The 69299-nt window shown below is 35.1% G+C and overlaps 11 protein-coding genes across 19 annotated transcripts in view; 4 read left to right on the top strand and 7 right to left on the bottom strand.

Moving 5' to 3' along the window:
• Nucleotides 1-431: 431 nt before the first annotated feature.
• LOC107015037 (RNA-dependent RNA polymerase 2) lies at nt 432-5942 on the top strand. The gene is made up of 4 exons (XM_015215190.2): nt 432-1088; nt 2829-4732; nt 4823-4973; nt 5054-5942. The coding sequence occupies exons 1-4, from the start codon at nt 552-554 to the stop codon at nt 5831-5833; spliced, it is 3372 nt and encodes a 1123-aa protein (XP_015070676.1). The 5' UTR covers nt 432-551; the 3' UTR covers nt 5834-5942.
• Nucleotides 5943-7195: 1253 nt separating this feature from the next.
• Nucleotides 7196-8222, bottom strand: LOC107013701. The gene has a single exon (XM_015213575.2). The coding sequence runs from the start codon at nt 7913-7915 to the stop codon at nt 7460-7462; it is 456 nt and encodes a 151-aa protein (XP_015069061.1). The 5' UTR covers nt 7916-8222; the 3' UTR covers nt 7196-7459.
• Nucleotides 8223-10518: 2296 nt separating this feature from the next.
• On the bottom strand, nt 10519-11582 carry LOC107012461 (protein NUCLEAR FUSION DEFECTIVE 2). Its single transcript, XM_015212315.2, has 3 exons — nt 11401-11582; nt 11220-11311; nt 10519-11145 (listed from the first exon to the last, which is right to left on the bottom strand). The coding sequence occupies exons 1-3, from the start codon at nt 11464-11466 to the stop codon at nt 10737-10739; spliced, it is 567 nt and encodes a 188-aa protein (XP_015067801.1). The 5' UTR covers nt 11467-11582; the 3' UTR covers nt 10519-10736.
• A 674-nt stretch (nt 11583-12256) lies between these two features.
• Nucleotides 12257-18144, top strand: LOC107012589 (probable cyclic nucleotide-gated ion channel 16). The gene is made up of 6 exons (XM_015212465.2): nt 12257-12910; nt 13672-13881; nt 14764-15068; nt 15819-15930; nt 16441-16677; nt 17033-18144. Exons 1-6 carry the CDS (start codon nt 12488-12490, stop codon nt 17777-17779), a joined length of 2034 nt encoding a protein of 677 aa, XP_015067951.1. The 5' UTR covers nt 12257-12487; the 3' UTR covers nt 17780-18144.
• Nucleotides 18145-18673: 529 nt separating this feature from the next.
• Nucleotides 18674-19467, bottom strand: LOC107012383. The gene has a single exon (XM_015212221.2). It carries the CDS (start codon nt 19380-19382, stop codon nt 19005-19007), a length of 378 nt encoding a protein of 125 aa, XP_015067707.1. The 5' UTR covers nt 19383-19467; the 3' UTR covers nt 18674-19004.
• A 2433-nt stretch (nt 19468-21900) lies between these two features.
• LOC107013733 (RING-H2 finger protein ATL46-like) lies at nt 21901-23466 on the bottom strand. Its single transcript, XM_015213607.2, has one exon. The coding sequence runs from the start codon at nt 23040-23042 to the stop codon at nt 22104-22106; it is 939 nt and encodes a 312-aa protein (XP_015069093.1). The 5' UTR covers nt 23043-23466; the 3' UTR covers nt 21901-22103.
• Nucleotides 23467-25751: 2285 nt separating this feature from the next.
• LOC107012999 (probable inactive receptor kinase At2g26730) lies at nt 25752-29826 on the bottom strand. Its single transcript, XM_015212982.2, has 2 exons — nt 27049-29826; nt 25752-26564 (listed from the first exon to the last, which is right to left on the bottom strand). The coding sequence occupies exons 1-2, from the start codon at nt 28328-28330 to the stop codon at nt 25984-25986; spliced, it is 1863 nt and encodes a 620-aa protein (XP_015068468.1). The 5' UTR covers nt 28331-29826; the 3' UTR covers nt 25752-25983.
• Nucleotides 29827-37504: 7678 nt separating this feature from the next.
• LOC107015095 (rac-like GTP-binding protein 3) lies at nt 37505-45008 on the top strand. 4 transcript variants are annotated; one of them, XM_015215268.2, is made up of 9 exons: nt 37505-37768; nt 37882-38012; nt 38630-38717; nt 38872-38945; nt 39062-39125; nt 41821-41885; nt 41970-42035; nt 43572-43666; nt 44717-45008. In XM_015215268.2, exons 2-9 carry the CDS (start codon nt 37908-37910, stop codon nt 44754-44756), a joined length of 597 nt encoding a protein of 198 aa, XP_015070754.1. In that variant the 5' UTR covers nt 37505-37768; nt 37882-37907; the 3' UTR covers nt 44757-45008. The 4 variants fall into 4 exon arrangements, with proteins under 4 accessions (XP_015070754.1, XP_015070751.1, XP_015070752.1 ...); XM_015215265.2 differs by having other exon boundaries at nt 37508-37779; nt 38872-38981; XM_015215266.2 differs by having other exon boundaries at nt 37509-37651; nt 38872-38981.
• Nucleotides 45009-45574: 566 nt separating this feature from the next.
• On the bottom strand, nt 45575-54264 carry LOC107014210. Of its 6 annotated transcripts, none has more exons than XR_001456203.2 (6): nt 54143-54264; nt 53586-53994; nt 51636-52007; nt 47016-51346; nt 46863-46905; nt 45575-46284 (listed from the first exon to the last, which is right to left on the bottom strand). XR_001456203.2 is itself a non-coding variant. In XM_015214060.2 (5 exons), exons 2-4 carry the CDS (start codon nt 53724-53726, stop codon nt 47051-47053), a joined length of 4809 nt encoding a protein of 1602 aa, XP_015069546.1. In that variant the 5' UTR covers nt 53727-53994; nt 54143-54264; the 3' UTR covers nt 45590-46284; nt 47016-47050. The 6 variants fall into 6 exon arrangements, 3 of the variants coding, with proteins under 3 accessions (XP_015069546.1, XP_015069548.1, XP_015069549.1); XR_001456204.2 differs by having other exon boundaries at nt 45590-46280; XR_001456205.2 differs by having other exon boundaries at nt 45590-46223.
• A 4512-nt stretch (nt 54265-58776) lies between these two features.
• LOC107012077 (39S ribosomal protein L47, mitochondrial) lies at nt 58777-65793 on the bottom strand. The gene is made up of 4 exons (XM_015211803.2): nt 65639-65793; nt 65291-65457; nt 61101-61258; nt 58777-59176 (listed from the first exon to the last, which is right to left on the bottom strand). The coding sequence occupies exons 2-4, from the start codon at nt 65439-65441 to the stop codon at nt 59069-59071; spliced, it is 417 nt and encodes a 138-aa protein (XP_015067289.1). The 5' UTR covers nt 65442-65457; nt 65639-65793; the 3' UTR covers nt 58777-59068.
• A 1356-nt stretch (nt 65794-67149) lies between these two features.
• LOC107012872 (protein PRD1) overlaps nt 67150-69299 on the top strand; it is a 7683-nt gene continuing 5533 nt past the window's right edge. The window contains exons 1-3 of the mRNA XM_015212832.2: nt 67150-67684; nt 68786-68892; nt 68973-69145. Of these exons, the coding sequence (XP_015068318.1) occupies nt 67238-67684; nt 68786-68892; nt 68973-69145 (727 nt within the window). The 5' untranslated portion in view covers nt 67150-67237. The remainder of the gene's footprint in view (nt 67685-68785; nt 68893-68972; nt 69146-69299) is intronic.

Below are 69299 nucleotides of genomic sequence, written 5' to 3'. Positions count from 1 at the left end.
TTTTTCTTCCTACCGACCTCGCCTGTACACCAAACTGATCTGATTCACAGCGAGTTGCTCTTCTAGGTGCGCATTGATGGATGCCAAGATGAAGACTCGATCGACGATAGTTTAACGAACTATTTTTACCATATGCATATGAAGAAGTTTAGAAGTACATGCTTTACTAATAGATTATATCTCATAATAAGAAAGTATATTATTTACGATCTCTTCGATCGACGTTAGTTATTTTTATAATGTGTGTCATATAAACAAGCTCAGCAAGCCTTCTAAAAAGTACGTGCTTTTCTAATAGGAAATGTCTGATAATTGTTAATCCGTTACAAAATAAATTAATATCAAAATAATTAGCTAAACAATTAATATATTTTAAAATTTATAACTAATAATCAATCCGTTAAATAAAATTATGCGTCCGATAAGCAGCCTAGGTTCAAGTCCCGGATATAGACATGGAGCGGAGCAAAGAATATTGGGGCACGCAGCACTAGCAAGAAAATAGCAGTAAAAGCCGCATTAAGCTTTCCGATTCATCATTCGAACAAGTCATGGGGGTTGAGAAGAGAGCTACAGCAACTGTGAGGGTCTCAAATATACCCCAATCTGCTATAGCTAAAGATCTTTTCAACTTCTTCGACTCTTTAATCGGCAAAGGATCAGTCTTTGCCTGTGATATTCACTCTGAGCATAAGAATTGGAAATCGAGAGGCCATGGTAGAGTTCAATTCGAGACATTGCAAGACAAATTACACTGTTTATCACTAGCGGAGCAAGGGAATCTTCTCTTTAAAGGGCACCAACTCTCACTGGTCTCGTCTTTCGATGATATCATTACAAGGCCCGTTGAACCTAAGTGCAGATTCCAGGCCGGAATCTTGCATACTGGGTTACTGGTCGAGAAAGATGTTATGCAGGTTTTGGAGACTTGGGAAGATGTGAAAACATTGATCATGCCGGAAAGGAAGTGTCTTGAGTTTTGGGTTAGTCATGCAGAGGAGTGTTATAGGTTGGAAGTACAGTTTGGCGATGTTACCGAGGGTACTCTGTGCTCTTTGGAAAACCAAAAATCTGCACTTCTTTTGAAGGTTTGATTTTTCTGCTACCCATCTTTAAATTTTTACTTTTTTTACATTTAGGGCTTGGAATATGTTGTGAGTTGTGTGTGTGTAAGCGTTTAGACTTCATATAATAGTGATATAATTTCAAGGGTTGAAGAAGAAAATATAAATGGTAGAGTAAAAGCTCACCTGTAGAAACTAACAAGAGCTGTTTATAGCACTGCAAATGGATTTCAATGATATAAGTAAGAATAAATAGGCTAGTAGCATGATTTCGAAAGCATGCTCAGCTGAACTCACACAGTTACTAGTTCACAGGGATGGAGTCACAATGGAAAGAGAATCAATTAGATTAATGCTTAGTAGAACTTCTAATGTAAAACTACTTTGGAACGAATGTGCTAACTTCCCAGACTTATAACAAACTGAGTTTACTTAATGAACCCATACATGCACTTATGCTAGCTGAACATTAGTCAGAACCTCCTGCTTCCAGTTCCAATTGTAATTTGTATCAAGTAACCCCAAAGCGTATTATATGCTTTAGTAAGGATGCAAGGATAAACTTTGCAGAGTGGCCTATAAAGTTGAACCTCATAATTTTTTTCTTCATCAGTTGCACATTTTCTTTTTGGTAAATCTTCAATTCAAAGGAGAAGGGCTTTCTTGGTTGTCTATGCAATGAAAAGTCATTCATAAGTTAAAATAAGCTGCAAAATCCATGCAGATCGTGAACTGCACAATTTTTGGGGAGATGTATTATGTTGTGGTGTGTTTCACTTTCACTATAGAAAGAAGTTGGTAGGACATTTTTGGACTTTTAGTTACCTTGAAACGTCAAGGATATTTAGTGCAAGTGAAAAAAAGGATATTATACAGAAAGTCAGAGGTAAAACTTCGAAGGAGGAATCACTACTCCTTATCAAAAGAAAAAGGAAGAGGAACCTGTGCTGTTCAGCACTTTTGTGCTGTGGTGAATTGAGGGAATCAGTTTTCTTCTGATCTTTTATGAAACTTGTTTACCGATTATACAGTTTACACAGTTTGCATGATTTCTGAGTTGTTAGATGATCCTGCCAAGTACCAAAAGTCTGCGACAGTTTGGATAATGAACAGGATGATTCCGAATCTGAAAAAGCCTCTGTTTAAAAATTAAAAAGCTAGGGAAGGATCAATAGAAGTCTTGACAATAACTTTGAGGCTAATAAGGCAATTTCCATGGCAGGTTAAATTAGATGGGATTGTGCATGGTTTAAGAACACTTTTATCATGCATTGACTAGTCTCTGACTTATAAAGAAGTCTGAGTTTGATTTCTTCCACTACTCATTAGAACAAAGGGATAACTGCTTTTTGTATTGATTTATGTGATACATGCAATAACAAATAACGATAGATAACATTCTTTCACTAGTGATTACTTTATAAAAGATATTCCTATGATATGACCTTGAAAAGAGACAAAAACTCGGAAAGAAGTGAAAATCCTCTGAAGGTAAATGGAGTAACATTATGCTGAAATAAAATTTTGGCATTTGTGAGATTTTACTATCCCTTAACCTTTATTTCTGAGGCATAAACTGTTTGTGGGGAATTCATACCTTTTTTCTTCTTTTTTTCTCGAAAGATGGACCATTTATGTCCTTCCAGGATGTAATATATCTTGTTTGGTTAGAGTCAAATTTACTATCTTCTATAAATATCTATTAGAAAAAAGAAACCAACCAAGGTGTTCTTTTTCATTTGAGCGAGTTTTTTTTGCTTTCAGCTAAAACATGCACCAAAGCTATACCAAAGAGTTTCTGGACCTGCAGTTGCTTCCAAGTTCAGTGCTGACAGGTATCATATCTGCAAGGAAGATTGTGAGTTTCTTTGGATTCGCACAACTGATTTTTCCAACATAAAGTCTATTGGATGTTCATCCTCTCTTTGCTGGGAAACTGAAGACGGATGGTTAAGTTCAGATTTGTTTTCTAGTTTGCCATGTTGCAACCAGGATGTGATAGATCTTGATCTGGATAAAGTAGGAGATATTTATTCTGGTTCTGAATTTGTTCCCCTTGTGAGGATCCCATCAGATCTGAAGCTACCTTACGAGATCCTTTTCCAGCTTAACTCCCTCGTACAGACTCAAAAAATTAGTCTTGGTGCTATTAATCCAAATCTCATAGAAGTTCTCAGCAAATTAGAATTGGACACTGCAATGATGATCCTTCAGAAAATGCATAAGTTGCAGTCAATCTGTTTCGACCCTTTGTTATTCATCAAGACACGCTTGCATGTTTTGGGTAAAAACGATAAGAACCAGCCTTCATCATCCTACAGCAGGTTAGTGAATCATAGCATGATGAGTGTTCACAGAGTCTTGGTAACACCATCAAAGATTTACTGCCTGGGTCCAGAGCTTGAAACCTCAAATTACATCGTAAAGAACTTTGCAGCACATGCTTCTGATTTCTTGAGAGTAACTTTTGTGGAGGAGGATTGGGGTAAACTTTTTCCTAATGCTGTTTCTATGAGTGTTGAACAAGGTATCTTTGCAAAGCCTTATAGAACTAAAATCTATCATCGAATTTTGTCTATTCTTCGAGAAGGAATTGTTATTGGAACTAAAAGATTCTTTTTCCTGGCATTCTCGGCCAGTCAGCTACGCTCAAATTCAGTTTGGATGTTTGCTTCTAATGAATATGTCAAGGCAGAAGATATCAGAGAGTGGATGGGGTGCTTCAACAAGATCCGTAGTATCTCAAAATGTGCTGCAAGGATGGGTCAATTGTTTAGCACCTCTGTTCAAACAATGGAGGTTAAATTGCAGCATGTTGAGATTCTTCCAGATATTGAAGTAACCTCTGATGGTGTTAGTTATTGCTTCTCAGATGGTATTGGAAAGATTTCCCAAGCTTTTGCCCGACAAGTTGCTCAGAAATGTGGATTGAATCATACCCCATCAGCATTTCAAATAAGATATGGTGGTTATAAAGGTGTGATAGCTGTTGACCGCAATTCCTTTCGAAAGCTATCTCTTCGTGGCAGTATGCTCAAATTTGAATCAAAGAACAGGATGCTTAATATTACCAAGTGGAGTGATGCCATGCCTTGCTATCTGAATCGGGAGATTGTTATCCTTTTATCTACTTTGGGAGTTGAAGATAAATCTTTTGAAGACCTGCTAGATAATCATCTTTGTCTTCTGGGCAAGATGTTGACCACTAATGAGGCAGCTTTAGATGTTTTGGAGAGCATGGGTGGTGGTGAAGTAAAAAAAATCTTAATGAGGATGTTGCTACAAGGATACGCACCCAATCAGGAGCCTTATCTCTCGATGATGCTTCAATCACATTTTGAGAATCAAATTTCAGACCTAAGAAGTAGGTGTCGTATATTCATTCCAAAAGGTCGAATTCTAGTAGGATGCCTAGATGAAACAGGTATATTGAAGTATGGCCAGGTTTATGTACGAATAACCATGACTAAGGCTGAGCTACAAAATGGTCAGCAAAATTTCTTCCAGAAGGTGGATGAAACAACTGCTGTAGTAAGAGGTAAGGTTGTAGTCACAAAAAATCCTTGTCTTCATCCTGGAGATGTAAGAGTACTTGAGGCTGTGTATGAGGTGACATTAGAGGAGAAGACCTGGGTGGATTGCATTATTTTTCCTCAGAAAGGAGAAAGGTAGATTTGAAATGTTCCCCATGTAATATTTGAGCAGAAAGGGAATCAAATGTTCTTTAATGCTCAAAAGTACTGAATTGTCATGTGCAGGCCTCATCCAAATGAATGCTCTGGTGGTGATCTTGATGGTGATCTTTATTTCATATGCTGGGATGAAAGTCTCATTCCTTGTCAAACAGTGACACCCATGGACTACACTGGGAGAAGACCTCGTATAATGGATCATGAAGTCACTCTAGAGGTAGCTTGAGCTATTTCTTCCATGAATCAAGAAATCTTTTTTTCTGAAAACCTCTTGTTTCTTTCCCTGATTTTTTGCAGGAAATTCAGAGATTTTTTGTTGATTACATGATTAGCGATACTCTAGGTGCAATCTCTACTGCACATTTGGTTCATGCAGATCGTGAACCAGATAAAGCTCTGAATTCAAAATGCCTCCAGTTAGCAACCCTTCATTCAATGGCTGTGGACTTTGCAAAAACTGGAGCTGCAGCTGAGATGCCCAGGTTTTTAAAACCAAGGGAGTTCCCCGATTTCATGGAGAGGTGGGACAAACCCATGTACATTTCTGAAGGGGTACTAGGGAAGCTTTATCGTGGTGTTATCAAGTCTTATATTCGTAAGAACTCAGATGACCTTTCTGCTGATAGAGCTATCCAGGATGCTTATGATCATGACCTTCTGGTCGAAGGTTACGAGGCCTTCACTGAAACTGCTAAAACTCACAAAGCAATGTACTTGGATAGCATGAACAGCTTACTCAACTACTATGGAGCAGAGAAAGAGGTTGAGATACTGACAGGCAATTTGCGCCAGAAGTCAGTGTATCTGCAGAGGGACAACAGGAGGTACTTTGAACTAAAAGATCGAATCTTGGTTTCTGCCAAAAGCTTACACAAGGAGGTCAAAGGGTGGTTCACTAGTTGCTGCCAGGAGGATGATCATCAGAAATTGGCTTCAGCATGGTATCATGTTACTTATCATCCTAGTTACTGCCACGAAAGTGCTAATTGTCTGGGCTTTCCCTGGGTAGTTGGTGACATTTTGCTTAATATAAAGTCTCATAATACCAGAAAACCATCCCCTAGTGTTCAACCATGAAAGCAAGTTTGTTGTTTTAATGCAAGACTTAAAAAGACTCTCTTGTCAGGAATGCTATCTAGGCAATCTGTTGTCGATCACTGTGAATAAAATCCTCATTCCTTACCCATTGCTTTCTGACCATCATACAATATTAGTCTTAAGTTCCTCAACATATTCTAATACGTCCGAGCTGGTGCATAATATCAGTTATGTTCGGACCAGCTTATGTTCTTCTCTAACGGTTCTGTGAAAATAATTGAAGCTAATGTTTTGCATTCATAACTGTAAAGTAGCAAATTTGTCACAGCCAAGTTGCCAGGTTCCAAAAGTTATACTTCCTCCGTAAGGATGATCTAGTTTGACTTGGAAGAATTTTTAATCTTATAGTTATAAATTGAAGTTATGTCAAATGTATCAAAATATCATTTAATTTTGTGGTGTTAAACATGTCATGTGAAAAGTTTAAAGTTAATGTGTTGCCAAAAAAGAAAAGAAGTCATTCTTTTTTAAGTAAACTAAAAAGAAAAGTACTGTCTTACGAGACTCCTAATCCTTATTTTCTTTGAATGAATTTGTCAGCATCTCACTACTTTAATTCGATTAAAAAGAATGGTGACCATGACATAATTTAATTTAGAAATCAAAATCTGGGTAATACTAGTTGACAGCTTTAGCAGAGTATAGAAAATAATAATTAAAAAGGAGCAAAAATGCAAAGAATGATCTCCACTTTGTGTTCTTTTTCCTTTGGATAAGGAGGTTTATCTCCACTTTACAAAATTGATAATTCCATGAACGGCGTTCTTTTTCTAATCCATTAAACCTTTATCTCCCAACAAAGCGAAAAGATCCAAATTCATCCAAATCACTTGATATTTCTTTATTTCATTACTCTTTTCCTCCATTAAATCTTTATCTACAGACCATAAAGGAATCGTAAAAGCTAAAACATCCAAATATCTCAAATACTTTTAGAAATTACTCAATTTTACTACTTTATATTTTTAATCTATTTATTAGTCTTAATCTTAACATCGAAAAATCATCTTGCGTTTCTTCTTATTCTTTTTTAATCATAATGAGTTCCAATGTAGAATGAGTGGACCTCACATGCTTAAATTCTTCAGAAGTAAAAGGTCCAAACTCTAAACCTACCCCTCAAATTTGAACTTCCGTTCGGGATCAAGAATAAAAATTTAAATTGTTCTAACGAATAGGGTAACATAAGACTATGAGGTTGTTTGGACTTCACCGAGATAAGTTTATCTCATTATGTATATGAAATAACTTATTTCATCACTATAACAAAATAATTCTATATTTTATCCTAAAATTATTATGCCTTGTGACTTCCACCAATCACCAAACGACTCCTAAAAGTTTAACCAAGAACATAATTACTCAAGTGGTAAGGATAAATTTAACCATTTTGCCAACAATAACAAAATAGTTTAGAGAAGTTGCTTTGTTCCTCCAATTAACCATTCAATATATTTATTTATGCACAAATTGACCAACTCATTAGCCCATTGAAATGTATAAACTAATTCTAAAATATAATATTGTATATACTATGACGAGTCCTGCTGAGCTGTAGGCTCTAACAAGTGAGAAATTATCTCCATTCTCCAGCACTGAACTCATTCAAACGAAATTAGGGCCATCCCTGCTCAAATCCAAGGACCCTCTAGCCGATGCCGGAATTGAAGCGTAACGCGTCGAGAAATCCCGGAGCCCGTACTCATCCTCCTCTCCATTAATAGTACCTTCGTCGAAATTTAACGCATAACTGAGAGGATCGTAGTGGAATTTCCCCTGCGTACCATTTTTGTTCCGATTGAAACGCCGGATAAAAGTTTTCCATCTCGGTCCCGCTACAATCTCCGACCATTCTCGTAGCTTCATTAAAGCGTTCATCCCTTTAGCCCAAACAGAACCTTCTTTCACTTCTTCAGTCTGTTCCTTACGCCACCATTTCAAGCCGGCGCCTGACGACAACGGAAAGCAAAAACAACAACGCCGATCCTCCGATGGCTGGGTGTATGTGTGTGAGAATTCAGGTGCCTCCATAGCTAAATCGTTCCACTGCAGGAATATCATACAGCGGCAGAGAATTGAGGGTTTTATATATAAAACAAATCCACTTGCGAAACTTGTCCTTTGCAGAGCTGTAACTGTTCAGGAGTCACTGGCACCGGGAATTACCGGTTTTAAATAATATAGCCTTACCGCCCACTTTGAGTACAGTTTTGGAGTTATATGACCGGCTCTCTCAATATTCTTTTTTTTTCAAAAGAGACTTCACTTGAGTATATTGTACAGCTACGCTAAATGGCTGTCACAACTCAGCCATAGCTTTTACTTTAAAAAAATTTATAAATTCAATCTAATTATCAACACTCCTCCCTTCGTCTTAATTAATTTTTTCTCTATATATATACTTGGTAAACTATTGGTTTAAATTTGGTATTATAGTGATTTTATATGTATATTTATGTTCCACGTTAAAAATATTGAATTCTTTATCATGCCAAGTGGCAGAGCTACGTGTAAGATTATGATTTGTTTTTTTGTCTTCTTATGTTTTGTTTTTCGGAAGAAAAAAAAAAATGGGTTGAATTCTTTCCATTGTTAAAATATCAATCCTGGCTTTTAGTACAAATATCCAGGTTGAGCGCCACAAAATATTCTGCTACGCGTCTCCAACAAATAATTAGGCATCATGCACAATGAATCAAGGATATTTATACAAACTTTTTGAGTGGATAATCAATCGTCTTTTTCTAACAGAAGGAACCTATATTCTTGCTCAACGTTTTTTTTTTTTTTTTTTTTTGTGAATCTTCCTCACTGGATTTTGATAGCCTTTATAATGTAATTTTTTATTTTTTTTTTAAAAAAAGGTGACATCAATGATTATAAAAATATATATAATCAGATTCCCGACCAAATGAAGTCAAGGTTTGCTCAAGTTTACGATGACAAACAAATGAGATCAAACAACGGAGATGCCTAACTTTAAAGCATAAAAACGTGTTGATAATTTTATGAGATGGCTTTTCGTGCTTAGCAAAGACAGAAGACCAAAACATGCAAAGAAAAGTGAGATAGACATGCCTAAAGTATCAGGTGATGTCAAATTCCAATGACATTAAAAAGATATCAATCTTTTAAACTTTACCAACTTGCAAATGAGATTTAGTTTGCCAACTCAGGATTGATGCCAAAAGATGGCACCAGCCACCTAAAACAGCACACACTACCAACTTGTGGGTGCATAAAATTAACCACGAGTGAACAAGTACTTCGAAGGCAAGAAGGCTTATAATATCACAGAATCTTGCACATTTTGATACAACTTGAAAGTTTTTGGTCCAAGTCAGGCACACCCAACCAACAGATGATAAATACCTACAATAGATGGTAACAACCACGCTGCAAGTGACAAACACCCAAATGCTATTACAGTTTCTTATATACATATGAGTTACATGGTGCCCAATAGCCTATTCATAGTGAGAAAACAAAAGTCTAGTCATTTCTACCAGAGATTTAAAAAAAGGGGAACATTAAACTACATCTGAAATAAACGCAAGAATACTCCAGAAGAATTACTAAAGATCCGACTTCTGTTTTTTGTCAACAAAAGTGTAAATCTGAATTCTGATTAATCTTTTCTAGCACATAAAGACATGTTTAAGCTGTCGATGATTAAGTCCTGAAACAAGACATTTATATACTTACCCGAGCTAGCAAAAGCTCCTATCAAGTCTCAGCACCAAGACATACTTTGCCCGCAAAGATGGTAATTAAGTGCTATCAAACTCAAATGCTATCAGAAAAATGATTGCCCATTGACTCACCATAAACTTCATGAACTGCTTGAACAAAATAGTGCTATAGCAAAACACCTTTGTGTATGAAATGTGTTCAAGAATAATTGTGATTTTTTCATGTTACCTCGGTCTTCTCAATGGATTTTTTTTTAAATTAGAAGGCAAGGCAACTCATGTTAGAATAGAGTACTATAGTAGTGCTAGGACATATTGAAAAACATTTATCAAGTGTAAGTGGCATATGTATAGAGTAGTGCATGTAAACTCTTGCTCCATCGCGTTATACACACAGAGCCCAGTCATTTTCAGCGATTCACATAGTAATAGAAGCCTGATCTACGAAATGATCAAAATAATGAAACACAGGTACAACACAACACACATATTGATTGACCAGATTAGTAGGAAAAAAACAAAACTAAATATGATAAATTGGAAATTCAATAGGAAAGACGATATTCGTTTACTTAAACAAATCTTGTGATCACATGATAAAATCCATGTCAAACTACTGCTGGTATTACCAAATATGGAACAATGGAATTTGCTTCCAATACATTCTAACTATTAGCACAGAGAAGAATGTATTTTTTCCACTTAAGAATACCTGCTTTAAAAGCTCAAGTATAACGCCTGCATGATCTTTGTGAGATAAATAACATTTTGTTTCAATAATAGATTGCTAGACAGTGGGCATGCAATCATCCCAGATGACTCATGTCAATCTGTACACTAGTTTTGCTGCTCAAAAGATATTCCAATAGCAGTGGCCATCGGAGATTTGGTCTAGTGGTTAGAATGCAACACGAGTTGTGGTGTTAGGCAACATCATGGTTTCAAGTCACAGTATTTTGTATCATGCACCACTAAACCTCGCGAATTTCTCAATTATAAAGAAAAAGATTCCAGTTGCAGTGCACACAAATGATTTAGATAAGCAACATAGTTTAAGTCTTACAAAGACAACTAGTTACACAGCGCAAATCGAAGCTTAAAACAGAGAGGCTACTCTTCAACACATACTAATACACAAAGTTCCCTCTAACTAGAAATATATCAACAACCATCAACAATCAGTTGAATACTTACATTGCCATAGCTTTCTCCATGCCTTTCCCATGAATTGTCAAGAATACCTTCCCCGCACTGTCCAAGCTACTCTTGTCAATCGCAATAGCTCCGAACATTGCCCTGAAAGCACCACAAACCACTGCAGGAGCCGACGAATTGGTCTTCCTAGAAACCCTGATTATCTTCTGCAAACCTAAGCGCCCTCCGTCAGCAACGCATGATGTTACCACATTGGAAGACAGATCCATAATAACCCGGTTGAGATCCTTGGGTGATATATCGATATCCTTGCTAAGCAATTGCAGAGAAACCGAACCTTCAATTACCTTCTCCCCCAAAACGCTCAAAGCTCTGTTGTTCTCTCCTGAGTATGATGCATGCGTCAGAGCACGTCGTAGTAACTCCACATCCTGAAATGTGTACCTAAATACAAACCAGGATTTGGTTTACTGAACAGAACAACTAAAATAATACTAAAATCAGTCGGAGAAATTTACTGGATTTGATTTTGAAGGGTTTCGAGAGCGATCGAGAAAGGGGAAGTGGGTCTGGTTGTTAAGGAGAGATTTTCCTGAGCCTGAACCTCAGCCTGTAAAGAATGGTATCAAATAAGTTAGGGTTTAACATCACAATAAGCAAAAGCAGACTGTATTGTTCACTTCTGTATGATGGTTCTACCTGAAGAGAAGTGTAGAGAGCGAAAGCAAGTAAGATGAAGCAAATGAATTGCCGGAGATAGCACATGATTCCGGCGAACTGTATCTCGTCGATGGCGACAAAGTAAAGCTGAGTCGATTGGTGTCGCTAGTGGGGTGACTTGCGGGGTAAAAAACAGGGGTTAATCCACTTTATTAAGGAACTGTTTGGAAAATTACTTTCTTTTATTCCATATTATTAATTAAATTTGTGACCAATGCACAAGTATTAAGAAAATCATTTCAACATATATTTTAAATCGTAATTTCACTATTATTTTTGTAAAATCAAAAATAAAACTTTATAGGGTCGTTTAATTTGAAGAGAAGTTATAACAAAATTAATTATAATAGGATAAGTTATGTTGAAATAAGATATGATAAAGTTAGTTATGGTGAGATTGTTTTTTTATTGGTTGTTATTGTTTTTTTATTGGTTGTTTGGTCTATCAAGTATGCATGACAAAATTTCTAAGAATAAATTGCGTGTTTATAAAGACACTCCCTAAGAATAAGTTGTTTGTTTATAAAAGCGGGTTTAAGGAGATAATTTTGTTATTTTACATTTTTATCTCAATATAAGTTACTTTAGGATTAGTAATTGATTCGAGTCGTAATTATTAATCGCGGAATAAGTTATCCCACACTTTTGTAACCAAATAAAAAAATTGAGGGATAGAAAAAAGTTGTCCAAAATTATTTTTCTTTATCCACCTCACCAAACGACCCCTCCTACGTAAGAAGTGAAATTCATTTTTTAGAATATAAAAAAATTGAATTTTCCCATAAATATAAATACAAATTATGATTTAAAAAGGTGGAAAAAGTTGTATTAACATCAATTATTTTTTGGCAACAAATTTTGATTTGATAATTGTTGAGCTAATTTGAATGAGAAAAAGTAAAAATTGAAGGATGGGAAAAATAAGCAAAGCTATATATACGCACCAGCAGTAGTGATTCTGTCGCGCGCAACAAAATGAATCACTCTCCGTTTTGTTCTCCAATCTTTGACAAACTGAAATCTCCATGGCCATCATTCTTGTGTCCTAGGGTTTCTCTGTTCAAAAATGAATTCTCTCCTAGGCCATCTCAACCGCTTCAAGAATTCCCTGATTTACGACCAGCAAAAGCCCTTTTGGAAGCAGATTCATGATCCAAATGGCGAATTTGTTAGCAGATGGAATCACATTTTCCTCTTCACTTCCTTCGTCGGTCTCTTTGTGGATCCTCTCTTTTTGTTGCTTCCTATTATTATCGATAACTGTATGGGCACCGACAATGTATTGGGTTACGCCATAATAGTATTTCGCCTAATGGTTGATTGCTTCGCCTGCTTTCAAATCTATTTGAAATTCCGTACAGCTTTCGTTTCCAAAAAAACTCGGGTTTTTGGCAAGGGTGAGCTGGTGATGGATCGACGATTGATCGCTATTCGTTACTTAAAAAACGCCTTTGTCATTGATGTTGCTGCTGCCCTCCCTCTCCCACAAGTCAGTGCATTGTTCATACTTTCTTTGTAAATAGTAGTGATTTGATTGTAATGTTATATTTCTGGGTTTTTATGTTGGTTAAATAGGCTAGTATATCCATGATTAGCAGCCACAGTAACAAGGTTCTGTTGTGCTAAGCCACCCCCTAAAGATATTGTTTTTCCCATTGAAAGCCCCATATTATGAAGATTATTGCTACATCTTATATTGTAGCTTCCACGATCCCTGATTTACATCACCTCATGGACTTATGTAGAGATTCATTGTGTGCCACCTATATCATCCAAGTATTTGTGGCCACCGTAGTCGAGAGGCTAGCTTCTTCTTGTATGTGAGCGTATCCAAGCTACCTTGGCCGGGTGAAGGTACTAAACCAAGTTTTACGCCATCACTTCACCATCTTCATACTCGTCACGCCTAACCATTAGCCCCAACTAGTTGTTGAAAGGTATTCTTAACATGGTGCTGACACTATATGCTTTAGGCTAAGCCCACACGGTATATTCTCCAAAAAGGCTTCACACCATTAAGATTATCTCTACACCTTCTAAATAGCTACATTTTCATTTCAGCAACCGACGTGAGACTTTTTATTTGCACACCCAACATTTTCTTTCTGTGAAATATTTTCTCATTGTGTTTGTTTTGAAGGCTGAACTCAATTTTTTAATGATGCCCTCTGTTTTTGTGAACTTCTTATGGGAAAAGAATGTTTAGGGGGTATGATGAATTGTAACTTTCTCATGTTTTTGGTTTTGCAGATTGTTATTTGGTTTATAATGCCATTGAATGGCTCATCACCCTCTCATGCTAATCATTCCATCTCTTTGATCATTATGCTTCAGTATGTGCCGAGATTTTTGGTCATTTTCCCCTTAAATTCAAAGATTATTAAGAATACAGGTGTTGTTGCAAAGACAGCTTGGTCTGGTGCCGGATACAATCTTCTCTTATATTTGCTAGCAAGTCATGTAAGTTCTGCAGTTTCTGATTTTTTTTTCTTTTATCGGAACCATGCAAAAGGCTCCTGCTTTCCTAAACTCAAATTCTTATTTTGTTCATCATTACCTCTCAGATGGCGATCCTAAAAGGAACATTCTTTTTAGTGAGTAGAGAGTACTAGATATCAACAAGAGACTAAGCTAAAGTCAGTATATAAATCATATACTGTTACCTCATCTGTAGCTTATTTAGGTACCCATAAACAAGACTTGACTTATTTAGGACAGGTTAAAAGTGACACTACCACATAATAGCATGCAGGGGGAGAATCAGCATATTTTGGTGTATGATAGGGAACGAGAATTGATCGATTAGAATAGGAGACAAGTTCAGAATGGAGAAAGAAAGTACACGTATTAAAGTGATTCAGTGACTGGGCCTCACTTTTCAGGCTCACCGCCAATGCTGTTGGAATATTTACATGAGTTGCGCCTTAAAAAAGGATCCTGCTGATAATTGAAGGATAATGGCACTAGGCTGTCCATACATTAGTCTTTTCAGTCAATCAGGAAGTCAGTTCCATCTGGAGTAGTAAGTGGGTGTTAGGTGGTTACAGATATTGCAATCGTTTTCGTGGTAGTAGCTAAAATTACATTTGGGTTTGCGTGAAATTTGACTGTGGTGTGGCCTGTTTTACTTGCTGATTGTGCTTTAGAAAAGAGTGGAGACAGTGAAGAAACTAATAAGCAGCATAACTTTCCTATGTTTCAAAGATGTCTTTTCATTGTTATTGATTTAATAAACGTTGTTATGAGCCATGACATAACTATTACCTTATTGAGATTATTGTTTAGTTCATTGGAGATTAATTAGTTCACAGTGACTAATCTGTTTTTCAATTGTCAGTGCAGGTTTTAGGAGCTATATGGTATCTGATGTCTATTGAGAGGCACTTTTCATGCTGGACGGATGAGTGCGTGAAGAAGAAAAAGGGTTCTCCCGATTGTAATCATGACTACCTTGATTGCTCATCACTTAATAAACCTGGGCGTCAGGAGTGGTCAGAAACCACTGAGGTATTCGACCGCTGCGATGCTACGCGCGATATAACATTTGAGTTTGGAATGTTTGGTGATGCAAATACTGAAAGAGTTACATCTGCTAGCTTCTTTGATCGATATTTTTACTGCCTATGGTGGGGTTTAAAGAGCTTAAGGTATTCTCTTCGTGGTCTCTCTCTTGATTTTTCTCAATAAGTTTTGTAGAAGATAGTCTGCATTTCAATTTAAAAACTCTCTTATCTAATGAACTTTGTCTGCACCTCCATAAATTCTTATCAAGTGGTGAAAAAGATACTTAGCAAACGATGTGGGTTATATTGTAAGTCGGGGCCGAAAAGTTGTTTGTGTTTTCTGTAGACTAGATGAAAGAGATAAGTCCCTCAGGAACTAGTCCTCGTGAGTCAGCTGACAACTTTTTCTCCTCAGAAAGATGTATGTCAATTGTTATCAGTAAACTGTAAAGCATAATTTTCATCTTCAAAAACTTGTTTTTAAAGTTGGAGCAGAACCTAATATCAGAGTTGTGCATTTATCTAAATAAATTTTGCAGAAGAAGAATATTTGTCATACTGTGTACACAATCATACAATTCTTAACCATTAATAAACAATACCCTGAAGAGAAGCCCGACTTAGTCAGCAGGTTAAATATTAGTTTTTTCTCTCTTCAATTTTAAGCATCTTAGTTGCAACTTTAACTCTGGTCATGTCATGAGGTTGAAGTACTGAACCACAGTTTTAACTCCTTTGAGAAAAAAGAAAGGAGTCTTCAATGTGGCATGAAATATTTCTTCTTTTATATTATACGAACTTGAAAAGTATGAGAGATATTTGCTATAAGAGTATTTCCTTTTGCATTTCATTTAGATTTATGCTTAATGGATCCTTCAATCTCTTCATTTGCAGTTCATATGCACAAAGTATTACTACCAGCACTAACATTGTTGAGACGCTCCTTTCTAGTCTTATTTGTCTTCTGGGTTTGGTCTTCTTTGCACTGCTGATAGGCAACATGCAGGTAATTTCTCATGTGAAAGACTAAATTGGAATGTGTATTTTTATAACCTTCATGTCCAGGCATCTCCCACCAGCATAGGTATTGGGTAACTCTGTCCAACAAGGTTTGGACAGATGGAAAGAAATCACATAGGTTTTTACTAGGTGGAAGGATACTGAAATGGTAGACAATGACATAGTTCCAATACACGTTTTTCTTTATTATCTTTTTAAACAACTTATTAAAGCTGAAGTTTCTTGTGGATGACCAGTGTAAAACATTACTCTAATTACTTATTTGAGTTGAGGATGCAACTATATCTACTGACCTAAAATGGTCAGTTTTAGGAATTCATTGCTAGTGACTTGTGTACTTATTCATCTAATAAGGATCCAGGTTATGTCCACAGGAAGGGATTTTTTCTTCCTTTTGGGGAGTGGGGGCCAGGGCAAAGGCGGCACTATTTCAGTCGAAATAAATATTTTGTATAATTCGTAAGTGACACTGTTTCTACTATTGTATTTTGTGAAGAGCTATCTACAATCCATGACAGCAAGACTTGAACAATGGAGAATTAAAAGAAGGGACACTGAGGAGTGGATGAGGCACCGTCAGCTACCTGAAGATCTGCAGGATCGTGTTCGTCGATTTGTTCAATATAAATGGTTAGCTACAAGAGGTGTAGAGGAAGAAGAAATTTTACTTTCCTTACCCTTGGATTTAAGGCGTCAGATTCAAAGGCACCTCTGCCTGGCACTTGTTCGTCGTGTAAGTTTTTTGTCTCATTATTGTGAAATCATTTCGATCCATTCGGAGCCGTGCAGTTTGTTAAGGAGCTATCTTGTTTTGTTGACTAAAATTACTTTGTAGAGTAACTTTCTGTAGAAAGATTTTTGAGGTAGGTCCAGCTTTTCTCCCTTCATTGCACCCATTTTTGCACCAGGCGATAAAGTAGCACCAAGGTTAACGAAATCTACATAGCTAGTTTTAAGAGTCCAAGTTGTGAAAGAGGATAGCAAAAATCTTCCTTTCTACTGATTTCAATTGGATCAACCATCTGTTTTGAACTTCAAAAATTTCCATATTGTTCTTCTATTTGGTAACTTCTCTCTGAATTTTTCAGGTCCCTTTCTTCTCCCAGATGGATGATCAACTTTTGGATGCAATATGTGAATGCCTTGTTTCATCATTGAACACGAAAGACACGTTTATTGTTCGTGAAGGAGATCCAGTAAATGAGATGCTTTTCATAATTAGAGGTCAACTTGAGAGTTCAACAACCAATGGAGGAAGGTCAGGGTTCTTCAACTCCATTGTGCTAAATCCGGGTGATTTTTGTGGTGAAGAATTGCTAACATGGGCCTTGGTGCCCAACCCAAATCTTAATCTTCCATCTTCAACTCGAACAGTGAGATGCCTTACAGAAGTTGAAGCATTTGCACTTAGAGCTGAAAAGCTCAAGTTTGTCGCAAACCAGTTCAGACGCCTCCATAGTAAGAAACTACAACATGCATTTCGGTACTACTCACACCAATGGAGGACATGGGGAGCTTGCTACATACAAGCTGCATGGAGACGCCATAGGAGGAAAATACTAGGGGAAGAATTATCAAGAGAAGAGAGCTTGTACTACAGGGGAGGGATGGACCAAGATGACAATTATGGTCGTGAATATCCAGAAGCTGGTGGTAATGCTTCGGATCAGGCAACAGAAAGCAGTACTCAGCAACTTGGAGTATTGGCATCAAGATTTGCTGCTAATACCAGAAGAGGCAAGGCGGGACGTGTGGACTCTGGTGAATCCAGCTTACGTATGCCTAAACTTTTTAAGCCTGACGAGCCTGATTTTTCTCATGATCCTAGTAGTTGAATCGCCAGTTCTGGTTTTTGGGTTGGAGTAGTAGATAGGTTACTTGTTGCCCTGTTTCTTGTTATACAAAAGAAACCATTTATTCCAACCCATGCGCTACTACATACTAACTACTTCACAAATGTAAATTGACCGCTAGCTTTTTTAAACCCCAGGGACTCTTTTAGTTACACCCAAATGGTTTCTTGCAAATCACTGTTACCAACGAAAAATTACAGTTATTTGATTGATAAATCAAATCCAAGAAGTTGTTATAGATAGACTATGAAGCCCTTGAAAATCTGTTGAAATGTTACTATAGAGCCTGCTTGAATTGACTTATTGTACAGTGTTCTATTGCATATCAGACTTGAAAATTATTCCAAGACTTGTCACCGCTATCTTGTGATTTCTCATATAATTAGCTCTGCGGCCCAAGTTATGCACAGCCGCTCAGAATCAGGTTAATATCCGACCAAAACATCATGTTCATTGAGAATAAGTTGTAATTTGGTTTTTGTCTCTAGATATGTAACAACAAATTCGTTTTGCATTTTGGTTAACAGGATCTATACCTTTAAATTATACAAAAGCTAGTTAGATAGAACCGCCCATCAGACATTTGTTGGGATTGAATGACACTGAGCCGGCAGTTATCCCTCCCCTGCGCAGAGACCCAAATCATCTCATTGAACAATTAAAGAATAGATCTAACAATTTCAGCAGATGAACTTTAAGTAATTAAGCAAATGCATCAGACCCAACTATTAATGCTTGCATTAGGTTAGGTCGTCTACGTCACATGCAATAGAAAGAACAGAGCTCAATTGGAGAAGAAATGATTAAACTGATCTTGGTGGATTTGACTCCATCAAGTATATTTTGAGACCAAAAGTACTATAATGAGAAGATATATTTAAACTATTTCTAATAATTTATTGGATATATGCAAAATAATTCAAGATTTGATCCACAGATTGGGAATTTTTCTGGCAATAGTAATCTACAACCCATTACCATCTATAAGATATAAGAATTACATCATATGTTGGCTTCCATCAAGCAAGAAATACAAAGACAAACAAATCCACGGAAAATCCTAGAAATCATCATCACATCTTTATTTATTACATAAAAACTAGAAAGAAAAGAAAAAAAAAAGACAATTTTTCAAGTCGACAGATTGATTTGGCAGCAAAAAAAAAGGGACCAACAAATCCGACCACCTAACTCGCCGGCGATTATGTCACCGACCGGAAACATCCGACGCAAGACGAGACGCGATTGCAGAATGGTACATGATATCATGAAAATTAGAGCTCTGCATCGTCTTTCTCCTTAGCTCTTTCGCCTTATCTTCCGTGAAACCTCCCGGCTGAAACTTAGATCTGCAACGACCCGTTTCTGGATCCGATTTAAAACCCGAAATCTCCCTCACCGGCCCGGTTCTAATAGCGCTACTGCTGGAACCGGAATCGATATAGTCCGGTTCAGAGGACCAGCCGAAGAGTGGGGTCCACCAGGATGACCCGGAAGTTGGTTTTTGACGGTTCAAATCGGGGTTAACCCGATTAACAGATGATTGAACTGGAGCAGAACAAAAACAAGAAAATGAAGTTGCCATTGTTGATGGTAAAGAGAGAAAATAGCAATGCTTTTTTTTATGATTTAAAGTGTGTGTTTTGATTGAACCGTTGAAGAAGTATGTAAAGACATGTGAAAATAAAGATAAGATTTAATACGTGGCTACACCTTTTTTAAGTATTTGTTTGGTTGGTCAAACGTTCAACTTGGGTTTCGCTTTTACACTTTTTTCCCTTTTCATGATAACGATGTTGCATCGTAGATATTAGGTATTTCATGTTTGGGCCAAAACTTTGGGCCAACATCTTAGGAGGTCTTTATTGTTCTAAGCCTTTTCTCTTTAAAAATCACAATTGTGGCACTTGTGGCTCCTCGTGAACACGGAATACTTTGTGTACCGTGCATTTAGATATTTTAAGTAGGCCGAAACAAAGATGATTGATGTCAAACAACGGTAAGAACGAGACACTGGTGGTAACTAAGGATATCGCAGTGATCCTTGGCAACGAACGATTCCGTTGTCTGCTTAAGGAAAGACCAAATTTTGAGCCAGTTCCAGAGAACAACAATAATAATAATAACATATCTAGTACTCTCATAAAAAGTGGGGTTTGGCTAGGGGAGGCATTGGTTGGTAGCCATTTTTCAATAATACAAGCAAAGTTTTAATAAAAGGAAAAGGAAGTCACCTCCATGATAAATTTTGGTAAAATTTAAAAAAATATATATATAATTTTTAATAAACTATTAAAATGATTTACAAAAATATTTATGTACAAACTTTCCTTTAAAAGCTTTAGTTGTTTTATAGACAAGGCCATGTGCATATATATGATCTTTGACGATCTTTTGGGCTCGTTAGGAAGGCCTGGTTTGATTCCGTCAATTTTTTTGGTCCAAAAGATACTTCCTGTGGGCTTCATTCACATTGTAGTGGAAACATTTTGTACATTTTCTATCCAATTTAGGCCATTCAAAATCGAATCAAATAAATATTGGGAAAATTGTATATAATAGCAAACTAATAACCTAAAATAAATGGAGTAGCTAGGGTTTGATTTAATTGTGCTCCATAGCAAACGTTTGCAAAGAATTGTCAGTTTCCTCTCTCCCAAATATCTCGCTAGCCACTCTCCTCCAATCTCTCGCTCGCTTCCTCACTTTTTATACAAACACAAGTGTATAAAAATTATTTCTAACTGTATAAAGCAGAGAAAATTGTATAAATACATATATTTTTGTTCCCCTCTCTACCCTCTTCCAGATCTCGCTCCCCACTCTCCCAAATCTCGCTCGCCACCCTCTCCCTTCGCACTTATACAAACATAAGCGAAATGTATAAATTGCGTTTCTGTTTGTATAAAGCGTGAGAAAATTGTATATACACATGCAAGTACATATATATTCGTCCTATACACTTATAATTATACAATAAAAATACTCCCCTGCCCAGTTTCTTTTGCCTTTCTCTCTTTCTCGTTTTATACAATTTTCAAATTGTATCTAATTTCTCTCTTTCTCGTTTTATACAATTCGATTCAATTGTATATTCCTTGTAAAGTCTCTCTTTTGTCTTTCTCTCTTTCTCATTTTATACAAATTCAAATTGTATATAATCGTTCGATACACTTATAATAATACAATTCGTTTTATACACTTCGTTTTTATATAGTTCTCTGCCCAAGTGTCTTTCTTTTTCTTGTTTTATACACTTCGTTTTATACAATTTGCTTCAACTTTATATGTATAGCGAATTATACAGTTTCTATGTTTGTTATGGAGCGCAATTATGCAAACTTTGCTATAACATACAAATATGAATTTTTTATTTGCTATATGTGAAAGTTGCCCAATAAATAATTCGAATAAAAAAAAAGTTATTATACTCCCTGTCCATTACTAACTGACATAGTTTCCATTGTTAGAGTCAAATTTTAAAAAATTTAACTAACATTTTAGGATATATTTTTTTACCATATTGATATGTAAAAAATTGCAATGTATCCTTTTTGTATAGTTTTTGAATATCTAATTTTAAAAAATCGAATTATCGTAATCTAATTTTATTTTTGAAATAAGTCAATTGATTTTCGAAAAGCGCAACATGACAAATAAAAGTGGACGAGTAGAGTATTTTATTAGTAATAAGTCATAAATTTAGCGGTTTTGATAAAGATTTTGATTTTTTTTTTGGGTTATCGGTTCTTGATATATTTTCTTAATGGATTAACCATAACTGTATAGTTAATTAAATAATTATATTTATATTATTTTGTATATAAAACTCTTGACTTAAAAAACTTATTTTTGGATGTTTCAAACTCATGGTTATTCTACGATTTAAAAATATTTACTTTTGAGCAAGATGCAATTTGCAAACATGTTTATGGTTTATTTGGTTTGTCATTTCAAGTGACTTTCAAAGTTCTTTTCTATTTGCATCAAATTTTAACTACTAAACCAATAACCAAACCGATAATAATCACTAACCGACATATTAATATCTTAATGGTTCTATAAGAATTTAGCATATCTACAAATTGATAATCAAGATAAACTTTAAAATTGAACCGAACAGAACCGACTGATTTGCAACCCGTGATCCAAACTTCTGTACATGTAAGGTTGTGAATGCATATAGCTTTCCAGTTAAACACCCCACCATCACAAAGAAAAAAAAAAGGAATAGAGAAGAGTATGTGGGTAGTTGATGTATATCTCAGAACTATGCTAAAAGCAATACAAATTTTTCAATACAAGTTTACATAAATTGTGTTGTTTTAATCATTGGTATATCAATATTAACAGAAGGTCCACCAATATTTGTTTCTGAAGAATTTGAGAATTTGCCTTTCTTGGACCAAAGCCAAATCTTTGAAACAGAAAAACTCTCACCTTTAGTCCTAGCACTGATTTTTTTCCCTTCTGCATTAGCTCCAAAATTAGTGTTCTCACACTTGGCTTTTAGAATCTTCACATTAGGCAACGCTATTTGTAACTCTGAATCACCAACCACATATTGAAATGAACCCATGGAGAAACATCTCCTTGCATCTAAATTACAGCTGATGATTTCACCCTGTGTACTTTTTTCTTCGTGGTTTTCGACCCCTTCATTTATACTCTTCAATTTACCTAATCGAACAGAAAATACTCTCATTTCTCCAACATTGTCCGGTTTTTCATCATTTGCAATTCCATCTTCCAAATGGAAACTCCATTGTTCTCTTGATTCGATTGAGCCTAATAAGGAATTTCCCATAGAAACCGCGGAGCTAATAATGCCTCTACATAGAGGACAAGTTGAGTTTGACAGTAACCATGTGTCTATGCAATGAATATGAAAAGCATGGCTACAAAAAGGGAGCAATCTGAGCTTATCATGTTCTGAAAATTCACATAAACAAACAGCGCAATCAAATGGTTCTTTTAAGCCTTTAATATCTTTATAGAGAAACAGAGGCAGAGTTTCAATGATAGCTTGGTCTAAACCAGAATCATGCTGACGAAATAGCTGTTGAAGTTGCCTTTGAATAACTTGAGAACCAGATGATTCAGGGAATCTATTAGATTGAGAAATAGACGAAAAAGAAGAAATCTTTAAATAAAACCTAAGAAGAAGATGAAGAAGACCAAACACAAAGAACACAATAGCAATAATTACAATTACCCATAGGAGAATTGGACTGATTCTGCTCATGGATAACAATTTAGTAAAATGGATAGAAAGAGCTTAAAAGGGTAAAAACCAAATCTTTTTTTTTCTTCTTCCAAGAATTTTAAGATTATAAAATGGAGAATTTTAAGACTACCCTTTATCTGACAGGATAAAGAGAGAATAACAGAAAAATCAAGAAAACTGCAGATGCTCTACCTCAAAAAAAAAGTATATGAGATTCGATAAGTGGTGCAGAAGAATATGTGGCCAAACACAAGTGATTTGATAAGTTACTTGTCAATACTTACTGTGCATAGATGTGGGGAAAAAATGAAAGGCAAAGATGAGAATACTTGTGAGAATATGAAGGCAGAGCAGTTTATGACATAAAATGACTTTTTCAAATATTGCCACATAGGTCTTTGTCACTGCGTCCTTTTTGTGTATTTTGTGGATACAATTATCTTGTTCCCTGGACAACAATGTCCCTCGTCGATTACGTAGTACTATCGACTCAATTTATGTCATATAGTTTGATTTATTTTATAAATAAAAATAAATTATAAATATTAATATAAGAATGTAATAGATATTTTTTTAAAAATGAGTCGTAATAATTGAGATAAAGGGATAAGTTTGATTGTGAAGTCAATTTGTTTGGTTTGTTAGGAACTAAACTAATTAATGTTTCTACAACTTTCATTTTAGTAGTATATATTTGAAGGTGCATTAATCACGCAACCTTGCAACAAAAACAAGCTTTTCTAAATTAATTAATTAACTAATGGGTAGTTAAAATGATATTAAATCATTGCAATTAATGATTAAGAAATCTCCCATTCATATTGCTTTTTTTCCATCTTCAAGTTTGACAAATACAAGTCAAGCCCCACAAAGAAAACATGCCATAATAGTTTGGTCCACTACTTTTCGTATAGGTGTATACGTATTATTTTAAGCCAAAATTACATATTTGGTGAGTCGGTTAAAAATAATTACATTCCATAGTCAAATATATATTTTTTTGGTTATTATTTAATAGCCGGCTATTTTTGTCCATTTGTCATTATAGAAAATATATAGTATTATTTTCTTCTATATTACCTCATTGTCAAGCCAGTTTTCTACTCATCCTGGTAGGTTTACTTACCATATTATTTAACTTTGGCCTTAATTATGTATTTTTGTAGCATTTCTCAATGATGGTCCCGTCATAGAGTGGAAGAAAAGAAAAGGACAAAATTGTTCAGTTTGTAAATAATAAAGATTCCTTCTTGAACTTTTGTTTTAGCCATTTTTATTAGCCCAAATTATTTAGATTCGTGTCAGATGATTATATATTTAAAATTTTACTAATCCGAATTATTTAGATTCATGTCAGATGATGATATATATGATGGAGAAAGAAGCGCATGGGATATTTGTTTAGCAACAGAATCATTAAAGATGTTGATTTTAACTTATGTATGTGGGGCAACTGCTACTTAATCTATGTGATGTCCATTGGACATTAGAGCCTCACCGACAGATTTAAAGTTGTTGGAATACTTTGTGTTGAATGCCTTGAATCGGACCCGTTACAAACAGAAAGGACGGGGTCTCGCCCCCCGGTCCGACGGTATACAATGTTGTTGTATTGGACCCTTAATTATCTGTCAATTCTGTATGTTAGGCCCAAGCCTGTTAGGGCGTAGCTTAGCACTATATATAGACGCTATGGCAAACCCTATTCTGTAATTCTGTTCTTGCCTCTCCATAATAAAACTGCTCTCCCTCTTCCCCGTGGACGTAGCCAATTTATTGGTGAACCACGTAAATCTGTTGTCTTGTTTTTCGCGTTTATATTTTCTCGTATTATCTCGAATTCCGCATAACACTTTGTCTGTTTTTCATGTTTGTTCTACTTGCCCAATAGAAAGTATGGTGATGTTTCTTCAACAAGATTGATGATAATTCAGTAACCATTTTAAGGTATAGTTGGATATAATTAAGTACACGTTTGGCCGTAGGATTTGTGGTTCAAATTTCAAATTACTTTGTTTATGTAAATCTGCATAAAACTTCAATTTAAGTTAATATTTTGAAGGAAATATAAAGCCCATCATTTTAAATTTTGCGCAAATAAATAGGAGTAAATCAATGTTTGGCGTACATGGAAAATTATAACAAAGAATAATTAGGTATCACTATTATTGACTAGTAGATGCCTATAAAATTACCTATATTTGAAAATTTGTAATAACATATAGTAATAAAAGGAATATGTACTTATATTATTTATTTTGATGGTTCCTTTAGATATTATGAAGTGTGATCTGCTCACTTGATAAGATTGTATAAGAGTTGAGAAAGTTTTGATAGTTTTTCATAAATTATGAGACTTTCGTGTTTAACTAGAAGAATATAACTTTAAAAATCTAAATCATATGTCCAAATAAAATTTCAACTTCAAATCACAGTTTGAAATCATGTCCAAATGGGTGAAATTTTCAAAGGTCATTAGGTTATCTAGAACTAGAAGGAACAGTTAACAAAATATGGACTTATGAGCTGAGTAGTTGTGGAAATATTTGCTCTCAATCCAGCTAGATTCCATCTCCAGTGAGTGATTCACATTTCACACATATATCTAATGTGTAATTCTACAGGGTAACTGTTAAAAACTTAGTAAATAATTAGTGTTAAAATATATTAGTGATGTGCTATAGAAAGCCAAAAAAGGATGTCAGACTCAATGAATTGAGCTTCTCCTATAACTTTAATAAAATCTTCATTGAAAAAGTATTTTAGTTCTTAACAATTTACCTTATCATCCTGAATAAACACAAGAAAGCAAAACAATATTTGTTCTTAACAATTTACCAGAGTGATTTGTGGAGCTCCGTAGCCAAATCAAATGATAGAGCATTTCTCCAAACAAAAAAAAGTATAAATAGGAAATTTTGTATCAAGGCCTTTGGATTGGAGCCCTGTGTTTGATTTGTTAGCTGAACGCGGATACGGATTTCTCTTCGTCTTCCTTAATAGAATTGATGATGAAAGCAACTTCCTTCATGTTAGGCCTTGCATCTGGTGATGTATCAATGCATTTGAGAGCTACATGCAACAGATTGATCATTCTTTCTTCATTTGTACCATCTGTAATAAGGGACTTGTCGAAAACTTCACCAGTCCATTCCGCTCTAACAACTGAATTTACCCACCTAGACAAATCATATCCACTAGCCTGAACAGGCTTCCCTGTGAGCAATTCAAGAAGAATCACTCCAAAACTATAAACATCCATCTTGAAGGCGTTACGTGTAGTAATTGCAACTGAATGGTCTTCTCTGATGCTATGATCACTTTGAGCAATAAATGACTCGTCTTGATTGTTGGGCATCAGACCATACTCGCCGATACAGGCTTCCATGTCATCGTTCAGCAGAATGTTGGTGGATTTCATGTTTCCATGAGGAATATCGTCATTCTGAAGGCCTTCATGCATGAATGCTAAGGCCTCTGCGACACTAGCTGCAATAGCTAATCTGCTTGCCCACTCGAAAACTTTACTGCCCTGAGATGCTGAAATGAACAGTTATGCAGTAACTTTACCTTTCCATGTTCATTCTCAAAGAATAATAGACAAACTAGTTACTACTTGATTATTTTTAGGAGTTTTAAGTCAATCAGATCACTTATCTTGCTACCCAAACTAATAATACTAATTAGTATACTTTCTTACTTCAGCAACCGACAATGTGTTGCTCAGACTTTTCAAAAATGTCAGACACAGGTGCGTGTCAGATCCTCCGAAAGAAATGCTTTACTGGAGGATATGACATAGCTGTGGCAATATTTTGGAGAGGCAGAGCAACGTAGACTGACAAAATACTTGAGATTTTTACTTAGCTAGACCCCGAATCTGGAAAGTGAACTATAGTTCTATCTAACATATTCCTTTACTGATATCAATTCTTGATAGTTGTTACAGGAAGACCTATTATTCATGTATCATTCTATGGGGAATTCAAGTGAGAATAATTAAGATTGTGCTAATAAAACTTACAATGGAGATGCTTGAATAGACTGCCATTCTGTTGGTACTTGTAAACTGTTAGCTTCTCTTGTTTGGAACTATAGAACGCAACAAGGGGCAACACATGAGGATGCTTCATTCTATGTATTCTCTGCATCCTCTTCTTGAAATCGTCTTTCGAAATATTCCAACCACTGATCCTCTTTACTACCAATGTCACTCCATCAACATTGACCTTGTAAACACTTCCATGTTTTCCTTTCCCAATCAATTCAGCTGGAGCTCGAAGCATATCCTCGAATCTCAATTTATTAGCCAGAGGACTTGAAAGGATTTCAAATGATGCTGAGAGCATAGAGTTTTCGGGACTAGATGTTATTGAATATTCTGACCTATTTTTAGGAGTCTTTGTAACAACAGAAGAGCTTATAATAGTCTTGTTCTGATCCATTGGACTACTACCGCTCTTTTTCTTCCTTATGCACTTAAACAACTTCCATACAAGCAGAAGTATGATAATCAGCCCAAGAATAGCATAGCCAAGATAGATAAAGTATGAAACTTTTCTCTTCTTAGCAACTGGATGGGGAGTTGGCGGTGGCGAGGGTGGACATATGCTTGGCAATGGCACTCCACATAATCCAGGATTACCCGAAAAACTGCTGGAACTAAAGTGGCCCTTGACATCAGGAACCGGACCAGTTAAGTTATTGTATGAAACATTGAATCCTACAAGATTGGAAAAATCAAATTTTGGTATCTGCCCTGTTAGCTGATTTCTTTCAGCCAAAAAAGTTATCAGCCCTGAGATTCTTGACATATCCGGTATCTGCCCCGAGAAGGCATTGTCTGAAATTACAAACCTTTTCAAATTGCTCAACCGCGAAATAGAGCTTGGTAGATTGCTTGATAATTTGTTGCCACGGAGATACAAATGTGTCAGACGTCTGCAGTTTGATATTTCTTGTGGTAATGTTCCAACAATTTCGTTTTCGTTCAAGCTCAGTACAGCAAGGGAAGTAGCCTCACAGACAAAAGCAGCATCAAGAATTCCAGTTAGATTCTTCTGATCAAGAACAATATTTTTCACATGTTGCTTTTTTGAATCACAAGTTATCCCTTCCCATTTGTTTGTACATGGATCAGATGATAAATCCCATCCAAAGTTTACTTCTTTCGATATGTTCCCAAGTGATATCTTGTTCATAAACTTAACTAATGCTCGTCTTACTTCCAGAGTCTCTGAACCTGCAAGTACTAGCAACATTTGAAAGATAATACTCATGATTACCCATCTTGTACTCGGAATCATTGCTCGTTTGAAGTTGTCAAAATCTTTGCTTCTTCACCGCGTAAATTTCATAAAATGATTGGGTAATTGTCTATCTGCAACAAGCAGAATGCTACTAACAAAGTAGTACTATGATTTATGAAATAAGATATAGCTAAAGCTAAAACGGCCAATTGGCTTATTATGCTAAGACAAATGTAGTGCAGAACAAAAAAACAGATGATGTAACAAAAATGGTGACTGAAGGAGAAAAAAACCATTAAAATATTGAAGAGGTAGGCCGGCAAAACTGTCAAAGATTTGCATGATTTCTCCTTCTAAGTTAGTTTCTATTTGGATATACTGCTACAGATACATTAAGACTGTTCCAAATGGTCCTTTTTAATACATCACTCTAAAATTCCAAAACTACATTATTCTACGACCTTCAGAAGAACAATGTATATAAAATTCTAATCTAGATACTACTGTTCAAAACTTCGTCGAGATACACTATATATAAGGTGAAAAATCACTATATATAAGGTGAAAAATTATTCCGACCGTACTTATTTGATCCTCAAACAAATTGAACGGAAGAAGCATTTGAAATGCGAGTCTATATGAGAAGTTCTGTGAAATAGGTCTTAGCCCTTAATTAAACAGCCCACCTCACGCCCAGTGCTTAGCATCTGCCGGGCCCTGCTCGTCGGATGAGACGGACCTGCTTTGGTACTATGTGAAATAAGTGATATAAGTTTTAGACCAACTCACACCCCAAAAGCTAGCTCAAAGGGAAGAAGATCGCCCAAACCTTATAATGAGTCCACCCATCTCATTAACCAACCCATCTTATTAACCACCGACATGAGACTTTTGTCGTTCTTTAACAAGTTTTGAATCATAACATTCAAACAACCATTGTATATGAAAAAAGAAAAGAACAAATTGGTATTCAGCAAAAGCTAGTTTTGAATTACAATTAAACATAAAAGTGATTAATGCATGTCCTAAAACTACAAAAACAAAATTAATAAGCTTTTAATCTAAGATGTTGGGTTCAGCAATACTTGGCCCCTATAAAAAGTTACATTTCCTATATTCCAAAAATCCATTAAAGGTTCAATGAAGATGAGAAATTAAAGAATTACAAAATTGGCTTCATGATGATGTGTTTATGGAGAGAACAAGAGCTTGCAATGCATGAATTTGCAGCCTTAAATGCATAATGTATTTAGCAGTTTGGAGGAGCAATTGATGTGAAGGCAATTGGCTAGCCCCTGGGATTAGCCTCTGCAGCTTCATCACTTTGTCTTGTTGGTGTTGAAGATCAAAACTATTATTATTGAAAACATGATACCCCATCTTCTTCCTCCTTGATCTCTTTGTTGTTTTCATTACTACATTACCACCTAGCCTTTTTTTTGATCCCATCTTGATTTGGAGATATTGCTTTTAATTTTAATAGGTTCATGCAAACTCAATGAAACAGCTATATAGACATAAAAAGTGCTATATAGTATAATGCAGCTGGCACAACATGTGTCAATTCATTGTGCATGTAATAAACTCTTGCATGTGATGCCTTTGGTGTGACACTTAAAGTTGATTCATTTCATATGCCTGGCTCTATACTTTAACAGCTACATCTTTTCATTTCTCCTCTAAATAAATAAATCTTCTTTTATATCATCAAACAAGTTAACTCCACCAACAATGTGTGGTGTAATGAATCAGGTTATTCTTTCTTACTCAGAAATATTATATTCGAGCTTTGACAATGCAAAAAATCTATAAATAATGCGTTGATCAAGCTTCAATGCAAATATCAGAGAAATCAAAATAATTATGATAGTTACAACAAACATGATATTTAATAATTAATACCATGACAATTAGAATTACATTTTGATTACATTATCATGAAGTAGAAGAAGTGGATAATGAATAGTGGACATGTGTAGACAAGTAAATGTGTGATGAGTGATGTCATGTGAGAAACAGATAGTGGCATTTGTGTGCTATGGCAATTGGCACATGCCTTGACAGCTCTCTGAAATCTCATGCCCACCACCACATTTATTTTCACCATCCATAAACTACAACACCTCAACAAAATAAATTAGTAATAACAAAATTTCACTCTCACACCTTAAGTTTCTAATTAGTTGTGCAAAAGATGAAAGTTGGAATAATTGTAGTTTCTTTTACAACAAAAGAATGTGCAAATTGAGAATTTGTTAATTTGTCTAATATCTTTGTCTGTTCTTGCAAGAATTTTATGAGTACATAAGGGTTATGAGGAAGAAACACATGAACAGCAACAACAATTGGGCTGGACTTGGAAAATTAGGCCCAAAAGATTTAAGTATTTCATCATAAAATGGCATGTGAAACCTTCTAATGAATTGATTTTTAATTTGGAAAAAACTACATAAATAGGCTATAAAATCTAAAATAACAACATGGTCATACCAATCCAAAGTAATTCAAGAAATATTAATTCTTATAAAAAAAAATAGCCCATACCCTATTCGTTAAGATTGATAATTTTCATTTAATTGATACTAAATCAGTATCATATATTGTATTAGTGTCATTAAGAACGACAATTTTCTTAAGGTGATACTAAATCTATATATATATGTATAATGAAAAAATCATTACGTTTTTTTGATATGATAAAATTAATAAATAAAAGAAATAACTATATTTTAAAAATAATAGAAAAATAAGATTAAATGGAATGGGTAATAACATAATTTCAACAATAAATGAGAAGAGACTGAAACTTACATAAAGGCATAAAAAAAGTTCAACGAGCGCAATATATGAGTAAGTTTCACTCTCATCGCATTTATCGTTGAAATTACAGTATTACCCCTTTTGTTAAGAAAGGCATAAAACGCATTCAACGAATGTGATTTATGTGTAAGTTTCAGACTCTTCCTATTTATTGATGAATTATGTTTTTACCCCTTCCGTTTAATATTATTTGTCCAATATTTTTAAAATATATTAATTTTTTTTATTTAGTACTTCTATTATCTCAAAAAAAAGATAATTATTTTTCAGTTTACACTAAACATTAATTGAGCTGAGAAAAGTAAGTCGTAAAACGCATTCAACGAATGTAATTTATGTATAAGTTTCAATATTTTCTCACTTATCGTTGAAATAACGTTATTACCTTTTCTGTTAAGAAAGACATATAACGCATTCAACGAATGCGATTTATGAGTAAGTTTAAGTCCCTTCCCATTTATTGTTGAAATTACGTTATTACTCCTCCGTTTAATTTTATTTGTCCGTTATTTTTAAAATATATTTATTACTTTTATCATATCAAGAAAAAATAATTATTTTTTCATTTTATACCCAACATTAATCAAGATGAAAAAGAGAGGCATAAAACCCATTCAACGAATGCGGTTTATGTGTAAGTTTCAATCTATTCCCATTTATTATTGAAATTACGTTATTATCCCTTCCACTTAATTTTATTTGTCTACTATTTTTTAAATATATTTATTATGTTTATCATATCGAGCAAAGATAATTATTTTTTTATTTTATACTCAACATACTTTGAATTGAAGAGAAAGACATAAGATATATATGTGTGCGCGCGCGCGTATGCGTGCGTGCGCGTGTGTGTGAATTTAGTATCAATTAGGCGAAATTATTAATTGTAGAAATATCAATATAATATATGATACTGATTCAATATCAGTTAAACAAAATTAGTTAAACATATATAATGTAATTATATAGTCAGGATATGAATATAAAGGATATATATTTGTAACTATTTTATTTTTATGAGGTATTTGCTTAATTTCCCTAAATAGGCTTGTTTTTTACTGATTACTTACACATAGTGGAACATAAATTTTTAAGAAACTCAAGTTATATTCGGATATAACTTGTGAATATTACAATAAATAAAAATATTAACTTATGCCTAAGAAGATTATTGTTACGAAAGATATAAATAAAAAATCAGCACAAAATAGGCTAAAATTGCAAATGACCTGTACTTGATTTTAAGATTTGAAATTCGAAATTTTAAGTTAAAAATGAAGAATAAAAAGCTATTTATTAATAATCACTCCATCACAATTTTTATAGTAAATATAATAATATACTATGGTTTAATTATATACGCTCTTATTTTATTTGTAAACTAACACATACATATTAATGAGAATTGTATTTAGAACTTTTTTGACGAATATATATACATATATTATATGTTTGCTGATTCTTTTTTATTTTGACTTCTTAGTAGTATATACCTTTTATACTTACAATTTTCTAATAAAAATTTTTGCTCCTCCATTGCATGACACCAAAAGAAGGAAGAAAAATAGTTGTGATTGGCAGTCTCTTCAATTTCTCTAACAAAAATTGTCTACTCTCCGTCTCAATTTATGTGATACTTTTTATTTTTTCAAGAGTCAAATAATTTAAGTTTAGCTGGAAACTCGTGCATGAAATCTTCAATTTTTTTAAATGAAATTTATATATTTATAAACTATATAAAAGTACTATAAATTACAATAATTGACAATTCAAAATGTTAAAAGATACATGAAAACTTTACCGCCAAAGATAAATTTATTTAAATAGCGAAATCTAAGAAAATCTACCTAAATTAAAACGGAGAGAGTACTAATTTAACCTAATCCATGGAAGGTTTGTCTTTACAATAGTCACAAATTGCTAATTAGTTGATCTAGAAGCTAAGAATAATAAGGATCATTATTTAGTTTTAATTTCGTCTACCGAAAGAGTCTTATTGCACAAAGTTAATTAACTCACTTTTAGGCTTTTAGCACTTCTTAAATATTTTGGGCATCATTAATGAAGCCAACTTTTTATCATTTTGCTTAATCTTTACTTATGCCACCTCTCACCAACTTTAAAAGTGCTCAATAATTTACCTTTGCCTAGACATCACCTTTTTCTTAACAAATAACTAATGCAATACTTAGTTGGCGTGATTAGGAAAAATTAGCCTCAAATCACTAGAAATAGCCACTAACTCTTAAACCAACAATCTTTTTTAATTGGGTCACGTGTTAAACGATCAGAAAATTTGATTAGAACTTTAAAAGTTCTATCATATTCTTTTTATTTAAAATAAATTGATTTTTTTTTTAATTTTTTAATCAAAAGATATTAAAATTAAAAGGGTAAAAATGTTCACAAACATAAAATAACATAGTACTCCCTCTGTCCCTATTTAGTTGTCCACTTTAGAAGTGACACACATATTAAGGCACCAATGATTATCATAGGTTAGTTACAATTTTACCCTTAACTTAAAAGGTTATGCAACTCCCCAAGTACAATAAATATATTTTATGGTGCCAAAAAGAATGCATTACAACTTACTAGTACTAGAAATTTAGAAATTTTCTAGAATTAAATAAGGGCATATTAGGAAAAATATTGTTGTCCTTCTTGATTTGTTAAAATGGACTAGTAAATAGAAACATATATAAAAGGAAATATGGACAAGTAAATAGGGACAGAAGGAGTATAAGATGTGTTATTTTACCATTCTGGCCAAATTTTCTTGCCAAAAAGATTTTTTTTTAATTTAATAAGTTGCTCAAATTTTGGATAATTTGAATTTTAAATCTCTACTAAACAGATACGTTAGTCTGTGGAGATATTTTAGTCCGTTTTGAATTCAAATATGCAGATTTTATTTTAACCAGGCTATATATTTAAAGTTTTTTCTTATGCTTGATAAAATTATTGAAAGATAAAACAAGAATATGATATTTTTAGTATGAAATAACAAGAATATGATTTTTGAAAAAAACGCCCTACTAAGAATTCATATTCCATTAATAAAATACAGATAAATAACATATTCTAAAATTCGACTTTTAAAAAATACGCATTGAAAAGAAGATATCTAATAAAAGAAAATAATCTTTACATAATATTTTGTATATCAACATTAGTCGCGTAACAATTTATACGTTATTTCTCATGGCATAAAAAAATTTAATTATTATTTTTTGTCGAATAAATAAACTCCATATTATAATCCTACATACCTATACCCTAACGCATTGACCAAATGACCCCTTAATGAGAAGAACATCCAATTTAACCCAAAACATAACACAAGAATTAGTTCAATTAAACTAGCCACCATATATCACTTATTTATCATTCTTCTCAAATGAAAATATAAACATGTAAATAAACTAACAAAATAAAATTTCAAGAAAGTAATAATATATAGAACTCCGAAACTAACATAAGTGATTAGAGTGAAACAAAAAGTTAAACCCTTTACAATATGTCAAAAAGAAAAGACCTTACCTTGGAGAAAAGACAAACAATTAACTCTTTTGATTTTAGCTTTGATTTTAGTCTCCATTTCGATAATCAGAGATACTACAAGTCTACAATTTTGAAATATAAAGACCGATTTAATTTCTTGAAAATTGAAAGAAAAGGAAAAGAGAAAATGGTTTTATCTTTAAAGCAATAGACATGAATTTTGATTTTCCATAACAAATTTGATGTGAGATTCAAGCATGAAGTATCAAGTATGAAACAAATTAACTATTGAATATTACAGAGTAATGTTCATTAGTTGCATTAAAAAAATTCGTTATATTAGTAACTTACAATATTTAACTTACTAATATAACTAATGAAATTTTTTTTATGGAAAATTATTTCTTAGTTATTATTAAGTTGGTGACAAAAATATACCAAGATTTTATGTGGGAAAGTGGTCCTAAATGGATGACCCAATTTCTCAAAAACTATAAATAAGTTAATAATGGTCCCATAAGAAACTTGTGACACTTGACCGCAATATACATGTGCCCTTCTTTGTTTTTGTGCATGTACGTAGGAAGCATTTTGTGTTTTTAGATATCGATAAATTATTTAGTTTATAAACAAAATATAATTTACTTAACTTCTGAAATGATTATTAATTTGCTTATTTACATGATCAATGCATTTCAAACTGATTCGTACTTTTATGACATATATTTTAATCCATTTAAGTTCAAGTAATTTTTGACTTAATTTAATTTATTTTAAGTCGATCAAGCTTAATTCATCCGTCTATTTAATATCTTCGATTTTTAAAGTACTATTTTTCATTCACATGTTCTTTGTTTCTTGCCTTTCTCTTATATCACTTTCTGCTTTTCATCTTTCATTTTCCTTTTTGGGTTTCCTTCAAAGACAAGGATATAGTGGGACTATTGTATATCTTTTTACTAATTTCCACATTTGCCCATAGAAGGGGGTTGAAAATGCAGAATATAGTGAATATTGTCAAGTCAAAAATATGTAATCGTGGTTGAAATCTAAAATTTGAAAATTGTATCACATAAATTTAGATAAATATAGGAATATAAACTATTAACACAACATACCAGCTACTTGCGAAAAAATTATATTAATTTAAGAACAAGTTTACATATACCAATAAGAAATTAAGTAGCCTAATAAAAGGGTTCATTCAAACCTCGAAATAACAATTTTTTTTTAATGTAAAATTACATAAAATGGAAAATAGAATTGTCAGTCTCATCAGTATTTCACATTTAATCTCAACTACAGGAATGATTGCCTACAAGTTTAGGGCAATAAATAAAAAAGCTAAAGGAGTCTAACTACCATAAAAGCAATAAAATAAAGTCTTAACTACCTAACTTGATGCACTTTAAATTACCCATTGAAATCAAAAGCATTCTTCTTTTTTTAACTTTGGTTGTTGCATGGAAGCTACCACATGAATGAATATAGAAAGAAATAAAAAATATTTATCGTTCTTAGTTAATTGTTATTGAAGTTTATGTTGTTATAGGTTTGATAAAAATTAACAAAGACTGTTAATTATTTTTAAAAATACATTTATAACAATAATTAAGTTATTATTATTATTAATTAATTGTCGCTAAAAATTATTTTTGGTCTATTGTACACACTTCATTTATTATTGCTCAAAGAATGTTCAAATTTCATGTGAACAAGTTAAAATGAACGCATATAATTATAGTGATATCATAAAATTCGAATCAGCTTACATGCACTTTAACTAATCCCACATGCATATAATATTTGCACTCACTACAACTACATGAAATTTGAAACTTGAACATGCACTTCATAAATCCACTTTCTTAACAACTAAATTATGGTTGCTAATTTAAAATACACTACAAATTAAATAACAAATTTATAAAGCTATGCATATAACTAAATAATATCGTTTAACTAATATACATTAATAATGTATTTAAACAACATTTCTAATTGTATACACCCATTTTGTCCAAATTTATTTGTAAAATTATATTGTTCAATGAGATGTTATTAATATACATTAATTAATAATGTAAATAATTTTTTACTAGTTTCAACCTATAAATTGTCATTTTGTTAGGTTACCAACACATACTTGCTATAAAAGCTACGTGTAATTGACGTTTAAGTAGCACGACAGTGTAAAGAGTTTCTTTTATTTCATTGTATCTATAAAATGTATATATTATGATTTTAATTTTATAAATGTTAGGTGTGTTCGAAATATAAACGATTTGAACTTTTCTTTGGCTTTTGAGAGATTGGTTTTGTCAATAGTAATTTTTTAAGAATAAAAAAGGAAATGGGAAAATCATTAAATCTTAAAGCAGCAACATGATTTGTCAATAGAGCATACGAACAAACCAACGAAATGGGGCCTATACTGTTAGAGTTCGAATTAATTAGACTCCAATAATTATTGAAATATATTTCTAAACTCTGCATGATATTATTGATTTTATTTTAAAATTATTGACAGACTTAAAAAAACATCCATTAATTTGAGTAACTGAAATTGAATACACCCACGATCTTGTTGTGTGAGTGAATATATCCCTTCAAGTTTTGCTAAGTTTAGGGTTTTTACAAACATTTCTCTAGATTTTTTTTATCAAGATCTTCCCTTTTACTAGAGTTTGATCACTTGTTATATTATGTATCAGACTGAGAGTGCATGTAAGTTTGGTTAGTCGAGTAGAAATATATTTTTAAAAGTGTTAATAGTTTGAAGGACAAAAATTAATAATTTATATTAAGTTTGAGAGCGATTGAAATTAAAAAAACCTAAAAAAGAAAAAGAAAAACAAAGACCCACAACTCATCTGTCACAGCCAAGAGGACCCATTTTTAACTAATCCACTTGAAGGGTCTCTCCTCTTATTGTGGGAAATGCTATTAATTGCAAACTACTACTCTTCTCAAACAAGAAAAATTAGTAAATGTAACAAACGTATCGCAAGACCCACAAGAATTCAATACAAACACCATATCTGCAGTTTTTAGGTATCCAATTTTAGAAATAATAGTATAATACCAAATATCAAAGTTCCAGTTTTTATAATTTCCAAGAAGATTGAATAAAAAAGGTGACAGCTTTGCTACAGAGAGCCAGTGAATTGAGTAGGAATCATGTGATTTTTTGCTCTTTCCTTTCACTAGTCATTGAGTAGGTCTTTTTTTTTCTTGGGGCTAATATTCTTTTTTGGTATTTTTGTTCCATTTGGGGTTTGCAGCTTTTCTTGAGGTTTTTTCATGTTCGATGGCCTCAAGTGCTTCAAGATTCATCAAATGTGTCACGGTTGGTGATGGGGCTGTTGGCAAGACTTGTATGCTTATTTGCTATACCAGTAACAAGTTCCCCACTGTAAGTAGGGACTATTTTTTTAGTATTTACTTTCTCTTTTCCCCAAAAGATCCATGTGGGTTTCTTGATATGTGCCTCATTGCTTGTGTTTGATGCCTAGATACGCAGGATTTTGGTTTTTTATATGTGGGTTTACCAGCTTTTTCCTTCTTTTTTCTGTTGTTGGTGTTTCTTCCGATTTTTTACTTTACAATATGCTTTCTTTTTGCCTCTGAGTGTCTTTTTGTAGCTTTATATAGCCTATTCTTGAATGGCCTTCTTGGATTGTGTTCTCTTGGTATGCTGCATTCTTGCTTCCACCAGGTCACAAAAGTAAGGAGGTGGGGCTGGGGGAGAAAAATCACCCCAAGGAAAATGAAATGGTCACCTAATCAACTTTGGGGAATGTTAGTAGCTCAGTATGGTTAACTGAACTTTCACATTGTTGGTGAATTGTTGGTGAGGGTTTGATTCCACACCTTGGAATCCCCTCCCCACTTTTCCCTTTTAAAAAAAGACCTAATCAGCTAGAAAGAACAGAATGTTATGGTTAACTCGTGTGATTCAGGAGTATTTGTTGAGTTTCTTTCCTGAGCTTGAACTTCAGTTTTCTGAGTGGTTGTATATGTTCAAACCAGGACTATGTTCCGACGGTGTTTGACAACTTCAGTGCCAATGTGGTTGTTGAAGGGACCACAGTAAATTTAGGTCTTTGGGATACTGCAGGTAAAACATATTTTAATTACAGCTGATTTGTTACAAGATGATTTCTTATTTTGCCTCCTCAAAGTCAAGCAGTTAAATCCTGTAATAATCATTTCCTACCCCTGTAAGGAGGCATAGGAATTCTGATTTAAATGTCCTGTGATCATTTTTATAGGACAAGAAGATTACAACAGATTAAGGCCACTGAGCTACCGAGGAGCAGATGTTTTTGTCCTAGCGTTCTCCTTGGTGAGTCGTGCAAGCTATGAAAACATACTTAAGAAGGTATTTCTGTTGAAAACAGTGAACTTTGTGAGTTTGTATCAAATGTATTTAAGATTGCTAAAATCCCATTTTTGGGTCAGTGGATTCCCGAACTTCAGCATTATGCTCCTGGAATTCCGGTGGTATTAGCTGGCACCAAACTTGGTAAGTATTTAACATGTTCCCTGAAGCTAAGTTATAACAAATGCTGATTCTTGAATGTAACTGCTTCAGTTTAATGTCACTTTGTTCTATGATGTGCTTGCTAAAATGCTAATATGTCTACTTATAAAAAATAAATATAAAATGTTGATGTGTTGAATGTAGCTGTACTTTGTAGTTTTCAGAGTTTATTGTCGCTAATACTGTATTCAAAAGCGTAAATAACTTAAGGGGATTGCACGATGGAGGTAAAAAGACGTGAATACAGTATAACTTAAGGGGATTGCATGACCGGAGGGAGGTCTAGAGATGGAACTGGGGGCGTATTTCTACAGTAGACATGCTCAGTGCATCAAAATGGTCACTATAACTTGGTACTCCGAAAAAATGCGGCTATAACTTTTCTGCCTCAAGTGTTCTCAGGTACAACAGTAGAGTGGCAACTAGGAGGAAAGTAACCTAATTAATAATTTTCACATTTTGCATTTGTATGACAAACCTTCTTCAAGTTGCACTCACTACATATTTTCTCAATATTGTACTTGCTACTCCAGATAGGGCACCATATGCAATCCGAAAGCAAAATCCGATGACAAGAATGGAATATGTTTTAGTATGTGAGGAAATGAGGAGAGAGATATGGCTGCCCAAGCTTCTCAAAATTAAAGAATGTGCCTAGCTGCATATTCATTTACTTTTTGCAGTTAAGCTTAATAATTAAGATGACAAACATTTAAGCACAAGTGCTAAGGTTGCCCTTAGCTTTCTGATGGGGAGCCTTGGCATAACTGGTAAAGTTGCTTCCATTTGACCAGGAGGTTATGGGTTCGAGCCATGGAAGCAGCCTCTTGCAGAAATGCAGGGTAAGGCTGCATATAATAGACCTTGTGGTCCGGCCGCTTAGTGTACCGGGCTACCTTTTTTTAATTAGATGCTGTAATAGATAGCATTCTGGAATCTATGAATGCACCTTGATTTCTTAGGTTTATTCCTTGAAGCTTTTGGTTGCTCTTTGTTTTTTTTAATGCTCTTTAGCGAACTTGATTATCCTGAGCCACAGATGCATTTTTGTCTGTGCCATAATGAAGCCACAGATGATTATTGTTTGTGCCATAATGAAGCCACAGATAATTATTGTTTGTGCCATAATTAACTTGTCTTATAGAATATGTTCTTCAGATATCCATATGAAATCTTTGAACTTGCAATGTATGTAAAATTATTTCTGATTTAACATGCATACAGCTATCTTCGGATTCTTTTTTTTTCCTTTCCTTTCCCCCCATTCTGGTACATAATAAAGTCTTACCAAATCAAAACGTAGCATTCCCAAGCTATATTTTCCTTTTCCTGTAGTTACTTGTACCCTTTATCTTTTAGTGTTATTATTGCAGGTGTCAATAAAGTCTTATAATGCCAGATTACATAGCCTTTATGATTGTTATCCTAAGACACGTTTTACTCTGAAAGCCAAATTTACTTAGAGCAACTTCTCCTTCTCTTGCTTCCAAGTTCCTTGCAAATATTAAATTTTCTACTATGTTATAAGAGCCTTGAGTAGCACTCCTTATCGCTACCATCAAGTACCCCTCCACTACACTATTTTCTTATTAAAAAATAAAATAGATAGACTATTTCACATTCAAGGACCAAGATTTAAGGGCCATAGGTAAAGGTCATGTGCATAGAGGGTTAGGATGGTTGGCAACTCCTTGATTGTGAAAATGGTGCTTCTGTACTTGGTGATGGATGCTTATCAATCTTAGCTTAAAAGAAGTGCAATATATATGTTAATCGTACTTCTATTAGATTGTGGTGGTGAAATTATACCAAATGTATCTCGTGCCCAAGAATTTGTGGTGGTGAAATTTAAAATACATGTTCGGCTGGTAGGTTTAGCAGGTTGCAGTTCCTATGATGATCTCTAATATTTGCTCTTTTTTTTTAATCTCAGTTGATTGACTATATTGCTCCCTTTACATTTATTTAAGGTGGAATCTCATTCTAGAAAGAAAATTGAACATTAATGTTTATCTAAAAGTATGGTACTTGTTAAGTATTTTCCACGTTGTTTGATGGAAGGAATCGTTGTTTCCTTATATGGATTTTAGCAATCCTAATTTCATGAGCTAACTTTTAGGGTAAAGTTAGCGTCAATTTCTATTTTATTCACCTGGAATCAGAGTGAACACATTCTTTTGGTTACTCAATGTTGACATATATTAAGAATGAGGTTCTTATTCAAATCATTCCACAAACCATAATCAGGATGAGAAGGGCTAGGGCCCCATATGTCAGACCTATTCATAATCTCGCTGAAGCATTATCTTTATATTGAGGATGATATTATGGGGGTGGAGGCCAAGAGTACTTAGTGCGCTGAAAGTATTTTAGTGGTCAAGTCCCTGTAGCATGTGAACTTGCGGCCCTTTGGTGGAGCAGAATTTAAGAATACATAGTAGAATGGATTTAGTTTATTGTGTAGCTATTGTTGTTTGTTTTCATTGAGTATCTTTATGGAACCAATAATCATGGAAGAGCAGTTTGCTGTCAGTAAGTCAGTAGATGACTTTACTATAGTCACGAGCGTCTTATTTGCTGTCTACTTATTAATTTTGGCAAGCTCTGCTTGCAATGTGCAATGTTACTTGATTCTTAGTTATGCATTAAATCTTCTTTCGTCTGGATAATGCTACAGATCTTCGTGAGGATAAGCACTTCTTGGCTGATCATCCTGGATTAGTTCCTGTCACCACTGCGCAGGTCTGGCTCCAATCTGTCAGTTGTGTATTGCTCCTTTGCATAATTTTGAATAAATGGAGGGTATACTGATTTTCACATGTTCAGGGAGAGGAGCTGCGGAAACAAATTGGTGCTGCCTATTATATCGAATGTAGCTCTAAAACACAACAGGTGGGTCAAATTAGCATATCATTTCCTAAGAAATTGTTCTGCAGTTAAATTGGTGCTTAAACGGTTCCATGAATTAAAGATCGTCGTTTGTTTTTATAAGGTAAAAAAGATTGAAGAAAATCTAATAAATTTCAAAAGAAAAAGACATTTTTCAGAAACACATGTCACCGTGCTACACGTATTAAATTGCTTCATTTTCAAATGCCCATGAATGGGAGGATCTTTTAGTTCTTTGGGTGAGCTGGGAGGATATGCTAGCCTTGTGTTGATTGTGTTTGCTGCGTTGTGGGTGTCAAGTTTGTATCAAATATGTCACTCAAATGCCTATTTGTCAACTATCTATTTAAACATAGGATGAACATCAAATATCTCTGTCTTGTTCATACTTACATCCATCAAGAATATTGGGTAGATAACAACCTCTGAAAGGATAGTATTTCCTTCTAGTTTTAGTACTTAAAGCCCCTCAACTTTTAACTATTAGAGGAGAAATTTTCTCGATGCTGTATCAGATCAGTCCTTTATTGGGATAGTTAGAAACATTTCTTTTCTGAACTACTGCAACAATCTAGTCAACTTCTTTAAGTAGTCTACTATTGTGTATGTACAATATCTTAAGATTTTTGTCAAACCTCTTCTATTTTTGGTATCATTTTTAATCAACTGATTAAAAATGTTAGGGTATGCTTTCCCTATCAGAAGTTCTTTTGTCCACTTTCAGCAGACAATATCATTTTGAGGTTGCAAAATAAATTTTTCTGATGTCTGTCTGCTCTGAACCATTTGGAGTTTAAAATACTGGCAGTGCATTGTGCATCGTAAGTGTAGCCTAGTGGTTAATGAAGTGGGTAGGGCAATGCAATCCTCTGGATGCTGATTGACTGAAAATTACTTTTAGCTAAAAAGATAAATAGTGCTAGAGCAGACAATGTTGTAGTTTGTGACAATCTGAAATAAGCATTTACTTTTGTTCAAGCGTTTTGCTATGCCTATTTATCAAGTAATACTGGAAACTTTATTCAACTCCAGTTAGTTCAAATATTATTCAGGCCTGTGTTATAACATCCTTCGATTGAAACCAACCTGATATCCAATTCAAGTGGGAAAAAAAAACAAACGATTAGGCTGGATGGATAATGAATCTTTAACGCGCATGTGGTGGAGTTGCTGTTTGCGAATTTCTTGATACAGTAAGGCAACTTCGTCGATGAAGCTTACTCATTGAAAGGGCATATTGGCCTCCCTTATTTTGAAGATTAGGTCAAGATCTCTGAGTTCCGGTTCAAATTTATACCATTTAGGGACCAATTTGAAGTATTTAACATTCCAGATGCTGTTTACTTCTATTCTAACTTGTCTATGTCTAAGAATCCTCTCTTCCACTGGATCCATACTCAAGTAATTTTTTCCTCTCACAATTTCTTTTACTGAAGATACTAAGGCACTGCTGTTGGTTGCTTTATGGTTGGCTACTTCTATTTTTAATACTACACTATTTTGTAACTGACCACCTTACTTTGCCTATTTGATCTAAAGAATGTGAAAGCTGTATTTGATGCTGCAATCAAGGTCGTCATCAAGCCACCACAAAAGCAAAAGGAGAAGAAAAAACAACGTCGGGGATGTCTCATGTTAGTAACTCTCTTAACCTTCTCTGTTAAACTCTATTTTTTTTAGCTTTGGTAGCACATGGGAAGGTGCTATATGCCATTTGTTGCATTGATGATGCACACACTTCTCCACTGACATTTTAAGTTGGCATAGGGAAACAATAGTTGTGCAACTAAAAACGGAAACAATACTTTGTTCAAGCCTCTATGCTTTACCAACGTCTCTCCCAGTGACTAAATAGGTCCTTTTTTAACCAAAAAAATAAAAATATGCCCTTGGAACATGTAAATCCAATATACTGGTGCATATAAGAATCTGTTCAAAAAAACACTATTTTCAATACTCCCTTATGAAAGCTTGTGACGATTAAAAGAACAATTGCCTTTTGACGTGATCATTACTTTACTTGAAGAAGATATTACTAGAAAGCATCTATTTTTTTTTCTTTCGTTCTGTTCTCTCTTCACTTTTTGGAAGGAACTATGTATTGAGATCACTTGTAGGGATGCAGCATGAATTAATGTGAACTCTTACATTTGAAGCGTACTGTTTCGGAATAAAATTTAGGTAGGATAGTGTGCTTCCTTGCCACAGATTGGTCAATTCAGTTTTATCATTACAGTTATTGCTGTTGGAGTGTCTGCAGTAGCAACAATCTTCGGTTTATATTCTGATTCAGTTAGCTATTTAGGCCACACTACAAAAGTGCTATGTTGCGCGCTAACTTAGAAAGCATGGATCCAGTCTTCTCTTCTGAGTTCTGACCAAGGCCTGTTCTTAAAAAAAAGAGAAAGAGAAAAGGTTGAAATTCTGCTTCTGGTGAAGTAATAGACACAATGAACTGTTAAGAGTACCAGGTCCCAGCTAAAGTTTCTGGGTATCCAAACTAAGCCCCTTTTATGACAGAATATCCATTTGACTGTGATTGCGAGTGGATTATAATTCCATGACTGACTTCTAGAGTTCGAGAGTTCTGGCCTGGTTTTGAGGGATGATGGCTAGTGTTGGCTACTTGACTCTACTAAATGGTGAGATATGCAGTCTGTAATGCTTACTTCTCTTCACTGCAGGAATGTGATGTGCGGAAGGAAGCTCGTTTGTTTGAAGTGACAACTCAATGTACATACTTCCCATCAATTCGGTCTCTAGCATGATCATATCAGTGGCTTGAGTGCACTGCTTACAAAACTTAGGTTTCTATGGTAACTTTTATGACGAGACTAATGTATTTGTTTATCTGCAGTCCAACTTGTTGCTGGACGGACTTGATTTGTCGTTGTAAAAATTTACATCGGTACTAGGTTTATTGCAAGTAGATGCGACTAATTCTGCTATACCTAATCTGCTATTTACCAAAAAGTACACCACAGACGGCATACTAAGTAGACAATAGCGCGAATGCTCATTTTTATTTTCATATTGCAATAGTAGTACTATGATTGTGCAAAATTAACTCGTTGGCGTTACAGTGGACATCTTTGTTGGTGGTAAGGTTTCATGCCACTTACTACCATGATACCTTTAAAAGACAACACATAAGTGACCAACAATGTTGCAGCACAGGCTTGTAGTCGTTTGTCACATTCTAAATGTTTTCACCTGAGTACGCCCACATCTATGGAATGCTGGATAAAAGCTTATCAGAGCACAACAAATGAAAGTAACTCTCCTAGGGCATGTGATAGAGGGAAAAGGGAATGTGAAATAATGATCGCCTACAAATAAACTGTAACAAAAAACAACTTGCAATTACTGATTAATTACCTGCATAAAAGCATGTATCAAGTCTACTCCAACCGAACTGCAATCTGTTCATTGGAGTACTTGGCTATTCACCTGATAATTCGCAAAAGCATAATTCATAAGAAGGCCATTACAAGAAGCTAATGCACTGATCATCTGTTATGTGAATAACAATCATCCAAGTGTGATAAGATCAGCCATACACTATGCCCAAAGCTCCACCGTTTAATTTCAAGTCAGAAAAAAGTTTTTTCCTTGTTTTCAAGGACAGTTGTTGGTTCAGAATAATAGCTTGAGAGTAAACAAGCACATCTCACCACCACCAATGAAAACATCATCTTTAACAAGAGTTCTATCATCTGTGAATGAGACTACATCTAAAGTTAGAATCAATTTATAGTACAATGGCAGCCACAACAACTAAAACATGCCTGTTGAAAGCATTAGTACCAAAATTTGGTGCCAACCCCTGTATACATATGTAATGAGCAAAAGGAGGACACGGAAATGCCAAGAACACTGGGATCGACGAAAGATGATTAACAGCAAAGCACAAGCACAAACAAAGCTTTCCATTTGATTCAGTCTGGAACCCGGACCTCCAATGTCAATAAATTTGGACAAGGATATCACTGATTTCACCCCGTCCTGGGCATCAAAGATTTTCAAGCTTTCCAACAGTTAAATATCTACAGAGGGAAAACTCATCGTCTGCATCCACCCAGAGAATATAGCTGACCAAAGTGCTTGCAAACCATGGAAATCCCTACTAGACTGAAGAGGTGGAGGTCGGAGACTCTGAACACATCACCTTTGCTCACTTACCACCCACCCCTGTAGAAACATACCAGAAGCTGAGAGTCTGGGGAGTTAGCCAAAGTCCATCCACCACTAGCTGAGTGAAAAGGAAAATAATAATAATAAAATGGAGTATTAAAACGCAGCAACACCAAAATACAATAAAACATCTCCAAACTCGAAAAATGAACAGAAAACTTTTTTATCCCCAAAAGAAGGAAGATAAGGAGCTTCCACTGTCTAAGGATAGGGAATAGCTAGGAGATATTGGGGAAAAGTTTAGGGCTATTAAAGGAGCTGCTTTCTTTTTCTCAGAGCAATTTCCTTTCACATTGGAAGGAGAGAAGTTTAATGACCTACTGGAAATCGATTTTCAGGAGGGAGAGGAAAGCAACAGTAATGTCTTGTTAATTAGGACAGAAGACCCAAACATTTCCTACGTCTAAGATATCTTTGTTCTTGCAGAAGAATTAAATCAAACTCGAAAAAGGGATGCATGCTACAGCAGAAAACCTTTAAAATGATTATGCACAAAGATGGAAGCGAGCAGTGACTTCTATTTTTAAGTAACTATTTTTTGGATGGTGGGAGGTGACAACCCCTTTTCATCAGGTTGTGTATCATACTTTCTGCACAGAAGTAGCTAAGCAAACATGTAAAAATCCACAAGCTTACAGTTTGAGGTACGCAATTTAATGCATGATGTCCTGGCGCTTCCCTACATAGAAATGGCACTCAAATGCTTAAACAACGTAGGAGGCACAGGTCACAGACTCAACCGTAACAGCGAAATAGAATCTACAGATTTAAATATAAGACATGTCTCACCTTTCAAAATCACCAGATTGCAGCTTTTCCTGATCTTAGTGCCACGACTGCTTGAACCTGAAGCTCTCACTGTCCCATCCTCCCTCAGGCTCCTTCCTCTTCAGGACACCACCAGATACAGCATACATCCTACCATGCTCCTCTGCTAATGCTTGAGAACCAGCAACAGAGAGTTGCCTTGACGTCAAAGATACAGACTCCTCTCTCCCTTCCATGTCCACCACTCCAGGGCCTGCATTAAGATCCAGACCCTGCCTGCCCCATTTTCTGTTGTGGTCCATGGTACCATTGCTATTGCTGTCGGGAAGGCCGACGACATATGGCCTCGGATATTGGGATGACACAGAGCCAACAGGACCCAATAACGGTGAATTTACAGATGGCGTATAAATCCTTCCACCAGAGGAAGGATCAACGAAAGAAGTTGATCCAACTGAGAATGATGCAGAAGGAAGTGCGAAACTTGTTCCAAAAGGAAATACAGGATACTGGAAAGGGGAGGATTGAAAGGGCACAGCAGGAGAAGATGACAATACCGAGCTCCGGTAAACATCTGGTGTGAAAGGAGAACCAGCAGGACCCAAGATTCGCTGTGCACCAGGTGTGACTATTGGGAATGGCGTCTGCTCCACACGATCAGGCAAAATTGATGGAAGTGTCACAGTAGAATAAGTACTTCCAGGGGTAAACCACGAAGAGAGGTTCCCCATTTCCGGATTGTTCAGTCTGAGGTTAGAAGCAGGCAGTTGAGAACGCATGCTCCCCTGATGATTATCATGGAATAGAGACTGTTCCGCGTTGGACTCATCAACACCGGGCCCATTATTTAAATCAAAGTCCCTCCTCACATCCCCAGTTGGCAAGCCAACGGTTGACGCTTTGGAAGGAAAAACAGCACCGTCCAATCTACAACTGCTACTCACAGAGCACTGTCCTGCATCACCAGGTTCATCAAGTCTATTTAAATCAAGATCAAGTCCTCCAGAACAACGAACAGCAGGAGAATCAATCACGTCATTCTTCAATGAAGCACGACTAGCACTATGGCCCAAAGGAGAGATCAACTCTAGAGCAGAATCTTGACCATTTATGTCGTCAAAGGTTCTTTCATCTGGTACATTCAGGTCGATATCTAATTGAGGGCGACTGTGCTTGCCGGTAGAAGCTTCAGCACGAGAGATGGTTGCTGAACTTAACGGCATATCAAGTGATTTTCTGGGCTCAGCTGGGCGAAATGCACTTGTGGCAGCAGAGCCTTTCCACCCAAACTCACCTTTGACCCTCAATAGCTCCTCAGGTGGAACAAACGGACCTTTGGCGGCGGCGGCTACAGTAATGGAGGCAGGGAGACTACAGGAAACTGAGGATACAGCAAAAGGCAATGGGTTCATAATATGGACATTTGATAAACATCCAGGGCCTGTAAGGTTGATTGGATCCCCGTATTTCCCCTCATCAGAAAAAAAACCTTCATTTAAGTCAAACTTCACCTTTGAAGCTGACTCTGGAGCAGCAGTAGAGACAAAAGAAATCTTTGCATTGGCAGATCCACAGTCCTTTGTTTTATCTGCTTCACCAGCAGAAAAGTTCAATTCTCTAGATTCCCCATGTTTCTGCACTTCTGCATTTGAAAATCCAGGTCTATCTTTCTGATTGAGTAACAAACCAGAGTTCTGCACAGGAACAACGTTCTTCCTTTCAACACTAGCTTCACCCTTCTGATTTCTTGTAACTATGTCAGTTCCAACACGGGCTTTATCCTCAACTGAAGCTTCAATATTTGCTAAGCGCTCTTCCTTGTCACTTCCCTCCATCTTTTCAGAATTTACCACCACCGAAGATGGTTTCGTCTCAGCACTAGCAATGTTCAACACCCTGTTCATGCCATTTTTGTTCTCACTTTCAAACTTATAAGTGCAGACTTCAACTGATGGTTTCTGGTCTTCAAAGCTTGCAACTGTACTAGCGACCTTGTCTCCTAATACTGAAGCACCATCTCCACCTAAATTAGCATCTAAAGGACCTTCAACTTTGACCTCACGGGACACCAGAGTTTCCTCATGGAATTGCTTGCTTGCTTCACCATCAATTGCCTTCTCAGATACAGTACGAGGTGAAGAAGCATACTTTTCCACCTCAACTGACTTCTCAGTGATCTCTAACTTTTCTCCAGCCGTCTGTGAATCAAAGCAGGGAGAGTTGAACTGTTTACATCCACCTGCCATTGTCTCTTGAGAAGGTGAAACGGAGGCCTTTCTATCTCCAGGTAACTCAATTGCAGCACCCATGGATGAAAGCAGTTTATCCTCGGACCATGAAGCACTAGCAACAATGAGTTCCTCTCCATTACCATCACCATCATCATTTTTACGGTCACCAGCAGTGATATCACCAGGAGGTGACTTTGACTTAGCGTCGTCGCCTGTGCAAGCCTCTTCAGCAGCAGGGGTGTTTCTATGCGGGGAAACGGAAGGTGATACCATGTTAGACTTGGACATTTCTTCAGCAGCCACACTGGCAAGGAGATTCATACCAATAGCATCACCCAATAACATAGGAACGTTCGATTCAGAATATTTTACACAGCTCTCAATCAAAGCATTCATGGGGCTGTAAGAAGCTTCGTGAAGCTTTCCGGACTTGGCTTCAGTCCCTGATGTACAAGCAGCTCTAACTTCTGCTGATCTCCTGCTGTCATCAACAATCTTGCTTCGCTCCTCCTCTGTAACAGCAGCTGGTGATCCATCTCCATCATCAGAACCAGTTAGTATATCTTTGAAATCATTACTCTGCCATGATTCAGCATTTGCCTCCAAATTTGATCGATCTGCATCAGTCTTCTCCTTTAAAGTTCGGTCAAATTGATCACTCTTCTCAGAAAGCACAGGAGAAGAAGCACGGCTGCTCATGTTCGTAGGGTCCTCATAGGAACCTCCACTGGCACTCTGCGCAGGACTGCGTCCCCTGTTAGACATCTTAACTTTCAATTTGTGGCCACTCCCCTCGAGAACTGGCACATCCATAATTTTCTCACCACTCACTGCAGATTGCAGCAATTTTTCTGAAGTAGGATTCCTGTGTGAACTTCTGCCTGCAGGACTCTCCTTTTGGCTTCCAGATATTGATGATCCAGGATATCCATTATTTGACTTCCTGTGACGAGAACCACCAGTAGAGATCTTGATGCTGTTCATTGACACTGCAGTTGAACTCCTTCCATCCTCTTTCCCCGAGATCGACTGACTGTGGTTGTGAGACTGGCTAGAACTGCTGCTCTTATCTTCCCTAGCTGAAGGGACATCACAAGACCCACCAACCGAGACTCTGTGCTGACCCTCTTTTCCAGATGCAGGTGATGATGCTGGTTTGGTTGAGCCTGGGGACAAGGATGCGGACTTTACAGTAGTCTCCCCTTGTGAAGTCTTTATTGAGGCCATTCTAGATGCAGAAAGTTGTGCAACTGCACTCTTTGTCACATCATTTGAACCACCAGGATTTTTGGAAATACTATGTGAAGCCTCGGGCAACCTTGATTTAGAAGGCCACGTAGCAGCCTGATTTGAACCGGACTTGGCATCAATAATGTTCATCTCTGCTTCAACCCGTTTCTTCCACGTATCAACTAAACTCCGTGCCTTCCTCTGTATTTCTGTGTTTTTATGCTGCCGCAAGTGATTGACAGACCTGCCAATATGACACATCTGCAGTGCTTGAAGATTCACAGGAAGCTTATCAAGTGCACGAAGCAAAACAAAGAGAAATTCCTCAACTGATTTGTCACCATCTTTTGTGTTGCTAGATTCACCAATCCGCCCCTTATGAACATCTTGAAGCCACTCATCTAACACAGGAAGACCCCTTAACTGTACAAACCTAGTAAGACAGTCAAAATTTTCAGTTGCAGCTACAACACTTGCAAGCATTGAACGACTGATCAAATCCATTTTCTTCTCATTTCTATCTGGCTGCATGAGGTGAACTAGCTTCTCAACCCCTTCAGAGTTCAGAAGCCCTCCTTTGTCCGTAATCTTAGAAATTTCAGATTTTAATATGCTTTCAGCTTTGATTTGACTAGAATCTATATCTTCTGTTTTGATTGAACGTTCACGTTTAATTGACTCAGGGCCCTGATCTCCCCGCTCCCTTTTCTTTCCCTTAACATGTGTAGGAAAAGAAGTTACACTGCTCTGCACATTATCTGAACCTGGTTTCAATTGCGATGTTGACATGGAACCATTCATTGGTTTCGGAGAACGACCACCCGGTTGCACTGTTGCATGCATTTCTACTCGCGTCTTATTTAATAATTGACCTACTTCTTCTTGTAACTCCTGCAGAGAAGTAGTATTGTATGAGTGAAACATGACCAAGACGATCAAGAAAATTAAAGCACAAAAAGTCCACAATTTCTCCTTTCTCCTAGCATCTTAGACATCACCCAAAAGAAGAGCCCCAAAATCCTTCTAAGTTTTTTATGAAATCAGATCCAAAGAATACTATTAAAAAATAAATTATCTCTTTCTGTTCAACCTTCAACCCTATCTCTCTTCTTTGCTTGAGATAAATAATCTTCAACAGCTTAGCATAGGTAATACAGACTATGAAGCAATAATAACGTACTTTGATGTAATCTTGATCAGTTAACCACCATAAACACTCGTTTGAAATATCATAAACACGCCGGCAGATAAATGAGGATATCCCTGTTGGAAGTTCAGCTCCTTTAGAAAGGAATGCAACTTTACACGGATGCAGTAGTGATGCAGCAGGTGTCTCATCCCTATGAAAGGAATAAAAGATTTCGTTGGGTGCGACTTCCGGAAGGATGCCCTTGCAAAGCTTAAGCTCAGCAGGTCGATAAAGCCAATTAACACCTAACTGTAGGTTATTGTCTTCACTCAACTTTAGCCTTCGGATTATTCCAATGAAGGGAGGGGAATCGTGAGATGGTTTGAACAAAGCACAATCACCCACACTAACTTTGCGACCACCCTGCAAAAAAGGAATAATTTTCAACTTCACCAAGTAAAGATGTCTAAATCAATAACGAAAAAAAACAATAAAATCACATTAGTAGAAGCAAACAAACAAAGCTAATAAATGAATTCGTGCACATTAGAGGAACACAAATAGGGAGATCTCCCAGCAAATCAGCTGGCTCGAGAGGAATGGAGAAAGCCGTCATCCACATCTTCCACGTATTAAAATGAAAACTTGCGATTTCCACGTAAGTTATTTTGGCAATTTTCTTCTCTTTTTTTTTCTTCAAAATGATAGTACTGTATTTTGGCAATTTCTTTTTGAGATGGTAACAATATTTTGGCAGTTTTATTTCACATTACTTCATCGAATACAACCGATAGTATCAACAATCGGTGCAAATTATGATAAATAGTTGAATTTGAAGTGACTTTACAATTTACTGCTCGCATCATCTTAACACCCAACAACACTCGATAACAATGACTCCAAGAACGACATACAATCATGTAGCTAACCAAATATTTAAAAAAAAAAAAAAAAAACTTGTCCCCTGCTCAAATATCCGCACCAACGTTGCTTCCCAAGGATCTTTTTCTAGCAACAAAAATTTCTCCAAAAAAAATACATGCTTTGACACGTTAACTATTCTTGCTTCAAAAATTTTATTGGGAGCTCCTCTTCTCAATTGCTTTTGTTCCTTATGAAAACTAGGGAAATGGCAGACTATTTATTGCCAAAAGCTCCACATGGATACAATCTACTCTGTGACTGCACCCATCACTGTTGCAAGAAGTGAGGTGACAGAGAGTATACTGGACATCTTTTATCATTTCCAACATTTTGCATCAACAAGAATAGCAATAAGTAGTAGACTTCATGTTGGGCCCAAAGTCATCCGGTGCAATGATAAAAATCTTTGGAAGAGAGCTATTTTGCTAGAAAAGGAAACAAGAAGTTCTGAAACTCTCCAGTGCCCCCGAACGCGGAACTTGAAACGAGCAACAAAAACTTTACCTTGCTGTAAATGTCAAAATTTAAACAAATGCAGTGGATAGAACATTATCATTTGACATGAGAAAGTAAGAAGCAAATCAAGCTCCACATAATCATGCCCAGTTCCACACACAAGTGCCACATTATGGACCTCACCAAAAAACCAGAACAAGCTACTCATGAATTTGAATTTCGAATGCAAATGACGGATTATACCCAACCATGCAATGCCACATTAAACTTAGCTGGGTAGAATGATGATATCTTAAAACAATTTCCATCCCAAGTTACAAGAATGTCCATTTCCCAAAAAACTTGAGATGGAAAAATATACAAGAAAAACACTGGCACAGGAGAGTCAAGGACACATATCATTGCCAATACTACCGGAGATCAGCATGCAACTGAACTGGGCTTCCATAAACCATGAAATAAAATAGAATAAATGGAAGTAATTCTCTTTGTGAGAGAAGGAGAAACGGAAGAAATTAATAAAAACAAATAAACAGTGCAGGCACAATCAAAAAAACGGAAAAGAAAACAATCAGTAGGAGAAGTTGAGAAAAAAATCGGAAAAACCCACCAAGGCAATACCTTGCAGAACGAATCAGCTGTAATAGTAGAAACAACAGAAGAATCACCGACGGCTACAGTCGTCGTGGTCGTAACCGGCATGTGCTGACCACCAATCAAGCGTCGACAAAGTTCACTTCCCCTTTGTCCCTTCCCATGCATAATACAAATCGACTGGCATCTTCTCCAATTATTTCAACCCCTTTTCTAGCCAGTCCAGCCTCAAACATCAATTATCCAATCCCCAGCCAATTGATAACAATATCAATCTATTACACCAAAACCCTAGAAAAATCCCCAATTTTCTCCAACCCCCAAACAACCCTAGAAATCCCAAATTCACAAAAAGCAAAGCCCTCGATCGCGTTAAATCGTCAGCTACCCTACCTTCCTTAACTCAATTCCAAAGGCAACACGTCAATTCTCCGATCTGCAACCCATCAAATTAAAGCTCAAAAATTCTAGATCCAATTATTTCAATACATACACGCAGAAATACAAATCAATACACACACAAATATACACACATACACAGAAAACATCATAGACATATCGAAAGAAAGAGAACAAGAACGAACCTTCGTAAATTTTACGACCTAGACGAGTGAGAGAAATGTGGGGTTTTTTTTTTAGAGAGAGAAAAAAAAACTGTGGCCGAAGAGAAAGAGATTATAATGTATAAAAATAATTTAGTTAGTGTAAATAAATAGAGCGATGTGTGTGTTTTTCTACGTGAGTGTGTATGTGAGAGAGAAAAGAAAAAAAATTAAACAAACAACAAAATTAATAAAAGTAAAGAAAATCAAAAAGCGAAAATGATGTCCCCAGACGGCAAAAAGGAAAGTTGTACTTTACCTACATGGCCCCCAATGGAGTCGTATTAATTAAAGGTTTTGATTTCGAATTTTCACGTATTATTTAAATTTTAATATAAATATTAAAATGTTATAATTAAAAAAGAGAAAATTGTATACAATAGCAAACTAATAACCTAAATTAAATGGAATAGCTAGGGTTTGATTTAATTGTGCTCCATAGCAAACATTAGCTAAAATTTGTCAGCATCTCTCTCCTAAAAATCTCGCTCGCCACTCTCCATTCTCGCTCGCCCTCTTGCTTTATACACAGAAGTGTATAATTCTGTTTCTGTTTTGTATAAAGCGAGAGAAAATTGTATATACACATGCAAAAATGTATATCTTCGTGTTATACACTTAATTATACAATTTACAAACATTTTATTTCAAATATTGCAGAGAAAAAGGCCAACGAATTATACAATTACGAATTATACAATTGCAGTGAAATACAATTTTCTCTAGCTTTATACAACAGAAGTGTATATATTGTGTTTCTGTTTTTGTATAAAGCGAGAAAAACATATATCTTCTTGCTATACACTTATAATTATGCAATATACATACATTTTAATTCGATTCAACTGTATGCAAAACAAATTATACAATTGCAGCGAAATAGGCCAGCGAATTATACAATTTAGGCCAGCGAATTGCAGCGAATTATACAATTGTATATGTATAGCGAATTATACAGTTTTATGTTTGCTATGGAGCACAATTATATAAAATTTGCTATAGCATACAAATATAAATTTTTTATTTACTATATATGAAAGTTATCTATTAAAAAAACCTCAGCACGGTAGAAAGGAAAAGAACGGGTAGAAGGGGCAGGGCATTGATAACATCACCCACGTAGGAGTTATCTTTTTTTTTTTTCAAAAGGAAAAGTGAGATGTGACTAAACTAAGGTATTTAGGGTGAGATTTTGACTGATTTAAGGATGTAAATCATTTGACTTTGTTTTTCTGTGGGAATTTTTATTGGTATTGGATACATAAAATACCCAATTGTTTGTTCTGTTTACACATGCATGTGGTTGGGTGATTCAGAAAGGGGCCAATGTGATAATTTGTTGTTTGATTGAGGGTTGATTTAGAGTTTTCAAATAAATTGGAGGGTCCTTTTTGTTTTAAAAGTGATGTGCAAGTAAAGGGTAAAAGGTCATATGGCATTAAGGTTGTCTTCTGATGTACCAACACTTCATGAAGCATGTTTTCTGAGCCATTCCTATTTCTCTGCTGCCAAAAATTGGGTCCAGAAAAATTTGCACAGAGAAAAAAACTATGTTGCTATATTCAATGAGGTTGGACTTTGTTGTTACTATTAGTCATAATATAATTTAAGTTAGCGATATGTTGTTTGTAATTATTGTGATATTTTTAATATTAAGAAATGAAGTTTAGTAGTAATGGAGATATGTAATTCATCATGTGTAATCATCTCGAATTTAGTGCTCAATAATGTTAAAAGTCGCAAGTTATTAAGTGTAGTATCGATCATATTTAGATTTATGTTATTTAGTAATGTTAAATCTTGCAAGTTATAAGGATTATGAAACGAATTAAAATAAGGAAAAAATTTAAATTTAATCTCGATCTGATATTGATATTGTTTTGCAATGTCTGTTATAAATTTTTCTATTTTTTCTTGTAAGTCAAAATTTCTTGTACGAGTATTTTTTTTTTTTCATATAAATAAACTCTACAACTATATTAATATTTTACAAATACATTTCTTTTACCTTCTCCCCTTGTTTTGTGGTCTATAGTAATATTTTACAATTTTATTATCATGATTAATAGTACAATTTTATAATTATGATTAATTTAATACTATAATAGCTCCTTCAATATTTATTATGATATATTTTGGACGATCTTTAACAAATTTTTTGAAAAAATTTCATATCAATAAATACATGATAGACTATTGGTCGCGTCACAAATGTTGTCCAAGTACCATAAAATTCATTATTTTTTTATATATATATTATATGATATCCATTACACCAACAAAAAGAAATATATTATCAAGGCATTGTGTAATCATCTATTAACCCAACCCACCCAACAATAGAGTCCCACAATGTTAAATTGCCATATTTTGTTGTACAGTTGATAAATTTCCATTATGGTTCCTCCCTTATTAAAAATATCAATACACAATCCCGTCATCAAATTTTTTATGTTGCTATCATGTTACATGTGTGGGTATTATCATTGACATTAGGTGAAAAAGGAAAAAAACTAACCAATTGTTTCAATGGAGATTTGATTTGGATTGTATTATTTGAAAGGAACTCATAAAATACATTTTTATCCCAAGATTATAATAAAAATTGCCACTTTTACTAATTATTATTAAATTAAAATTATATATAAAATAGATGTTTTATTTTTTTTCTTAATCTGATCATTTTTATATTTATTCACTATAACAAAATAAGACAATAAATCTAATGTGTAATTAGATTTAAATAGTCATTACATTTTCTATTTTTTTCTGTAGAAATTCAACTTAAACGAAGATGAACATGTCATATCATGACAAACGTATAATACACAATAACAATTAGTATTATAAACTACAAGGCCTACGAGCTATAATCCATTATCTCCCTAAAAAAATACTATAAATTCTAATTTTGGACGCATATATTAATTTCGATTCTCTCCAAATCAAATAATTATATCGAAACAAATGGAATACTAATTAATATGCATGAAGGACAACCATTTTAGAGCAAACCAAATCTCGGTAAGCTATTTTTCTTTATGTTAATATTGATAACAATTCGTACTATCATTTTTAACTTATGTCAAATCAAGTTTACAAAATTGAATAATTATGTCCTTATCAAACATGTAATGAAGTGCATTAGTGTCAACTTTTGAAAACGCGTTTAATAAAAAGAAATTTCACTATTAGTGTCTATTTATCCACCATTTCAACTAGTATTAACTAATCTAGAGTTCGATTAATTAAAATAAAATTTAGCACTACACGACACATATCACTAGCCAGAATCAAATGAACTTTTAAGTTTACGTTCTTGTTAACTACTATGTCTTGTGATAATAATTAATGAACTTGTAACATGCACGACATACATTTTCCCCAATTAATCTTGCTGTCAGTTAAAGTAAAAACATGGAAAATATTCAAATTAAAAGTAAATACAATTTGGACTAGCATAAAGAAAGTCACCCACTATTTTCTTTTATATTTAAGAAAACATAAATACTCATAAATTATTTCTTTAGAAAAAATAAATAAATCTGTAATGGTAAACGGTGAATATTAATAGGAGGAAGGATTGTTAGGTTCAATGCAAAAGACTCTCTCAAATTTGGCAGCTTTACCTATCTTCCAACATACTCCTTAAATTCACCGTCATTAATCATCAATAAGTGCTTTAGCTAGTAAATTAATTCACTTCACTAATCTCAATATTGTTTAGGGAAAAATATTAAAGAGTGGTTTAGTATGAAGTATAAGGTATTAACAAACATAAAATAAAGTGTAATATTATTTCATATTGTGTTTGGCTGGAGGTATTAGGTAGTCTTTGAATTATTATTTATCCCACCATTTATAACATAGTAATAAAATAAAGTTATCCGAGGTTCCAACCAAACGATAACTATAAATATAGATGATGGTCTATTAGATAAGACCCAAGCTAGGATAGATTAAGAGGTCCCTAGATCTTGATTATTACTATAGTATACAACTTAGGTGATTAGGCACTATAATGACACGTTTAAAGACTTGCTAGATTTGGTTGACATAACTATTGTATTAAACAGTGAAAAATTAGATTTATAATTAAGAGTTATTCTAGCACGAAACAACAAATTTTCCTACAGCGCTACCAACCAAATCGTATTTTTTACTATACAATATGGCGGAAAATTCAAATTAGTACGCTATTTAGTTGACTAATATATATTGATTTGCTTACTTTATTCATCGATATCTATTCAAATCAGCATATTACGTGCCAAGAGAGAGGTTAAACGAAAATGAAAATAACTTTCTTGTCTGTCTTCTTCATACTTTTTCCCTTCATATGTCCCATTTGTAGGCGCTTACAATGAAAGCGACGGTAGAAGACTATGTACTGCATATATTTCATACTGATTATTGATAAAATGTGAATACACCAGAGAAAGCTGTGGAGCTGCTGAAGGAGTAAATGCAAAAAAATTCACCACAAGCAACATGGGATGTGCTATTGAATGAAGTGTGTGTTCCACTGCACACCCTTTAATTATTACAGCAATAACTTTTTCACTAGCATCTTACCAAACTAAATAAGCTGCGAACAGCAGCATTTCACAAGCATGTAGTAACAATCGACCAACACGAGTGCATAAACACTGAGTTTGGTTTTTATTTTCAGCACGAGCAAATCTTTTAAACAGATTTGCCATCTCCATTACATCGTAATAAACTAGTTCATTGAGTTTGTTTGACATCATGGATGTCAGGAATGTTGTGTAGATAGATAAAATTTGCCATTTCATGACCACAACACACAAGAAAAGTAAGTTTCCTACATGTGGAGCTAATAGACGAGGAGGTAAATCCAAATACTCATTATAAGGGCATATAAACACTACTACCGATGAGTGAAAATTATAGAGCATTTATCATCCTCTTCATCTCAGTTGACCTCCTTGGATCTGCTTCATCAATGGCTCTCTCAGTAAGAACATGCTTGATTCGGCACATCGACTTCCTTACCTGAATATCAATCATTTGTTAGGAAGATGCTAATGCAAGAGATGCATCATCAGAAATTTTAATGGCTTAGTGCCTCAAGGGTTCACATACCACATGCAGAATTTTCAATAGCCTATTGATGAAATATACATCAACACAACCAAAACTTAAGATCAAATTTTGTTCACGAGTACTAAACAATAAATGCATAATACATAAATGGGCTTAATTGCTTATCAAATATAGGAGGAAAACATAGTGATTTGATATAATGAATATGACTAGCTGTACTTGGTAGACTTCCATTAGATGGGGATGTGTTTTAAGTATTCCGTTAATTCATGCATCTTTACCATTTTATTCTTCATAAACTAAACAGACACAGTATTGAAAACGATTTGGTTGCTCGGAGCCTCAGACTCTCCAAAAATGTCGATGGGTGTGTGTCGAATTATCCAAAAGTAATGTATTTTTGAAGAATCAGACACAGGTCCAGCATCATTTTTGAAGGTCCGGGCAACATAATCCCCAACGCTTCAAGTTGCTTATGTTCTATATTATAATTCAAGCATCACCTAAATTTAATGCATGGTCTGGTTGGATTCTTCATGGTTGAAACAACTGAAATTTGAAATGTGAATTATCTAATGTTACGGAAATTTCGAACTGTTAAAAGATCTACACCATGCTTCCGTACTTCGTTAAAGTTAACTATGATTTTTCTCGAACCACCATATTTTTCTGTAATTTCTCTGCAAGATAGAGGTTTGGTATTTCCAAACTCCTTCGATCCATTTTATTTGCCATTTTAAAAATCACGATAAAATTGATTATTTGTTTCCACTTTCACCCTTGTATTCTAGTAAATGTGGAGAGGGATTAATGTAGTGAAAGTAAGAGTAGCATTAAAGTGAGATCAAAGAATAAAATAAGGACAATATAGTCAAATTATCCTTTTGGTTAATGTTTTTTAAAGTGGAGTGCAAAAGGCAAACATGAGAAGTAAAATAGACCAGACGGAGTAATATCTTACACCTGTTCCATAGGACATCATGTAGCATAAAATGTATTCCTCCCATTTCTCAAGATTCAAACCACCAAGAAATTTACTGAACAGATTGTCACCAAAAACTTAGGCTTTTCTGAAAAGTGATTTCTGATATGTTTACACTGGATACTTTCTGTAGCTAGAGGACTACATATGTTTACCGAGCATTGTGGATCAAAGAAAAGTGTCACCTAGAATTTCCTTCAAAAGTGCATAAGACAATTAACTGTGGGCACTGGGCACATCTTACGTCTGGAAATCAAGAAAACACCTTCAATCTATGCTGCATAACACAGTCTACTTTTTTTAGTTTTTCGGTGTAAACAACTTTATATAGAGGATATAGATCAAATTGTAGGTTTAATGGGTTGTTTGTAAGTCTTGCACTGGATACATTCTGTAGCTAGAGGACTACATATGTTTACCGAGGATAGTGGATTAAAGAAAAGTGCCACCTAGAATTGCCCCCAAAAGTGCATAACACAAACAACTGCGGGCACTGGGCACATCTTATGTTCTAGAAATCAAGAAAAAACCTTCAATCTATGCTGCATAACACAGTCTATTTTCTTCAGTTTTTCGGTGTAAACAGCTTTATATAGAGGATATAGATCAAATTGTAGTTTTAATAGGTTATTTATAACTCTTGCTTTTCTCCTGGTTACTCATTTTGGGAGATGGGAGGAAAACAACTTAACCAATTAAAAAAAACACATTCTACTTCTATGTGGCAATTCGAGTATAATCTTAACAAGAAAATCCATTTTAAGATGACACTAATATTTTTAGGTTAGTTTGGAGTTTTACTTCAGATCCAGGAGGAGAATCTAATTGAAACATGTCAAAATAGAGGTAACTAATTGCTTGATTAGGAGCTTCAAAAGAAACTAACTTTACCTTGGAAATACGCTCTGGATTAGGAAAACGCAGGTTCTGAGCATTGAGCATCTGACGTTGAGTCATCAACATGTTCTTCTCCTTCAGAAGAACATACCATAACTTCTGAAGATCATCCCAGGACTTCAGACGCAATTCAGAAGCCTTCCAACCTCGACCTAGTAATGTTTTTAAAATGTCAGAGTTCATCCAATCAGAGAGATATAAAAAAATGGTACAAGCATACGAAAGAACCAGCCTGCCATTCAAGGTAAGAGAACTTCAATCTCTAGTGTGTGTTTAACTAGAAGGCCTTCAAGCATTTGAGCCACGAAGGGCACAGAAACCACAAAGAAGTTAGAGCATAGACCTCTCATCTACAGTGAGGCGGTCCATTTGGCTAGACTTCTTTTTAATCGGAGCAATTTGGCTTATATGTTCCCAACATAGAACACAAACTAAATAATAAGCAGCACACAAATTCATAATAACCAAATACTCTACTCGTGAAACAGCTTTCAGTGGTATATGTTAATAAAACAAATTGCAGTGATGATTAAGGCAATGAAACATCCCCAATCTTGATAGAGAATTGAGCTATAGAGGTTCATGTAGAGGGACATTTTCCAAGAAAAAACAAAAAACAAATAAAAAACAAGAGGTGGAAGAAAAGAAAAGAAAAAAGAGCTAGTGATACAATCTGAAAAAAAATATGACAGGATTCACAATAATGTCTTTTCACACGGTATTCAAAGGATACTTCCATGTATGTTGCTTAACCAAATAATTCACCTTCATTCAATCATAACATCCTTAATCTCATTGCTTACACGTTTAAAGTGAAAGAATCAGTTTCATACTTATGTAGTAGTTTATGAACTACTGCGCTTCCTGTGAAATTACAAATTAGAACTCGAGAAATTTTATTGAAACATTATAGAAATTACAAACGAGAAGAAAATTGAATGGCCATTCTATATTGAAATACAAAAATAGTAGATATTGTGTACATTATGAGTATCCATCAGTAGATTCAAATTGGTAATCAAGATGAGTCCCAATAGAAGTTTCCTAGCCGAAGTATCCCTTCGAAGTGTTGGGGTCCTACCACTTTGACTAGTGCAAACGTGGTTTGAGAGGGTTTTAAAAGACATTTCAACAAAATAAAAGATCCCCAAACTAAGCCAATGCTCAAGGACAACTAAATGTCAGCAATGCCTTGAGAAGGCAGCCTCTCCTAAGGTCCAAGGCCAATCCAATTGTATTTCTCTTTAAAGAAAAGATCAATCTTTGAATGTTTGACTCTGCACAATAAATTATCGCAAGGGAATGATTTTGCCTCTAGGTACTATTCAGTCACATCCAATTTATATTAAAATTTTCGTTTCTAACAAAGGGGAAGGTGTTTGTTGTCAAGGAAACAAAAAACTAAAAAGGAATTTGAAAGTTTTATGGCATTTCAATCATGGTCTACATAATTAGAAAAAAAGTACTCACTGAACCGTGAAATAAGATCACCCCATAACACAACTCTCCCACTTGAGTTATCTTAGCCCTAAGCCAGGCTATTCAATAGTATTGTAGTATATGGTGACAACTAGTATGAAAAGCTTGTCACCTTTGGAAGACTTTGTCGATAACCAAAGCATATCATTCCCAGAACAACTTTGGTACTTAGTTTATAGCTTTTTAAAAATTATGCAATAGAACACTCCCTTTGTTCTATTTAAATGAAGGTGTTTTGACGAGCACGAAATTTAAGAAATTTAAGAAGACTTTTGACATGTAAGCCAAACATATGCCGAAAATAACAAAATTATCCTTTTGATGGTTAGAGTTACACATGTTTTTTACTTTCTATCTCCCAATGAAAGAATGAACTTTTACATCAAGTAGGTCCCAACAACTCATGTCATTAAAGTCAAATGGAAATGCTAGATTATGAAATTCAAAAAAGAGAGAAGAGTCTTTTTTTAAAAAATGAAGTAAGGAGATTTCATTAGAAGGCATCACGGAGAGGCAAAGCAAAAAATTACAGCAACTGAAGGGCTCTGCTTCTGTACAAGTATTTACTAAATCACTAAAGAGCCGACGTAATCCAAAAAGAGTTCAACAGTGGTTACAGGGGCCTGTTTAAACCAGCTATATAACAAGATCAAACAGTTGGATTTAAGAGAAAAGAGCCTGTCTCTTGGGACAAACTAAAAAAGGAAGTGTCACATAACATGATAAAGGGGAGTAGTGTTTTTCTCTCCCTAATCATTTTTATATCCTACTTTTGATCTTAGTATTGTTTAAAATATATCACATTTAACATTCCAGGCTTCAACTAAATCAAATATGTAATAGTTTCTGAGCTGCCAGAAGCTCAACAGGGTGAAACTTCACCTAAGGGGTATTTTTCCCTGATAACAATTGGTGTCCACACCAACTTGTATGCACCTTGAATCCGTGGATACTTGTATCCTTCCCCAGGATGAAGGTGACCCTGCCCAAATCAAACTTTGGTCTAACAGTCTTGATTCTAACTTCATTTACCACTAGGTAATACCTATGGATAGCCAATAGTAATTTTACTGTTTTACTATCCAACATGAACCAAATATACCAAAGCAGCAGCCAAAGCATTTATAGAAATGAAGAGGCAATACCAGAAACCCAACAGATACACTTGAAATAAAATCCCTAACTACAAGTTGAGAATGATGAAGAACTTATTGAGGCAATAGTAGAGGAATCTGAGGAGCTTGCCATAATGATGTAAAACCACACAACAATAGAATGGAAACTTTTTCAACCCCTTTGAAGGTAGAGTGCTTGTTTGGTGGTCCAAGGAGCATGTTTAACTCAAGAAAACTTTCAGGAGGGGTAAATATCTGCAGTGGATATTCTCTGTGTGAGAAATAAAGTGAGGATGTGAACTACCTCTTCATATATTGCAATTAAACAAAACAGATCTCAGACTTTATTCTGAATATAATGGGGGTTAACTGGAAAGTGCAAAGGATAACTAACGAATTAATGCAATGTTGGCACATACACAGGCTAGGGGAGGCAAAGATGTAGACACGGAACTCACTTCCTACAGCCACATGGTGGATCATTTGGAAGGAAAGAAGTGCAATTTTTTTAAACAGTAAAACAGAAACTGTATTTAACATCAAGGATAAGTAGAAATGTAATTTTTACTGTTTTTGGCGTAACATGGAATTGAAATGACACAGCAGTCATGATAGACTTTTGAGCTGTTACACAACTTAAGCCACCGTGCGAGAACCTTTTATTTAGAGTAAAATGAAACTTCCAATAAGCTATGATCTTCAATATTTGCAACTAGGTTCTCAATTTTCGGTCTAGATTGGATAATTGAACATCTAAGAGTAGTATCCGTGATACCTGGTTTCAATTTACATAAAATAGTCCATTGGAAGATGTCATTTTTGTGGATTTTAACCAAGAAGTTTGTATTCATTGATTATCTATCAGTGACAAGAACCAAACATTGCAGAATATCTTCCAGTACATTGCATAAGTTTTAGCTTTTAGAACTTGTCGAACAATTACTATATTTTTGCAGCTGCTTGCCCTTGTCCAAGAACTACCTAAACATATGTCACTTAAATATGATAAAAAGATCAAATTAGACGGAACTAGGGCTAGTATGAGGGTAGCCAGTCATTTGCTATACTAAACTTCTTTGCATACCAGCACAATAAGTAACCCTTTAAAGACCAATGAAATGTACTTTGGACATACATGTTATAGAAAACACAAGCAGTAGAGATCATTTAAAAAGAAGTATAGCCAATTATGCCGACAATAAAGTAGATTCTGTTAAATTAGTTCTTAGGCTTAACTCACACCTCAAAAGCTAGCTCAAATGGAGGAGTATTTTCCAAGCCTTATAAGGAGTCCACCCTTCTCAAACCATCGATATGGGACTTTTGTCATTCTTTAACATCTCAGCTCACACCCAGTGCTTAGCATCTGGTGCATGGTCAATTTTGATTTTGGGAATACCAACATCAGGTGAGACGGGTCCTGCTCTGATACCATGTTAAATTAAGTCTTAGACCTAACTCACACCCCAAAAGCTAGCTCAAAGGCTGGAGGATTACCCAAGCCTTATAAGGAGCTCACCCATCTCATTAATCGATGTGAGACTTTTGTCGTTCTTTAAGATTCAATAGAGAATATGAAAGGGATATTACCATAGACGACAGGCTTATCATCCTCCGGGGTTCTATCTACTTCAAAAAACTGCTCAAGTGGATTAAGGGTTCTAGCAGCAGCTGGAGCGGCTGAACTCTCTGATTTGGCCGCCGCCAAGAATGTCCTCCCGAAAAGTCTAGCAGCCAGCATGACTGAGACTAGATTGCTAAAAACATATAGTCATTATATATTAGAACAAAACTAAACAAAATTGTAAAAAATAAAACGAAGCGATCTCCTCCATAGAGGAATTTCATCGAACAAAGAGGATGCAGGATGGAGATTGTGATGGAGGTATACAATTGCCCACTGTATAAATATGAAGTATAACAACATGAAAGACTTACATAGACGGCTGAGGAAATCACCGGTTTGAACACCTACTGAGAAGCCGGTTCCAGTTTAGTACTAAAATGTGAAGCGAGCAACTCGAATTTTCCCCTTCTCTAACCCTACTATTAACTACTAATTTATTTATTTTAAACTTCTTATTTTCTCATTGTTTTTATTAATTTTTATTCTGGCAAGATGGGCTGTTAAAAAGAAAAAATTCAACTCACTACATAAAAGCCCCCAAACTTTTTAAAAAAAAAAATAGACACCTAAATTTGCGGTTCACTCGAAAAAAAAAAGTCATTTTAATCCATTACGAACCTATTAAAATCTTTATAAAATGAAAGGACTTTGCTTTCCGAAGTTAATTCAAACACGTCCATTGATAGCTATTGGAGCTTGTTGGAGTGCCTATGACCGAATTAATATTGCATTATTTTCAAATTCTATTTATCATCACAGGACGAGTATCTTTGGACGTCAGATTTTTTAGAAAACTTATTTACAAAAAAAGAAAGCACCACATACATGAGATAACTTTTACTTAGTCTCCTCTTCATTCCCCTATATATCACTCGTAAATTGATGAAAAATTAAATAAAAATTCAAACACACACATACAAAATAAAAATGAAAAAGTTTGACCTCAAAAACGACGAAGGTCATCCACGAAGGATTGACAAAACCTCGTTTGAATTACTTTGTGGTCATGGTCTGCCCAACAAGGCTTCATTAAAATGAGCATAACTTTTTGCTTTGAGCTTGGATTAGCAACCTCGGTGACATCGAAAAGATGATTATATTATCTTTAATTTGATATGTCATGGGTCACCTAATTCATTTAGTGCTAAAATATTGAGCGTCTGAAGTTGACCCAATATCCATTTTTCTCTAATATAAATGTTGACTCTCACCTATGGCCAAACCTACAGTCCATAGGTCCACCCACGGACTGTACTAGCCGACCGTGGGTGGGATCAGAGACCATCAAACTTTGGACTCCAACGACGAAACTAATCTACGGTTCATGGGTCAATCAATGGACCGTGGACCATGATTGTAGGTGTCATCTTTACATCCTAATTTTTTCCTAAAAGTCTGAGACTGAACCACGGGATCCTACCTACGATCTGGGATCTGACACACGGTCCGTCAATGACTTCCGTTAATTCTGACATCAGATATTAGAAAGCTGTAATTTTCCATCTTCTTGAATTAAAGGTGTTACAAATAAAATTTAGGGGGAGTGTATCTATTTTCTATAAGTGTACGATTAGTGAATGAATTCATGTTTCTTGTGTTTATTCTTTTTCTTCTTTTCTCTATTTAAAAAAGACCGATTTATTTTTCTTTTAATCTGTTTAAAAAAATTTTTTTTTTTGTAATATTTTAATTTTTCACGTGACAGTTTAAGACTACAACATTAAAGAGAAATTTTATAAGTTTGACATAACTTTAATAATTAGTTTTATTTTATTTTTTTATATATTTGGAATTTGAAAGCAAAAGGCGTCAAAGATTTTTTCTCCCGCTTTGCTATTCATCCCACACCTTCTCCATCGCACTAGCCAGTCTCTTCACTCACGCACACAGTAGTACTACAGCAACAAAATATGTATTTCGCCACTTCTCAACTCCCCCACTCACCACCGTCGCCATCGCTGGAACCACCGTTAACATGCGCACAAGGCCATAGCTCGACTATGATTATCCCAACTGATGAAGGCGGATCAATTTGTCTGCTCTGCTTGTCTAATCTCATTTCCAATCCGAGATCGCCGACCGTTCACGTGTCCTACGCTCTCTCTCAGTTATCTATCGCGCTTTTCCAACCGAGTTTCCGCCAAACCTTCTTCACATTCCACTCTCATTTCCTAATCTCGCCTCTCGTCGGTGTTCTATCTTCCTTCTATGATGAACCCATAGCCAAGCAAACTATGGATTTGATTATGCAGTTGTGTGAAGCTCCAGACTGCGATGTGCATGCAGAGTTTGTGGCTCGGCTAGCAGATCGCCTTTCCAGCGGCTCTTTAGCTTGGAGTCAGAGACAGCTCCACTCGGTAACTTTTACCTCTGTATTAACTCTTAAATTTCCAATTTATGGAGGTGTAATTTAGAATGGAGCTGTAGAAAGGTATAGCTACATAGATATAGCCATACATGATACGACATATACTCCTACAATCAAGTGATTTATTAATTTGCATAGAAGTGTGTCACTCTAAAATGGACTAATAAGGAAATAAAAGTCGAACTGAGTTAAGTATCTGATTTTTCTAATTTCCTCAGTGTCCTTCAGCATTGTGCAACTTTGTGAGGTGGCATACAGCCGACTGTGATCAGTAAAGCTTTCGGCACTGAAAATGATCTTGAAGATCCTATTAAGATTTATACTAAGAACAGGTTTAGCATTATAGCTATATTGCTCACTCTTCAATTCCTAAAATCAAATATAGCTTTTATAGCAGCTTTTCCACAGTTATTTGGCAACTGCTTGCAACTTCAGTGAGTCAATGACATTGACTAACAGCTTAAGTTTAGTCACAGACACTGTTGCAGATTTGATTGGAAAATCACAGTCAGAATGATTCCTGAGAAAATATTAGTTTTATCCAGAGCAGTGAGTAGAAAGCTTAAACCTGCTTAGGTAGTTATTTCAAGTTTCAATGCCAGTGTTCAAGTCCATAAGACGACTTGTGGTGGAAAACACTTATACGATGTTACAAAATAAGCAAATAAAAGATGGGAGGAACTGTAAATGATTTTGAATTTGTGAAAAATTTGAGTTGCATTATAATGACACCAATTATATGTTTCCTCATGATGATTCACAACTTTTTTAGAGTAGCTTCACATTCTATTCGGTTCATGTCTGCTGCTGACGTCTATGAACAAATTGCCCATTTTGGAGATGGTACACTGTATGTAATTGATTTTCTCATTGAGAAGCTATAATGAACAAGAAATAGGAAGAAGTTACACTTAGTGGTTCTGTCTTGGTATTATTGGCCTGATATCTGTCAAATACACATTGGATTTTAATGAGATAACTCAGCCTTCAATTTGCACAGAGAATTTGTAGTTTCTATATTTATTTCTGTATTTGCAGTGACATATGTTTTCCTCTAATACATGTAATCTGACCCTTTTTTAAAAAAAAGCTTCACTGCTTAGGTCTTCTCTTGGATTACCAAAAAAACCATTCCTATTGTCTCGAAGAAACGGATGCCCTCATTTTCAATCTCGTCAGCGGCCTTCAATTGTCCAGGTGACTCTTGAAACTGAGACAGTGGCTATCTCATTTTGCCTTAAACAAAGCCCTGAAGGTCAATTCCTTCTTGAGTACAGTGAAGATATTCAGGGGGAAATCCTGTTTGTTCTATACAAATTATTCCTACTCAATGGGTCTCAAGACGGTGAAGATCCTCCTAGTTTATTTGGTCATTTCTCGAAGCTCCTAGACTTAGCACTGGCAGTTCTCATGAAAGCTCAAAGTGATGATGTTCGCTTAAACTGTATAGGTAAGCTTCTTTCACATTACCGGTTTCTGCTTCTTGAGCATTTGCATCTCTGAATTTGATTTTCCAGCGAATATCTTGACAGTTAACCATTTTATACTTGGATTATTGCAAAATAAGAGGAGTATATGGTGATAATAGCTGACTAATTTATGAT

This window comes from Solanum pennellii, chromosome 3 (genome assembly GCF_001406875.1).
Source record: "Solanum pennellii chromosome 3, SPENNV200".
Classification (NCBI taxonomy): Eukaryota; Viridiplantae; Streptophyta; class Magnoliopsida; order Solanales; family Solanaceae; genus Solanum; species Solanum pennellii.
This window is presented reverse-complemented; position numbering and strand designations above follow the sequence as displayed.

Bases quoted from the DNA above. Each gene is read 5' to 3' on its own strand.
- LOC107012589 (XM_015212465.2), top strand. From the start codon at position 12,488: ATGAATTCTCTCCTAGGCCATCTCAACCGCTTCAAGAATTCCCTGATT. The intron at 15,069-15,818 runs GTATTCTCTTCG...CTTCATTTGCAG, and splicing joins TGGGGTTTAAAGAGCTTAAG to TTCATATGCACAAAGTATTA. The intron at 16,678-17,032 runs GTAAGTTTTTTG...TGAATTTTTCAG, and splicing joins GCCTGGCACTTGTTCGTCGT to GTCCCTTTCTTCTCCCAGAT.
- LOC107015095 (XM_015215265.2), top strand. From the start codon at position 37,908: ATGGCCTCAAGTGCTTCAAGATTCATCAAATGTGTCACGGTTGGTGAT. The intron at 38,718-38,871 runs GTAAAACATATT...TCATTTTTATAG, and splicing joins AGGTCTTTGGGATACTGCAG to GACAAGAAGATTACAACAGA. The intron at 42,036-43,571 runs GTGGGTCAAATT...TTTGATCTAAAG, and splicing joins GTAGCTCTAAAACACAACAG to AATGTGAAAGCTGTATTTGA.
- LOC107015037 (XM_015215190.2), top strand. From the start codon at position 552: ATGGGGGTTGAGAAGAGAGCTACAGCAACTGTGAGGGTCTCAAATATA. The intron at 1,089-2,828 runs GTTTGATTTTTC...TTTTGCTTTCAG, and splicing joins AATCTGCACTTCTTTTGAAG to CTAAAACATGCACCAAAGCT. The intron at 4,974-5,053 runs GTAGCTTGAGCT...GATTTTTTGCAG, and splicing joins ATCATGAAGTCACTCTAGAG to GAAATTCAGAGATTTTTTGT.
- LOC107012999 (XM_015212982.2), bottom strand. From the start codon at position 28,330: ATGATTCCGAGTACAAGATGGGTAATCATGAGTATTATCTTTCAAATG. The intron at 26,565-27,048 runs GTAAGTTTTATT...TGTTCATTTCAG, and splicing joins TCTATTCAAGCATCTCCATT to CATCTCAGGGCAGTAAAGTT.
- LOC107014210 (XM_015214060.2), bottom strand. From the start codon at position 53,726: ATGCATGGGAAGGGACAAAGGGGAAGTGAACTTTGTCGACGCTTGATT. The intron at 52,008-53,585 runs GTATTGCCTTGG...CCTTTTTTGCAG, and splicing joins CAGCTGATTCGTTCTGCAAG to GGTGGTCGCAAAGTTAGTGT. The intron at 51,347-51,635 runs GTACGTTATTAT...ACTTCTCTGCAG, and splicing joins CTGATCAAGATTACATCAAA to GAGTTACAAGAAGAAGTAGG.
- LOC107012077 (XM_015211803.2), bottom strand. From the start codon at position 65,441: ATGCTGGCTGCTAGACTTTTCGGGAGGACATTCTTGGCGGCGGCCAAA. The intron at 61,259-65,290 runs GTAATATCCCTT...AAACATTACTAG, and splicing joins TGATAAGCCTGTCGTCTATG to GTCGAGGTTGGAAGGCTTCT. The intron at 59,177-61,100 runs GTAAAGTTAGTT...ATTGATATTCAG, and splicing joins ATCCAGAGCGTATTTCCAAG to GTAAGGAAGTCGATGTGCCG.
- LOC107013733 (XM_015213607.2), bottom strand. From the start codon at position 23,042: ATGAGCAGAATCAGTCCAATTCTCCTATGGGTAATTGTAATTATTGCT.
- LOC107012383 (XM_015212221.2), bottom strand. From the start codon at position 19,382: ATGGCAACTTCATTTTCTTGTTTTTGTTCTGCTCCAGTTCAATCATCT.
- LOC107012461 (XM_015212315.2), bottom strand. From the start codon at position 11,466: ATGTGCTATCTCCGGCAATTCATTTGCTTCATCTTACTTGCTTTCGCT. The intron at 11,312-11,400 runs GTAGAACCATCA...CATTCTTTACAG, and splicing joins CTCTCTACACTTCTCTTCAG to GCTGAGGTTCAGGCTCAGGA. The intron at 11,146-11,219 runs GTAAATTTCTCC...GTTTGTATTTAG, and splicing joins ACCCTTCAAAATCAAATCCA to GTACACATTTCAGGATGTGG.
- LOC107013701 (XM_015213575.2), bottom strand. From the start codon at position 7,915: ATGATATTCCTGCAGTGGAACGATTTAGCTATGGAGGCACCTGAATTC.